This window comes from Coregonus clupeaformis, unplaced genomic scaffold, assembly GCF_020615455.1.
Source record: "Coregonus clupeaformis isolate EN_2021a unplaced genomic scaffold, ASM2061545v1 scaf0837, whole genome shotgun sequence".
NCBI classification, from domain to species: Eukaryota; Metazoa; Chordata; class Actinopteri; order Salmoniformes; family Salmonidae; genus Coregonus; species Coregonus clupeaformis.
Genome location: NW_025534292.1, coordinates 142,090 through 214,178, shown reverse-complemented (window position 1 = coordinate 214,178; position 72,089 = coordinate 142,090). Strand labels below are relative to the sequence as shown.

Here is a 72,089-nt window from a genome sequence, read left to right as displayed (position 1 = left end):
CTTTTTAGAGGCCTTATTTACTGCCAAGTGAAATCTCTTTGGGGAGATGGCGATGGTTATGCAGGATGAATCAAAAGCCTGGTGAGAAGTGGGGTTTGAAGGTTTGAACAGGGAATCTCCTGGCAGAGGTTGAGGCGGAGGGAGGGAGTCGACTGATTGACAGACACAGCAGGGAAGGTTAACCTCCTCTCCTGATTGGGTTGACAGCACTGTTTTATGCTTAATAGAGTCTTTAAAACCAAAAGAAGCTTTCATGTTAAAAGTCTTGTCTTTTTCCAACTCTGTGGGGATACGGCAGTATTAAATAGTATACTACTACTGATAATGCATAATTCAGGGTGCTGCTGAATTACATTTTACATTTACATTTTAGTCATTTAGCAGATGCTCTTATCCAGAGCGACTTACAGTTAGTGAGTGCATACATTTTCATACTGGCCCCCCGTGGGAAACGAACCCACAACCCTTACAAGGTTATTAATGACGCATCATCTGTCATTAACCTTGCCAAATCTCTCACTGATTCCCCCCTACAAATCACCAATCAATCACCTCTGCTCTGCTGCAGGCTGGTTGGCTGGCTGGCTACATCACTTCCCCACAGGAAGGAAGAAGACGCATGTTCAGCAATGAGCAGAAATTAGGCTGTACAGCTTTGGCTCTGGAAATGAGCCTTTAGATTGGATTACGATGCCATTTTTAAGCTGTCTTTTCCCCTCAGAAGATGTGCTGTGCTCCTCCCCTCCCTCTCAACGTTATACAATAGTTGACAAGGAAAAATATTGCTGAATTCCAGTAGTCATGACAGTGTGTGACTCCCAGTGACACTTTAATTTCTGCTTATTATGACAATATTAAATAGCAAAGGCAGGGAAATAGAAACTCAATCACAGAGTTCCAACCATGCCCATAATTTGTTTTTACAAGATCCTCCTTCATCTCCTTCTATACTTTAATTTCAGCCATGTGCTATTTCTGTCTCTGATTCTAGTCAATATGCCTGCCAGTGGCACTATTTTCTGTTTATTCTATGGCAACAACACAGAAACAGTTCCTCATTATCATAATCCCCCTAATTTTAAAGCTGCAATATGTTACTTTTTGGGTGACCCGACCAAATTCACATAGAAATGTGAGTTATAGATCTGTCATTCTCATTGAAAGCAAGTCTAAGAAGCGGTAGATCTGTTCTATTTGCGCCATTTTCTATGCTTCCAGTTCTTAGGTTTCGTTTTTGCGTGTTTTACTTTCGGTTTTGTACACCAGCTTCAAACAGCTGAAAATACAATATTTTTGGTTATGGAAAATATATTTCACAGCAGCTTAGATGGTACAATGATTCTCTACACAATGACTGCTTGTTTTGTCACATTAACTGAAATTAGGCTAACTATTAGAATTTTTGCAACCAGGAAATGGCAGAGCGATTTCTGCATATTGCACCTTTAACGTCACATTTCCAAGTAGGTTTGAAAGGTTCTACAAATAAAAAGACTACCTTTACTCTCATCTGACCAAAAGCCTGGCTGAATAGTATAAAGATTTGAATATGAATGTAAACAAAATCTCAACAGAGACACATCTACTGTTAACTGCATGGGATGAGGGGTGGGCCCTCTCTACGTCAGCTCCTCCCCATGGTCTGACATATCCTTACTTGGCTTCTCCTCAAGTAATCAACCTGCTCCCATTCCTTAATAATGACAACTAGAAGAAACAGGAAACGTCTTACACAACCTACTGTGCAAACAAGAATGAATCCCATCTCTCACACAAGTCTGTCTGTGACAATACAACCTGTTAGTGGAGGGAACAAGTTTATAGGCTACAGCTAAGGATGCTTAGTGGGATGACACAATGCAAAAAAGTAGTTCGTTTGCTCATCTCATGTACATTTAGACAGCTGCACTCATTAGCTAGTATCAAAAACCCGACCCTAGGCAACACAGTGACTATGGTCTGGTTTCAATTATGGACTCTTTTGGCATAGTGAACTACGTCACTGCCTACGTCGATAAGGGAAGAGAAAAAAATGGTCACTCCCAACAAATCACGAGGCAGACAAGCCAGAACGTCGCGATTCATAACCAAAGTTTGCAGTCAAAACCTTAACTAAAACCACTGCAAACTAGCCACTTTATTTTTTTCACTTGGGATATGCACTCATTCAAAATAGCCTCTGTGATCTCCATCTTGCTAGCAACTATTTTTTAGTTTATTTAAGCTGATAAAGTAGTGACGTAGGCAGTGACAGTTCCTCTATGCCAAAAGAGTCCATCATTGAAACCAGACCCTAGTCACTGTTGCCTAGGGTCGGGTTTTCAAGACTACTCATTAGTAGAGTATTGTACTTCAATGGGGACACTTAAGCATGCTGAAGCACAGAATGTTCAGTGTGACCTATGTTAAGGGTAAAGGCATCAACTGGATGACTAAATTATAATGATAGCAGACCATTTAACAATGAGTCAGGACTGAAAGAGATTTTTAATTGCACAAGTGAGAGGAACGTCCCATATAATCACAGTGAACTGATTTTATAGCGTGTAAACTGCTGTCAGCAAGCCGAAATGTTTCAAATACAATTATGCCGATATACAGTAATACCCTCCCACACACACTGAGCGAGGCAAGTGATTGACCTGATTGTCATGCCACTTGGCAGGCATGGCCACTGGACATTAGGATGTGTTGGATGCCAGGGGGAGTCAGAGGTTGTAGCTACCGAGGGAGGGGGATATACTAGAACCGTCAGACTCCTGTACATACAGTAACTCTCGTCTCACTTCTTTATAAGGGGAAAGAGGGGAGTTGGGGGTGTAAGTAATTATAGCAAGAGTGGAGGCAATTGCAGGTGTGGGAGACAGAGGAGTGACTTTGGTGTAGGAGGTGCTAACTGTAGTGGTACAGGTGGGAGGGGTGACATTGGGAAAGGAGATGATGGTCCTTGTGGTGGGAGAGAGGGGTAACAGTCAGATAATTGATTGCAGCATCTGTTATCTATCCCTCACTGAATACCAATACTCCACACTGAGAAACAAATCATCCAATAACCTTGGTATGAAATGCGTAAACATAATCAGAATCCTGACAATAAGACAAAAAGAATCCAGTGTTCCAGTTACTGAATACAGTGTACTATGAAGGTTACTCAACACTGTTGGAATATATTCCTGGATGAAACAAAACAAAAATGATGGTACAACAAATCGTATGATTCAACTCCCAACTTACTCAGATATGCATGTATACTACTATATACTGTCACTGTCACTTGCACAATGCACACACCTACCCACCCACCCACACACCCACCCACCCACACACCCACCCGCCCACACACCCACATACACTTCTTGCAAAGGCAAAGCAAATGGCCTCTCATTTCTTTTCTTGGCAGCCTGAGCTAAGTAATCCAGGCATCTGAGAAATGTGCACCATCCTGTGATGTAAAGGCAGCAGAATGTCTGTGTAGATTCAGAAGACCAATGGGTAAACAAGCAGATAAATCACTGTTTTCCATGGAGAGTGCCTTCCTTTCCCTGAGCCCTTCTCTCTCTCTCCACAGCCCTGGGCTGTGTCTGCCTGCCTGACACTGCTGCCTGCTCCCTCTCTCCCCCTCTGGCCGCCAGCATAGCCTGCCTGTACACACTCGTCACACACACTTGTCTCTCACAAGCGAGACAAACCTGGTCTTGTTCTTGAAGCACTACTGTTATGACACACCTTCTGCTTGTGTGACAGGTGATGGGGTTGGATGTGGTATTACTGTATATCATTATATCAGTGTACAGTAGATGAACCAAAGATAAACAGGCTGGATTAGATCCAATGTCAAGGAAAGGGAAAGATCTGTCGGGCAATTAGGCTTCTGCTATTGTCTTTCACAATATATATTTTTGCATTTAGCGTTAGCGTTTCGTCTGGTAACAATAAAGGCATTAGCCAACATGTAAATAGTTGGAGGCTTTTATTTTAACTATATGATTAGAGATTGTGTATGTCCAGTTGATCATTTAATGCCACCTCAAAACAATAAGGTAAGCATGAGGCCAGATGTCAACTAATTGACTAACTGTTTAAAAGGTTTTCATGAGCCATTTCACTGTCCTTGAAACCCTGATACAGACCTCCAATATGGCAGCCAGAGACAAACTGTATCAATGACCTAAATATTTTTGAACGTATCAGAATACTGGAAAGCATGATGATTGGGTAAATTAAGATCACCTCTCAACATTTTTTTATGTATTTGAGATCATTTGGTTAAGCATTCATGTATATTACTATAATTTGTCTCATGGGATCAGATAAAATTGTGTTAAATGGTACTATAGTTTGATATAATATAGTATGATATGATATTGTACAATATATTTACTATTTAAATTATGCATAAACAAATATTCCAATTGCAATATCAAACTTTGTATCTGGTTGCTGCAATACTGTAATCCACTTTCGGAGTAAAAACATTATTCCTTAATAAAATATTCACTCCTAATCTATCCTATATTATATGTATGAGATGAATGATTACAATCCACTATATAAATTAAGCCTGTGTAAGAGGCTGTTATTAACTTAATTACATTATTGGGATTATAAAGATCACTGCTTATTTTGAAAATGAGTGAAGATGCTTTATAAATGCAGACTACATTCATATTGGTTTATACTGTATATCATACTTTCTGTAGCTATGTTTCGCCATAATGTTTCACTCGTTCTCTGGATATACTTTAGAATTCACTGTATGTTTTTGGACATATGGCAGGTAGGCCCTTGAGGTATAGCATCAATAATGGACAATATCCATAATGCTGAGCAATCCTGTGCTTTACATTTGAAGCCATGCATCAGATGCATGCACTGTACTGTATAGCCAATGTCACAGTCAAGGGCAATACTTAATGAATAACAAGAGAATGAGGCTGCACTTCCATTTAGACCTCTTATATGAAAACTTGAAGAATGGTACTGGTAATTTATAGGTAGAACTGGTTAGTATAATGTTGAACACATGAAACCTGAAACCTTAAATACAAGTAGTGTGTGTGTGTGTGTGTGTGTATGGGGGTCTAATTATTCAATCATTGGCACATACCCTCACATAAAGCCAATAGAGTTGCTGTACATTGATTAGTGATAAATAATTTCCCTGAGTATGATTTAATGAAAAAGAGAGAACATGGAACATTGGTGCACTTCTGTTGATTCTGTTTTAAACGGTGATTTATCCCGGAAGGCCTGCAACTGAACAGACACCTTTGAGAACCATATTTGTGTGTGATGTGTGGCCTGTTCCTGCCACACATTATTCTGACGCCATGATTTGTATATAGTAGCCTACATTACATTTATTTGACTTTATCGTTGTATTTCCAATGTTTAATAAGTTATAGTTATACTATATCTGATGTCTAATAAATACATTTTAAATGACGAGTAACTATCATGGGTTTATGTAATTCTCCGACGTGTAAATTATTTTAGATTAGTTTTCAATTCATAAAAAAATTGTTACACACATATTTACACACAGAATTAGGCCTGAACCAAATGTATTCTTTTATATCCGAGATGACTGCATTTTCTGATGCCATCACTAAATACCCTATCACTAATGCATGTGCCATTGAGCCTGATTTTGAGATAGTGAAAGTATCAGGTGACAATAAAGTACACATTTCATTTGACTTGTAGGCTAGGTGAGTGTGTATGAACACATCCTTCCTACACTTCATCGGCGCATGACGCTCTGACGTCTGGCCAGAGCCCAATGGAGTTAGTTACCTGAAATCACTGTAAGGGTGAATTATCCAAAATCCGGCGGATTTAACCCGCTCTTGTTCCCGTTCCACCGCCTTTTCGCTCCCAAACATCCTTAGGGAGAACTTGTTGACCCCCGGTTGCAGCATTGCCCCAAACTGCCTGTGTATGAATCCTGCCTGGTACAATCTCTCGTCGTCCGGCGAAATTTGATCAATGCCATCCAACTTTATGAACCCTGATTCCTGGTCAATAGAAGCATGTTGGGCACCACCAGCACCACCACCGCTGGCGCCTTGCGCACCCTGGTCAGCCCCGCCGCCAATAGCTCCAGGGGGGCTCTCCTCGCTCGGGGTGACGTCCCCCTCGGTGATGAGGCGCCTCTCCTCCGCCGAGTCTGAGTCGTGCACATGCCGACTGGTGATGGAGGAGAGACTGCCACGAAATCTCCGACAATCTCCATTTATGCTGGTCTTCAATGGTCTTCCAATGTCCGTCTCCATGATCACCGTGTCCCCACTTCTGGTCTCCCCGATGCCTTTGAAGCTTCCTCTGGAGGTTGGTGATGGCAAGGGTTTCATCCTAATACTCTTCCTCCGGGTGTCCTTGTCGCCGTCTTCTCCTTCGCCCATGATAGAAGCTTTCTGTCCAATATGCTGTGGCAAACTGTAGAGCCTTTTACGCATGGAGGAGTGCAACCTGTCCATTATGACATTGAGACGGAACGAACAATTTAAAATGCAATAGATGTCAAGAATAGGATGGTTATTGTTAAGAAGTATTGCCACGAACCCCACAGCTCCCTATCTGTGAGTGAGAGCGACCAGTCTGGAGCTAATCTCCAAACCCGAAAGCATTACACTGATGCACATGACACGGGCTGCTGTGGCTCTGTTGGTGCAAATACAGGAAGAGGCTCCTCTCTCGATCATTACCTGACTGTTTACATATGCCTTCTCGCGCTGCTTTGACAGTCCGCTTCACCATAACACTCCTGGTAGGCACGTACGATCCAACCGTGTGCGTACCAAGTGGGGGGAAAAATCTGGAAGAAGCCACCTTAGCATGATATGTAAGTTACGTGCCGACAGACAGAGAGGAGATGAGGAGGTCATGAACAGCGCGGGGAGGGATGCTCTTTTCCCCCAGATTCGTGTCAACTGCCTCTCAATAATAAACAATGCAATGTAATCACCCACCATAGGCTGCATCAGCAGCAGCATCCAAGGACCCATTGACATCTATTGTCCCAAGCATTCTGGTAGTGTGAATATTCATGAAGCTGATGGGTTGCCATAGGAGCCAACGTGGTCTCCGAGCATTTTGTATTATACCTAAATCCGAGATATTACATTTAGTATGATATGTTACCTTTCGCATGGTATGTATTAATTTGTGGATGTCCATCATCCATTTTGTATGATATGTTACAAATTGCTATATGTTACAACTTGCAATTCCTATAATATGTTATGATTTTGCAAAAGGTATGATATGTTATGAATTCCAATTTGTGGTGGCTAATGTTAGCTAGGTGGCTAACGCTAGCTAGCGTTAGGGGGTTATGGGTTAAGGTTAGGGTTAAGGTTAGGAGATAAATTCAAGTTAGGGTTAGGGGAAGGGTTAGCTAAAAGGGTTAAGGGTTAGGGGAAGGATTAGCTACAGTGCTTGACTTGGGCAGGAGCTCACCGGAGCTGAGTACCGGCAACTTAAATGTTCTACTGCTTGAGCTCATGTTCATTTTATAGAATATTAGCTCAAAAGTATTGTGGAGCTCTTGCACCTAAATATAAACAGTACCGGCACCCAAATTGAGTATCGGCACCTATTTCAGGCCAAGTCAAGCACTGGTTAGCTAACATGCTAAGTAGTTGCAAAGTAGCTAAAAATTAGTAAGTAGTTGCAAAGTTGGTAATTAGCTAAAATGCTAAAGTTGTCCTTGATGAGATTCGAACACTCCGTTCGTAAATACATCCACCTCGACCAACCACCCTCTTTTCGTTTTTGCCTTAAGTAACCTATGTAACCATACCAAACGTAACATACCATACTAATTTGATGGTCCCGGATTTACATTTACTATGTTATGTCTAGTCTATGAGACCAGTCAGTAGGAGCGAGAACTGCAAATAAGCAAAGCTCTCCACAATTCTTAAATAGCTATCATGTCCTTTTAAGTTATATCCCCTCGGGATTGTTTTATGCCAGCCCAGGCTATGCGTGTCCAAAGGTGATATTTAGGCTACTATGCCATTCCTCATGCTTTTGTTCATCAGGTTGTAGGATATACAGACAGCAGCTGTGGTAGAATGATCATCTGATAAGGGAAACTGCACACTAATTTAATGTCATACTGGTGATTTATCAAGATAACTTTTACAGACCAAATATGTCCACGTTTCTTCAAAATGTATATGAAATAAACGTGGTTAAAGGGTTAAAGAAATGTATTTTTTGTCAATTTTTCTCAACATTAACAATGCCTACATAATGCAAATTAACTATGCAAATAAAATCAATAAAATGCATGTTCAAAAAGGATATAGGCTGTGGTAAGCTATCTCATGAATTGATATAATGTATCCAAGTGAGCAGACACCTAAGGCTGATTCATGAATGGTCTACGCCTGATGCCTTCACTGTCTCTTCATGCCCGCCCCATACCCACAAATTCTGTATTTCTTTTTGTGACTAACTTGTGGCACAGTGGTACACTGAAAAGCCTACATCCCTGATTGGTAGATGAGTGTTAACCCTGGATTAGAAGTACCTGCTAAGTGAAATCAGTTGTTCCTCTTATAAATGCTGTTTTGAATCTAAATAAAATTAAAATTTACGTACTGACGAAGGTTGCAAAGCAGAAATGCTCTGTGCATTTCGCTTATCCTCTGATGCAGTAAAAATAACAAAAACTCTAAAAATTGAAGTGTTTTATGCTACATATTTTGAGTGTGAACATATTATAATTTTTATTGGCTTATTTATAGCCCAATGACATAGCCTAATGATGCAATGCAGAAAATGTAAAACTTGTAGTGTAGGTTTAAACTTGAGGTCGAATAGGTTTATGAAGTTTGAAATTTCCACTTTGGAATTTCAGACTTGATTTTCCTTATGAAAATGTATTAACCCCTTACAAAAAATGTCCTTTAATTATAATTTACATAATAATTCACATTTCTTGTTGCTGCAGGATTATTTTCCTGATGTTGCAAACATGGCTTAAATCAAGATCCTACATCTGCATACTACACTGACCACAGTCACATGCACACCAATATCCCATTATTAGGATACTCAAGTATTCGTTTTTTAGTTGATACATAAAATATCATATTCCGTTGCACAACCCGAAAAGCCATCTCTTTGCCATGAGAAACCCGGATAAGATGCCTGGGATATGCAGATCTTAGACGGGATACTGAGGCACAAACATCGATCACCTTACTGTTGTTTTTCAGTCTGCGCAGGCTCGCTTCGAATAACATCGGTGTAGGTGGCTGCATGTTAACATCTGATTATCAAACAAATCACTTCAAATAATAATTAATTATTTTGCAGATAATCTGTACTGACCGTATAAAATGGCTACTTTCAATTCCTAATTTTAATTGTTTCTGCTTATACTCTGCCATATTTGGTAGTCCATATTATAATTTCAGACATTTTGTTGGACATTTGGTAGCTATCATTTGTATGTCAACTAGTAGTTAAGATACATGGGCATTTCTCTTTTTTAATAAATTTGTTGCCCCAGGAAGACTAACAAAGTAGTGCCTACCAGAATAATGTCTTACATTGATAGAATGAATGCATTAATAATCTAGGTAACAATAGTAAAGTTGTCTGTTTTGTTTAGGGACCGAAAGAAAACTTAATTACTCCAAAACAGTTGAGATTGGTCCTGTAAATGTGTCCAAATGTCAACAGTTTGACCAGTTTTAAGGAAATGAAAGCTGAGAAAACGATTAAACAAGACTCCAGCTGGTCTTGGGTGCATATTTTAAGTGGCTCAAAATCAGTGGAGGCTCTCAGAGGAGGAAGGAGGACCATCCTCCCACTGAATTTCATAAAAATAAAAAATAGTGAAACATTTAAAAATTTACTCCTTTTAGATAAAACTAGGCCTATACTTCAAACATATTCACTTCACCAAATACTGATTAAAAACACACTGTTTTGCAAATGAAGGTCTGTTAGCAAAAACACTACACTTTCCGTAGGGTAGCACCATGTGGTGCAGTCAGAAAAATGTGCTAGTTTCGTCCTCTTCTGCACACATTAAATTCAATATAAAACCCAGGAGGCCCATTCTCACCCACTTCCATAGACTTCACAGTAATTATGATAACTTCCTGAGGATGCCTCCAACCCTATCTGAGCTTGCAGCATGATCTGACATGTTGTCCACCCAATCAAACAATCAGAGAATGAATCTAGTACTGAAAGCATGTTACAGCTTGTTATTAGTACCAGTAATGTAGAGAAGCTGACTAAAGAGAGGAAAGACAATAGCTGAACAGTTTTGAACAAATGTATTGATATAAAAATGCTGAAAAAGCAAGAGAGAGAGAGAGTAAGAGCTATATTATGCAAGTGTATACATGATATGGAAGGTTTGGCTTGGAAAGGTTTTTTTCACCTGGTCACAGATTAGCTGATGTGTTGTTCACTGAAGTCCACAACAGAAAAGGTGAGAGGAAGAGAGCATGCAGATGCAAGAAGGAATTATACAATGTCTAAAATAAATTCATGCTGTTTTTATGTGGTTACAAGTGAAAGAACTGTGTTTTCATGCAGAATAGGGGTGGACTATTCTATAAATTTTGCCAGAAATATTACTTAAACAGGAAGCAAACGGAACTAGAAATGGGGATAAACATACCTGAATTTGTCCAATAGAAACTCTCGCTTTGCAACTGTTGACTAACGATTGCTAACCCTAGACCGCCAGATGCAGGCAAGAGTGTGTACATAGTACTGAATGTGCCAATGTCTGTCACTCTGATTACTTATAATTTTTCTTCCCACCTGTGCACCTAAGTTGTAACTTCTATTCATAGGCCAGGGTTGTACCAACTCCTATGATGGGGTATTGGGAAAATTAGAGCATCATGGAAGAGAATTAAACCCATCGATGTTACATTGAGCAGAATGGAATAAGGAATGACCGTCATCCAATATGCTGTAATAGAAATAAGGCAATGCTCATAAAAAAAAAAAAGATATCATCCTCTCAATTCTTAAACACTTCAGCAACCACCACTGGTGAAATATCAACGGCTTGCATAACAGAGTCAAACATAACACATTACATTACATGCTCATCTGCATTTTCTCGGGCAGAGATGCTGAAAGAAATAAAACTGATTTCTCCACTCCGTTCCGAGACAAAAATTGGAACATTTGCTGTATAACTTTACTGCAAAAAAACGAGTTAAATTATATTAGGTTATTGGTTTAAGCAGTCAGACTCCATATTTCACACATTCCATATACATTTATGAGGAATATCTCTATTTATTCATGGATACAGATATCAGAGTTGGACATCAAAGGTCCATGTAAACACCTTATGCCAAATAAGACTCCAACGGTATAAGGAGATATGACTAATGTGCTCATGTAAACGGTCACTATTTCCAATCCAGCACCACTAATACATCACAGCTAATCAAAGGTTGAGCAATGGAGCCTGGAGATTAGGTTAGAGCTGAGCAGGTGCAACTGCTGTGGTGTATGCAACAAAAAAGTGCACTTCTAGGATCCCCAGCCAGGAACTATGGCATGCGCGCACCCAGAAACACACCCACCTGGGTGACTCATGAGCTTTATACCCTGGTTTTCCTGAGTACCACTGCGGCAAATACACGTGGCTAGCTAGATAGTTAGCTCTTCTGAGATATATATATATATTTTTTTTTACAAATGGCAACTGTACATACATCTATATGGAGCGAAACGCTTTGGACGTTTTTTGCCTGGGACCAAAGAAGACGGCAATCCATGGAAGGTGACATGAGCGTTCAAGTCGGGAATTTTGGCCAACATCTGTTTTATCTGTGATAATGCTAGCTAACGTTAGCTACCTAAGACCCTTTAAGTAAATAGGCTAAATAAAAGTTGTTTACAAACGTTTAGACATTAGCAAATCAAATTGTTATATATCTTAATTTTCTACATTATGGTTATTGGAATGAACTTGCTCAGATGTGATGTGAATCATCTTAGCTGTAGATGTTGAAAATGTCTTAACTTCTTAGATGTTTGAGCCCAGTGAAAGTGGCGGGGTGAATTGGTGCTCACCATTGTGGGAATCCTGTCATGCGCCGGGTGTCCTGGCACTGTCTTCCGGTAAGTGAGCTGAGGTCTGACTAAATTAGATGCCCTTGATGTCTGAAAGTCAAGTCATTCCTGGATGGATCTGAACCTAGTTTTCAGCATTTGGATCTAGGCCAAGCAACAATGTAACGTTATCCAAATAAGCTTATAGCCTTAAAATATCCCCCCAATATATTCAGTAACTCATTATTATATACCAAATTATTGACAAATGTACACCCTATAGACATAATAGCTGTTATTGTCCAACCTGCACCCATTGTTGGTGTAATTTATACACGAGTTTCATAAAACATTAGGAACACCTGCCTCTTCTGACATACTGACCATGTGAAAGCTATGAACCCTATTGATGTCACTTGTTAAATCCACTTCCAATCAGTGTAGATATGAGAGACAGGTTAAAACATGATTTTTAAGCCTTGAGACATTAACTGTAAGTCGCTTTGGATAAGAGCCAAATGACTAAAATGTAAATGTAATTGTAAATTGAAACATGATTATGGTGATGTGGTGCTATTCAGAGGTGAATGGGCAATTTACAAAAGATTGCAGTGTCTTTGAACGTGGTATGGTGGTAGGTGCCAGGTGCACCGGTTTGAGGTGTCAAGAACTGCACGCTAATGGGTTTTTCACTACTGAACAGTCTGCATGTATCAAGAATGGTCCACCACCCAAAGGACAGCCAGCCAACTTGACACAAACTGTGTAAAGGATTGGGTTCAACATGGGCCAACATCCCTGTGGAATGCTTTCGACACCTTGTAGAGTCCTCCATGCCCCAAAGAACTGAGGCCATTTTAGGGCAAAAAGGGGTTTAACTCAATGTTAGAAAGGTGTTCCTAATGTTTTGTACACTAATGTATAATGCAGCACTTGTATTATTTTAAAATGTATTAACAAATAGTTTTCCTACTATCTCGGGTTGGGCTAGTCCAAGCTTAGATCTCCACTGTTTGTTTTATAGGCAGATAGTTTAGCTATGGATACAATTTTATGTGTTTGCAAATAATGTTAGTAATGACCCTAATTTTAAATATCTAAATTACTTGATTCCAAGTCCTTGGAAATACAGGGAACTAGAACAACACTGAACACCAGCTATGTTGCTGCCACCACAGAATAGCGCCTGTGTTAGTGTGTAGTTCATCCAGGCCCGATTCACTGCCAGACTCTGTGTGCAGCTGAGAGACTCAGATATCTTAGCACAATAAGTAAGGGAATTGCTGTAGAAACACAACGCCGTAGCTGCACTATGCCACACTGAGTACTGCATGGAAAGTGGCTGTTGCCATCTTGCTGAGCCAGGGTGCCAGGCAAGGCTACATAATTATTCAGGTCAGGGACACAAAGTGCTCTCTGATTGCAAGGATAGGCGGTCATTGATAGATCGCGCCTCTTAATCTTAATGCTCTTGAGCATCTTTCAATACAGAGAGATTATGGTAGACACAGTGGCTGGAAGCTAGGACTCTAACTGAATGATGATGCCATAATAGGATGCACCATGGTAGAGGAGAGAGGGTTATTGGAGGTAATCATTATCCAGATTACTCGATCCAAGATAATGCTTAATGGGGTTTTTCTCAGTTTTGGAGGAAGGAGGATTAAAATATAGAAATGGAAACCTCTCAACCTGACTCCAGATAACTAACCATGTCTCAGAAAAATGCTACTTGCTGTGCCTCACAGAATTACTTGAAGACAAGTCTGACCAAATGATGTTGTGATTCCTTCTGATATGATAATTTGGTAACTAAAAATAAGAATCGATTCAATCTTCAAACATCTCAGTGAGTAGGGAAAATTGGAAATCTGGTTTCTTAACCAAAAGTATGGAGCTGAAATGTAATAAATGGCGTAACAGAGCTGAGTAGAGTATCCATCCCTTCCAGTGCGCTGAAGTCCATTTGAAATGGGGAAAATACAACTTTCAGTATTCTTTATCACTAAGAAGGATCTGCTACAATGGTAAAATGTTATTCCAAATATAATGTCATAAAGTTTTCAGTATCTCCTAGTGCTCAGCCAAGGTCTAACACATTTTCTATCATTATTAATGTGTTTAAAGCAACTACTGTCTCGTCAACACAGCAGGCAGCAGGTATATTATTCAATATTTCCCACTGGTACATTTGAACGCAAATTCTAAGACTGATTAAACTATACCAAAACAGAATAGTGTTTAAATAGATTTAGACTTTAGTTGATGTTAAATAGTTACAAATTGTAAGGTGTCAGACATCATTTCAAAGTATTCAGTGTATCTAGGTAGTGTAATTTTTCACTTGGTTAGAAAAGTGCTGATCTATACATGGAACTAAACTAACACCCGTTTTTTATTCATTGTAGCCTAAACATGGAGAGATTTCACTTAAGAGACTATGACTTATCAAAATGAATATTTATACTTACAACATTCTGTATCTAAACAGCATTGGTTGTTTGAGATGGAGATGAAGTTATCATCCAACACATACTGATGCTAAATGCTGGTCACAGGGGCTGGATGGGGTTTCTGAGTCAATGAGCCTCTGGAGTGGGGCGTGCTTAAGTCATTTCAGATCATTTGAAATTGCCCTGCTCCTGCTAACCAAAAGTAGAGCCGTGATTGCTGAATGCTCGGTCTGATACTGTTAAATGGACTTGTATGTCTCATTGAAGACATGAGGTTTAGCTATGTGTGTGCCCTATCCAATTTGACTTTGGTTTTACTACTGCGACTTTTGACCGTTGTTTGTTTACCATTGTTTGTCAGTCTGATTGCTGTGCTAGTGTGATTTTTTTTCAGATGGGTTTTTCTTGCTTGATGCTCCAAGCTTCTCAAAAGCTCAGCAGAAATCAGACACCCTGCTGTTCTGGGCTCTAAACTGTTATGCGGGCTGATGTTATATTCTGGATATGTCATAAATGGATTGGCAAGCCTTATTTGCTTAAGAAAACAATACACCTTTTTAAAATAGAAGCTAGCTGGCTAGTGGTTGCTACAAGAGCCTGGCATACTAAATTGTATTATTATTCTAGCACCTACTTATATGAAATTTAGGCTAATGTTGACTACAAGGCAACACTGAAATTTACAGTTTGTAATTTCCTAACACCTTGCATAGTGGCAGCTTTATTTACCACAGCTTGATTCTCACATTGACATTAGTGTAAGGTGAGCCGATGTTTGGCAGGGGTGGCTGTGCTGAAGAGACAACAGTGTAATTGGTCATTGTACTGGCCTGAATTAGATCTGAGGCCTGACACGATGCATTTTGAATAGTCTTGGCACAACTAGCTGGCTGTGAGTGGTGAAGCTTTGTCTGTCCATATTCTGCCAACGGCCTGGCTTGTGAGTGATATGTAGGCTAAATAAGTACAGAAGGTAAGTGCGACTGCACAGAATTGTAAGCATCATGTCATGCCAGGAACTGGGTTGGCCAAGATTGCCTCTGTAGGGTGTGTGAGATATGGTGGCTAGCTCCCCAAACAAAAACATTGCTGTGTATGCAGGGGGAGAGCCGCCTGATGAGGATGCAGTTCAGTACAGGAGCAGGCCTGAGGTTTCTGGAGGAGTGTGGCAGCCAGTACTCAGACTGAAGAGTACTCCTGTCACCACACAGGGGGGCCCCCCACCACCACCACCCAGCTGCCCCCAACATCCAATCAGCCCCCTACCAAGACCACTGCACAGGATCAACAGGTAGTACTCAACAACACATACACTGAAAACATGTAGCTACGTATTGCATCATGAAAGTGTATTTTGAAACATCTGAATCTGAAACAGCTCCTGCAATAAATTAACTAATTGAAATGAGTGCAGCGCGCGGTTTTTTTTCTCCACCTTTGTTGGCTGTCTTTATGTTAAGAATGTTATTCTTCAGTAATGTAAACTAGTTAATGAGGGACTAAAAGGTTGCTGTTTACAGTAAGAATCACCTAATTAGATGGTGCTATTTTATAACCATGAAAACAATATAGCTTGTTTAATACTGATGGCACTGGAACAAACTAGGTTAATATGGATTTTATGTATGAATCAATGATACGTGATAGTGTTAAACCTTAACTTCCCGACAGAAGGGGGAGAAATTAAACCAACGATAAACACCACTACACACATTTGAAAAAAGCTCAGTGAGGATGAAAGGGTCATGGTGACTGAGGGAATCTTTTCAATAAATGATGAAGCTGCGATGCAGTTTAACCTCCCCGTGTTACTCCTGTAAAGTCCTGGGTGGCAGTAGTAACATAACCCTTTTAACCGTGTGTCACTTGCATATGGTGCTGGGGAGGCTATGGCTACTGAACCCGAGGTCGCCCAGGTTTCTATCCATCAAACGCTCTTACCCAGGTGGAATGGTACTGGACACCACAGTGATTAGATAGATGACTGATGAATGCTGAGGGTGATGATCTCATATGATGATCACTTGATGGAGGTTGATAATCGCTAAAGCTGAATAAATAAAAAATTTATTAACATTCAGGAGTGTGATTACGTTCTACCCATGGAGCTTGAATGTAAAATACTTCATCGGCTCTCATTTGTTGTTATTCTCAGCCACTACTGAAGTGTAGGGCAGGCCAATGGAAATAATTAACACGAACTGACTTGGGCGATTATAATAGTCAACAGGTCTCCCAAGTGGTGTAGTATTAAGGCACTGCATCGCAGCACAAAGACAGATCCCGGTTCGAATCCAGACTCTGTCAGAGCCGGCGACCGGAGACCCATGGGGCGCGCAGACACCATCCTGGAAAGGCCGTGCCCAGGTAGGGAATGACCGGTAGGGATGTAGCTCACAGAGTGAAGCAGTGCTGGTAACGCCAGGTTGTAGGTCTTAACTTCTCACGGGGGGCCAGTATGAAAAAATAATAGTAAAATTTATGCCTCACTAACTGTAAGTCGCCTCTGGATAAGAGCCGTCTGACAATGACGAACAAAATCATGGGATTTAATTATATGAGCAAACAAATGAACATCCCGGGTCTATCTATTTTTCCTCAGCACTTCTGGGCGCAGTGGCATGGTCTGTCCTTGCCCGTGGTGTACCGCCACAGTGCTCTGTCCTGGGAAGCTGGAGCCCTCCTCCGCTCTGTGTCTCTTGGACCCCAGCTCTGCCTTGGTGGAGGAGGAGGAGGCTGAAGAGAGGCTCCAGGACTGAGGAGCCAAGGCTCATCAACACAAACAGCCAGAGGGAGACAGAAGCCAACCTACTACACATGCAGGTACACATGTGGGTGGGAGGTGGTTTGAAAGAGTTGGGGCTGTTCTTCATGCTGCTGATTGTGGGAAATGTGTGCTGGAACATAGTGGTCATTGTGTTAAGGAGGATATTTAAACTGGTCATAACTGTTGTGGTTTTTAGTAGCATTTATAAAAACTAATGTATTTTGGAGCCTTTTATTTTCAAAAAGTATTGGTCTCCAGATGTTTGGTCTGATATGTTTTATCAAAGTGAGATACCGTAGCCCCTTCCCCATTCCCACCCTAATGTAGGTCCATTTGTACTGCAACACACATGGATACACTGCATTTATAGGAGAGTAGTTTTGGGCCAGCAGTGCATTTTGCTATACCAGCTTCCAAGTGGTCCTACAATATTAAAGCCTTCACTGAGAAAACAAACTGTCTCTCTCTCTCTAATATATCTATATATGAATACATATTGCAGCAGGATAATAGACATGCTGTACACTCGTATATTAAAAATGGAATGAATTAAAGTTGGGAAATATAAATTGTATTTTTCTTTTTTACATACAGCATTTTATATCATTTGAACACCTCGTGACCTCAACATATACAAGACATCCTAAGTTACTCTGAAAATAAAATAAACACTTACTTGTCATTTTATTTATAACTAGATAGATTATAAAGAAGCCATTTTCTGTAATCATTTCTTGGCAAATACTGCCAGACATTGAATCCTTTGCATCACATTTAAATTATAATGGCTGTTAAGAGTGGACTTTCCTTCCACTAAATCAAACATCATGAAATGACAATGAATCAGCTGTACAAAAATATTTTAAGAACAGGTCACAGTATTTTTTCAGTTCAGGACAATTTAATAAAAACCATAATCTGTTTGGACGCAAAATAGCCACACAGACATGAGGGAAAACAACAAATTCTGGGCATCCTATTGCTGTGTGACACTTTGCATGCATTTGATATGTAATACAAAGGATCGCCTGTTGGAGTGACATGATAAATGAATAAAAGAGACATCAAACGGCACACAAAAAAGATGTGTACACACCTTTTCGTGATGTGAATTAGTCATCTTTCCGCCCAGGATCAGCCCATGTAAGACTGAATATGTGATGTTACACAGCCATCTTGTTCTTTTTTTCTTTGCTGTGGCACATTGTTATTGTTTTTTTCTCATAAGACGCAGATATGCTTCATTAAAAATTGCCTGAGCTCCTTCCTCAGATACCTTCATATGGTCAAGATATGCAGTTAGTCATCTGTGCTAATTGAAAATCGGGAAGGAAGGCGCAGCATACCCTGTGCACATGATCACATCTCCTACAGTATATCACGAAGTTCCCTGTTGACTTCATATGTCTCTGGGGATTCCTTTTTTCTAAAGTCCTAGATTACTTCACTATACCCAGTGAGCTTCTCATTGCATAAAGTCCAGAATAATCACCACAACGCAGTAGCTTCAATTACTGGTATAAAGGCCAGAATACTTACTGCAACGAGTAGCTTCAATTTCGTATTCCTCTGGCGAGGGACTTGTCTTTGTGGTTGTTTGTCGACCGTTTTCCTAGTGAAGAAATAGAGTTTAGTCAATTCCAGGGGGGAAATTTATGAGGATGTAAGGGGGTGGGGCTGTATATACAGTGAGGGAAAAGTATTTGATCCCTTGCTGATTTTGTAAGTTTGCTCACTGACAAATACATGATCAGTCTATACATTTAATGTAGTAGGTTTATTTGAACAGTGAGGTACAGAATAACAAGAAAACTAGAAAAACGGCGTCAAAAATTGTTATAAATTGATTTGCATTTTAATGAGGGAAATGGAAATGGACCCTCTCAATCAGAATGCTAAGGCTCAAGAAAGTACAGGGCTGAAGTTTGCCAATGAATATCTGAATGATTCAGAGAGAATCATAAAGTGTTGTGTCAGATGAGACCAAAATTGAGCTCTTTGGCATCAACTCACTCGCCTTGTTTGGGAGAGGAGGAATGCTGCCGAGACCCTAAGAACACCATCCCCACCGTCAAACATGGAGGTGGGAAACATTTGCTTTGGGGTTGTTTTTTTCTCTGCTATGTGGACAGGACAATTTAACAGCATCAGTGACGTATGGACGGCTATAAAATGGCCAAACATGGGTGAGAATCTCTTCCTCAGCCAGGTGGGTATCAAATGGGTCGGGATGGGTGGCCCAGCACACAATGACCTGAAACACATGCCAGTAACAAAGGAATGGCTCAAGAAGAAAGCACATTAAGGTCCTGAAGTGGCTTCAGCTAGTCTCCAGACCTTAACTTACAGAAAATCTGTGGCGGGAGCTGAAGGTTCGAAATGCCACCAGCCTTTGAAAACCTTAATGACTTGGAGAAGATCTGCAAAGAGTATGGAACAAAATCCCTTCCTGAGATGTGTGTGTGGCAAACCTGGTGGCTAACCAGGGCGGTGTGTTCAATAGGCGACATGGGCGATGCACTGCCAAACGGAAAAGGAAGGGATTTTCTAATCAATTATATCACGGCAACAGTAGTTATCAGTGTTCCTAATCTGATCTGATTCACACTAAATGTTCCAATCAGGCTAGTCGTAGCTTCAAGCTGCCTCTCTCTTTCTTTTGGGCGATTTCAGTCAGGCTGAAGGCAATCGCCAAGAAGTCTGGCTAGACTCCCATGTAAAATCTATTTTTTTCTAAATTTCAGAGCTTTCTAATACAACTTTATGGGTTTCTGAGGGCCTTGCACTTACGCTTTCACATACGTAACGTAAATTCATGAACGTGAATTCAAGAAAAATAGCGGGAAGTAGCGTCTCTGTTGCACCTGCAGGGTGGCGAAGTATTTCATGTTTTTAATTTGTACAATTTATGTTATTTTATGTTTTTAATTTGTACACTTAGTTTATAAACATTCTACAACCATGGATTTCCAGTGGTGGGTTTTGTACTTGACCTGTTGATCGGTACATACCCGCTACTTAACGGATTCAAATACTGAAACGCTTGCTGGCAGCGAACTAATGCTAGCAGGGAGTTTTACCGCAAATGTAACCAAATACTTAACGCTGATGGATATCCTAATGTAATTCCATCTAATACCTGATTGTCTGCGAGTGGATTACAAACTCAAATGCAAACGGGAAACGCTGGGAATCAGGACAACGACTTTAAAAAATTAAGAACAAACTTCCTTTACCCACTTCACTCGGTTGATTAATGCCCAGGCTCACTGAGGGGAAGGCGGATGAGCGTCAGGCGAATCTGCGTCTCAACACGTAATATCGGGAGGCCTGTAGAAAAATCCCTCCTGAGATGTGTGCAAACCTGGTGGCCAACTACAAGAAACGTCTGACCTTTGTGATTGCCAACAAGGGTTTTGCCACCAAGTACTAAGTCATGTTTTGCAGAGGGGTCAAATACTTATTATTTGACATGCGTTTTTCTGGATTTTCTTGTTGTTATTCTGTCTCTCACTGTTCAAATAAACCTACCATTAAAATTATAGACTGATCATGTCTTTGTCAGTGGGCAAATGTACAAAATCAGCAGGGGATCAAGTACTTTTTTCCCCCACTGTATGTATATGTATGTGTGTGTGTATTTGTTGTAGTCTCGAGAGAATGGAATATTTATCAGATACTTACGTTGGTGCGGCTGGCTCATCATCTTCATCATGAGGGGAGAGAAGAGGGGAAAGAGCACAGAAACAATGGAATATTAGACAACATGGTCATCCCTCAGAAGTGGCCAACACACTGCTCCCATATTTTCTTTCAAATGCAGATGTTGACATCTTAACTGTAATGAAATATCAAATGGATTAAATTACATGATTGTTACATGACTGTAGCAGTTTAAAATGCAGTCACATCACGTCAGTGTGAAGTATTGCAAATTTGCAACTGATGTTAACATTTTAAATGTTCAGGTTTTCTTCGAGTTCACTTGTGGATCCCACAGTATGGGTCTTTTGCATGGGTTGTTACCAAGTTCCAGTTGTCATTACAGAATACAGAAGTTATAGGAATAAAGTAGAAACATTTTTATTTTGCCCCTTTTTCTCCCCAATTGGTAGTTACAGTCTTGTCCCATCGCTGCAACTCCCGTACGGACTTGGGAGAGGCAAAGGTCGAGAGCCGTGCTTCCTCCGAAACACAACCCAGCTGAGCCGCACTGCCCGCTTAACCCGGATGCCAGCCGCATCAATGACCGTGTCAGCGTGCACAGGAGTCGCTAGTGCGCGATGGGACAAGAATACCCCTGCCGGCCAAACCCTCCCCTAACCTGGACGACGCTGGGCCAATTGTACGCCGCCCAACGACAGCCTGGACTCCAACCAGGATCTCTAGTGGCACAGCTAGCACTGCAATGCAGTGCCTTAAACCACTGCGCAACTCGGGAGGCCTAAAGTTAACTATTTGACGTCTGTAGGTTTGCATTTTTTATTTGACTGAGTCTGACAATAAAAGCTCTGAGTTGTGTAAGCAGGATTTACGTGTACATGAAGGAGCAAAAAAATATGTTTTAGTAGAATAGCGTTTTTAGTGTAGAGTTGAATTACACAGCAGCATGCAGTGTGAGTGGACATCATCGCACATTAGAGTGATTAGCTAGTTAGTATAGATAACCACTCTTTCAAGGTGCCATGGTGGCATGTTTTTGACCACACACGAGAAGGAATGGGTCAGTAGGTCAGTATAGTAAACATGGAGAGTGTAAGTGTGTTCAGTAGCATGCAACCAGAGATCTGGGGCACGTATTCATAACCCATTTCAGAGTAGAAGTGCTGATATAGAATCAATTTTGCCTTTTAGATCATAATCCGTAAGATTATATAAAGACGGGGGACCTGATCCTAGATCAGCACTAAACTATGAGACGCTTTATGAATACGGGCCCAGAGAGCAGCAGCATGCCATTGGCAGTTAAATGGGGGTATGGTGGTCACAATGTGAGATGGGACAGCATGGCTGCATGTGAGACAGTCTTGGGGACAGAGGGGGCACATCTGTTCGTGCGTGCCCAATCCCCACCTTTTTCCACCCCTACACTACCATCTGAGTTCACTCACAACTAGCCCCTGGGTGCAGAGTTATCCAGTCGGGCAAAGAGAATGTGTCGAATATGTGATTCAAGTCATGAAATTGCAAACAAACAAAAACACTGTCTTTTACAGTGTGGAGAATATTAAGAGTATAGCCAGGGTAATATCAATGTATTCAGCAAGTTCTTCCTGTATGCCAATGGGTTGATAAGCTCTGCATGACATTTTTACAGTTTAGTCATTTAGCAGATGCTCTTATCCAGAGTGACTTTTCACCTAGTCGGTTCGGGGATTCGAACCAGCGACCTTTTGGTTATTGGCTCGACGCTCTTAACCGCTAGGCTACCTGCCGCCCTACATTTTGCATAATATAATCTTTCCTGCTTGTTCCCTAATGATCCCACACAGTAAAAGAAAGTGGAACCCTCACAACAGGTTCTTTAAATTAATTTGCTCTACAAAAAATCTCTACCTTTGCTTCGGATCACTTAGTAGTGCATTATCAGTATTGATACACAATTTAGCCATCATGAAGATGTACACCTACATATAACAAAGCTCTTGGGGATAGAGGATACTAAAAGGAGATTTCAGAGCTGGCCATCGGCACAAGTGATGCAGAGTGTGCTGCATCTCTGATTCGGTTGATATGACCATGGCAGATAATCTACCTTCATCTACTTGTTGGGGGCACTCGTGCCAACACCAAAGCAAGTTTCTCTCTCCCTCTCTCTCTCCCCCTCCTCCTGTAGATAAACCCTTGCCAAACTAGAGGCCTTGCCTACAGGTGCAGGAGATAGGTTGGTGTTTGTCAAAGCACTACACTGTCTTTACACTGTACACAAAGCCAATGCTTACTTTATTGGTGAATTTGCATTATTTCTGTTTAGTAGTGTAACAAATTTACTGACATATTTAACGCTGAAACCATAATGGGGAGGATTATACAGTGCATACACAATTCAGACTTCAGAAATAGAAGTATGCATAATTTATCTTTTTAATCTACCCTGTCTTTTCTTTTCAGATAGCATCTACAGGATATCAATGCCTTGGGGAACCTAGAGTGCATACTATCTCTCCTCGTGTGTGTGTGTGGCGGTTTAAGTGATTTAACACTCCTATAGAAGACAAGTGAAGAAGACTTGTATAAAATGTATACAGTTATAAACAGGACGTAGCAGTGCATTTCAGTAGGCTGATAGCAATATGTTTTAAACATCAGAGACCACCACCTATACAGGAGAAAACATGTCAAACTGCGTTGGCCCCTCTAAATTGAAATGAATACGAATGGAGTAAATACATAATTTCAACATATATAGTGTCTATACAAAGACACCAAACAACTTGTAGTCCAATAATCGGATAAACAGGTGTTGACATCGTGGTCTGGATGGACTGTAGTAGAAACGGATCAAATAAAAAATCATTCTCTGAAAACATGCAAGATCTCTCACTTACCAACCATTTAGATAATGATGCCATTTGGAGAGAGGGGGAAAGAAGTCATAGTAACCAATTAATTCATATCTTGCTGATATCCTGAATAAAGTTGATAGAACCATAGGCGGGTGAAGCCTCAACGGCCTTTTTGGCTTTGACTCTACACTCAAATGATTTTGTTTGACTCTAAACTCAAATGATTAAGCCTTTGTTTGACTTTGACACTTTTAAATCTAGGTTTAACAGTTTATATTAACAGTTTATATTATTGTATGTTATTGAGTAGTTATGTTATTAGACTGTTTGAAAATGAACAGATATTACTCTGTAAAAGTAGTAACTAGTTAGTAGTTACCAACGTAGGCTTCTTTGAGAATAACTTACCTGTGGGTGTGACAGGCTTTGATTGGAGTAGGGTAACAGGGATTTTAGATTCTCTACGTTAAGCCCTCAGCCATAGGCAGAACTTGTAGGGCAAAGCCAAAATAACACATCAAACTTCCCCTGATTCCCTGTCTCAAGTTATTGTCAATGAAATGAATTCATCAGTTCTCCAGATGGGTGATAAAATGGTCCCTGGTTATCATCATTAGCGAGACCGCAACGGCACTTCAACTCTTTCATTTAAAAGGTTAGCTGTGGACCCCCTCCTGGTTTCCTAATGTGGAGCATCTCTAAAGGTCATATTATCATGCAGCTAATGTGTGGCGCTGCGCTTTGTGGCAGGCAGCGGTGTCTCTGTCTCCCTTCTCAGTACTGACGGAGCGTCCAGGGAGCGTGTCCCCCGACAGAGCTCAATTATTCACAGTGGGTCTCCACTGCTACTGCTAACACAGCAGAGTCAGCGTCATTAATATTCAGCACCGTGTCTATAGCCTCCGCAACATGTTCACTTGGTAACAGTGTAAAGTGTGTGGTGATGGTAAATTAACCCTGTTTCAATTGGTTCTTGATGGCTGTTGAACGTCTAGCCGAGTGCAGGCCCGTAATCAGATATTTCAATCATTGTGAGAATGTCTTTGTATTGTTCCAGGAGCAGCAGCCAATTTACTGGGTCATAATTCCCTCACGACGCCAGGACAGAGTCACTCACCACCTTCCGGAGACACTTGAAACCCCACCTCTTTAAGGAATACCTGGGATAGGATAAAGTAATCCTTCTACCCCCCCTTACCCCACACCCCAAAAAATAAAAAATAAATAAAAATATTGTCAAGTGGTTATCCCACTGGCTATAAGGTGAATGCACCAATTTGTAAGTCGATAAGAGCGTCTGCTAAATGACGTAAATGTAAATAATTCCCTCTCCCTCCCTGATTTTACCCCATGGCCACAAGCACTGCTGGAAACAGTACATACTCCCCTGCCGCTGTTAGCATGCTGGTCTCTTTAAGGTGAGATCGAGAACCCTTTTTCCTGTTAAGGTAATGTACTGTACAGTCATTTCAATGACAGCATCCAGTAACGCTGACAAGTATAATAATCAAACAGGCCTGACGATGACAACATGGCGAGAGGTTGTCTTTCTCCCCAAAGAGTTACAATATAATACTATATTCACACTATATTTAATGTTGTCTTACCGTCCAACACATCGTCTGGCCTCTTGCGTTTTTCGTACACTACGATGATGACTACCAGGATGATGATCTCCGCTAGCACCCCCAGGAAGGGCCAGAGGGGTGCCAGGTGGCTGCGCACCCGCAGGATGGACGACACGGACTTGGTGCCAATGTGGTTGGTAGCGTTGCACTGGTATTCACCAGGGTCCGAGGTGCGGTTCAGGTTGACGATGTTCAGCTCTGTGTAGTTCTCTTTGTTGGTGATGAAGAAGCGGCCAGAGGAGTTGTCGATTTCCTAGAGGAGGGTAATTTAGCATATCAATTATTTATATGTTACAGACAATTTTACGATCACATACCAGACAGTGATCACATTAAGTTATACACCATGCAGGGTCGTGAGCGTCACCTGATATGAAAATAGGGTCGTGGGAGAATTAACAAAAAAATATATATATATTCCCAAAGATATATATATACATATTAGAATATCATCTTCGTATCTCAAAATCATTGTAATGTGGTTAACCTTAAAAATCTAAATGAAAATTATTCAAATCTAAAATTCAACCAGAGAGCGCCCTTAGATCATGGGAAAAGGCCGCACTTGACCGTTGCACTTGAATCATTCCGACGGTGAATGACTAGGCCCGCTACGCTATGAAACCACAGACTATTGCAGGTACTCTGATATTACCGGAGGCAATTGATATGGTGAAAACAATGTGTGGGGAGGCAGAGGCACAGAAACTCACATCAATACCTTTGTCAGATAACACTGTTAAAGGATTTATGCTTTTGCTAGCAATCAAGAGAGTACTGACTGAACGACTCAAAAACTCCCTAGCTAATGCTCTCAAAATGGACACTAGCTGTGAGGGCTGTGATGCCCATGCATGCCTTTTGTTCGCAATACATGTCGGGGGATGCTATTCACGCGTACATATTGTTCTGTCTCTCGATTCCCGAGCATGAAACTGCACAGGGAATGTTCAGTGTGCTGTGTGGCTATATTGACGAAAAACAGATTCCATGGGATCGAATGGTGGGCTTTTGCACAGATGGGTCTCCATCTATCAGGTAGGCCTATGCACTCTGGTTATTAATGTGTCTCCCTCTACCATATGGACGCATTGTATGATACACCGAGAGCAACTGGCGGCAAAAGAGCTGAACACAGAACTCTGAGATATACTGCAGCGGGTAACTTTGATTGTAAACTATGCTGAACAAAAATATACACGCAACATGCAACAATTTTACTGAGTTACAGTTCATATAAGGAAATCAGTCAATTAAATCTATGGATTTCACATGACTGGGCAGGGGTGCAGCCATGGGTGGGCCTGGGAGGGCATAGGCCCACCCACTTGGGAGCCAGGCCCAGCCAATCAGAATACGTTTTTCCCCACAAAATGGCTTTATTACAGACAGAAATACTCCTCAGTTTCATCAGCTGTCCGGTTGGCTGGTCTCAGACGATCCCGCAGGTGAAGAAGCCAGATGTGGAGGTCCTGGGCTGGCGTGGTTACAAGTGGTCTGCGGTTGTGAGACCGATTGGACGTACTGCCAAATTCTCTTAAACGACGTTAGAGGCGGCTTATGGTAGAGAAATGAACATTAAATTATCTGGCAACAGCTCTGGTGGACATTCCTGCAGTCAGCATGCCAATTGCACGCTCCTTCAAAACTTGAGACATCTGTGGCATTATGTTGTGTGACAACTGCACATTCTAGAGTGGCCTTTTATTGTCCCCAGCACAAGGTGCACCTGTGTAATGATCATGCTGTTTAATCAGCTTCTTGATATGCCACACCTGTCAGGTGGATGGATTATCTTGGCAAAGGGGAAATGCTCACTAACAGGGACGTAAACAAATATGTGCACAACATTTGAGAGAAGTACGCTTTTTGTGCGTATATGGACATTTTCTGGGGTCTTATTTCAGCTCATGAAACATGGGACCAACAATTTACATGTTGCGTTTATATTTTTGTTCAGTATACATCAAGCCACATCCACTGCACGCAAAACTATGTGGAGATATGGGATCAGAGCATGACAATGTTCTATTTCACACCAAGGCTTGGTGGTTATCGAGGGGGAGTGTTGGAAAGATTTTTTCACATTGAGAGAGGAAATGTCCGTGGGAAACGAACCCACATCCCTGCCGGCCAAACACTCCCCTACCTTGGACGACGCTGGACCAATTGTGCGCCGCCCATGGGTCTCCCGATCGCGGCCGGCTGCGACAGAGCCTGGACTCGAACCAGGATATCTAGTGGCACAGCTAGCACTGCGATGCAGTGCCTTAGACCACTGCGCCATCTGGTTTGCGCTTAGTGGGACAATCATTTGTTTTTCAAAAGGACAATGACCCAATACACACCTCCAGGCTGTGTAAGGGCTATTTGACCAAGAAGGAGAGTGATGGAGTGCTGCATCAAATTACCTGGCCTCCACAATCACCCGACTTCAACCAAATTGAGATGGTTTGGGATGAGTCGGACCACAGAGTGAAGGAAAAGCAGCCAACAAGTGCTCAGCATATGTGGGAACTCCTTCAAGACTGTTGGAAAAGCATTCCTCATGAAGCTGGTTGAGAGAATGCCAAAGAGTGTGCAAAGCTGTCATCAAGGCAAAGGGTGGCACCTTTTAAAGAATCTCAAATATAAAATAAATGTTGATTTGAACACTTTTTTGGTTACTACATGATTCCATATGTGTTCTTTCATAGTTTTGATGTCTTCACTATTATTCTACAATGTAGAAAATAGTAAAAATAAAGAAAAACCCTTGCATGAGTAGGTGTGTCCAAACTTCTGACTGGTACTGTACATTATGTCAGACTAATTTGCAATTGACTGTCATAGCCCCACATTAAAAGTATGTGATGGTGAGTTGAGAAGACAATCAGAAATACTGTTAGGATGTTTTTCAATTGACTGCCATAGCCCCAAATAAAAACGTAAACATTGGCTGTTAATTACATAATTACAATTATTTTCACATGGTTGGGGTCACGAGAATTTTCAGATATCAAAATGGGGTCGTGGGCAAAAAAATTGGGAACCCCTGATCTAGCATGAGTTATATAGAGCCGAGGAAGAGGACACGTACCATGTAGTTTGAGCCATCCAGTTTACGCCACGTCCAGATGGGAAAGGGGTAGCCAACAGACTTACAGTACAACAGAGCACTCTGCCCCTCATTCTTATTGTCACTGCGCTTGTGGCCCGTGATCTCAGGTGCCGCTAAAACAAGGGAAAAAGGGAGTGAAATGCATTTGAATAAAAATTCAAACATTTTATGCAAGACGTTCCATGTTTGTGTCAAAGGTGTTCCTCGTTGGCTTCTCTAAATAACAAGACGTCAGATGATATAGTCAAGTCTGTCGGGACCCATTTTGATTACGGTAACTAACATTAAGATGAACATGAAAGTGATGGTAAATTAAGTAAGGATTTGGGGAATTTTTCTGTGATTTAGCTGTGAGGCACTGACTTCCCTGGAGATGGACTTACACTGGAATCAGTGCTTTATCACCACAGTGATCGAGGCAGGGACACATTTAGCTGTTTTATTCAATTGCCAAGTTTCTTTAAAAGGTAGAGCTCATGGTTTGCTGTTGCTTACTTCCAGGTCTGCCTTTTGAAGGTGTAGGCCTACATATCATGCAGAGTTTCAGTTCATAGACGCCAGTAAACATATGACTGAGACTTTCTCAAAGGTGAGATTCTCCAACCCAGCGACACCCTGGGTTTTCAGACAGAATCCTCAGTTTAACTCGGCTCTGGAGCCGAGAGACAACTGTCACAGCCTTTAGCTAATCCTTGAAATTACGGTAATTCCTTCCATGCAATTAAGCAGGATCAGGGGAGAGGCTGGCCTGGTGCTGCAGCGTTTTCTGCAGCGCGCGGCGGCCGTTGTCGTGGAGTATGATTGAGCAGCAGTGGCTTGAGCTCAAAGTGACATCATCCTTCCTACTGTAATTATGGTGCACACGTGCTCTCTGGCTAGTGGGGGAGGGGCCACGTTTATCTCCGTCTTCGTTATCCCCAGCTCAATTCCACTGTGACTGACTGACAGAATGGAGACTGACTGCCCTCTGAGTGGCGCCAAAACAGGCAGAAATCTTCCATTTCACACCCCCAGCAGCTTGTGTGATTACTGATCTACAGTGCTGCTGGGTGGATGTGTCTGTCTGTGTGTCAGAAAGATATTGAGAATGAGACACCTTCTGGTAGTCTCTCTGGAAGAGGTGATTAGACAGTCAGATTTCTATTTACTGTATTTGATACCGCCCATCTCTCCACTGAATTTAAAGAGCATTTGAGCTCAAACGTGATGATCATGTGCAATTAGTAAGGGATAATCAATGAGGGGCTATGCGTTCTAGAAAAGACGCGGAACTAACCTTCCACTTAGTTGCATTATTTTCCAGAGAATGCATAACCCCGAGATGATTATCCCTTTTATACCATGGCTATAATTTAACACATTTACCGCTAGAAATGTGTTAATTTGCAGGTAGAAATGTGTTCAACATCCACTGAAAGAGCTAGCAAGTTTACTAGATAGCGACAGTAGTTGCCTTGGTAACCAAACAAACAGACTTGCTAGTTTAGCTAACCAAACCATCAGTCCCAGCTTGCTATTATGAAAATCAAATTAAACAATGCCAATAATGTTTTCAATTAGACTTTTGCTTTCAAAAGCAGCTCAAACATAGAACATGTAAGAACTATAGCCATTGAATTCTACCGTGCAAATATACTGTGCGTTATATGGAAATAATGCACGCTCTAGAATGCCCTTCAAGCCAATCAGAAAAAATATTAAACAATGCCACGGTATAAAGAATTATATGACACATTATCCTGTACTGTGCGGTTGACATAAAAATAGGAATTTGAAAAAAATCTAGATCTGCAAAATGCATAATTGATTTGATTAAATCAACAGGGCGTGTAGAATTATCTCTTTAAAAAATTTGTAAATAGCACACAAAAAAATTGGATATATAAAAATACAAATATAATTGGGATGTGCAAAATATGCATGCTCAGGACAGCAGCTTACTGTATCATCGTGGACAATAAAGTCCTGCCATTACCAAATGGCTGGGAGCGGATTCTGAGCCTTAATCCCACACCACCATCACACAAGCCTCCATCTGTTGCCTCGCTCTGAGCTGAGAGCTGGAGAGATGGGAGCGCCAAGGACACTGCAGCCGGAGGGAGCTGGGGGGAGCTCAGAGCTCAGCTGCCAGGAGCATAGAGCACACAGGCTGGCCTGCATGGGCCCCTCTACCATGCTTAATGTATGGGACCTGGTGGTACGACCGAGTATGGGTTTAATGGTATGGGACTCAGTTCCCTTGTATAAGGCAGGGCAAGACTAATTGGATGCAATTGGTCACAACTATCATGGATTTCTGTTTAGAATGATCATTCTCTGTAGCTTTTATTGAGGCTATTCCTCAATCGGTCCCTAACTGTAACTATTAACAGGAAAGCCTGCAAAAGTATCTAAATCTATCTCAAAAACAATTGTCGTGTCCATGCTTCCTCCAAACCATCCCAAATGCAACTAACAGCATCTGTCAACACTTCAGTTAATACTTCCAGACAGTAAACAATAATGTTCAAAGGCAGTGCTGCCATGGTGTTTGTATGTCCAGCAAACGGTGTGTTGTGCATGCTCTAACAGCCAGGGGCAGCAAGCCTCCCTGCCTGCCTGCCTCCCTTCAAACGGCCCTAGGGTCAGGACGCTGAGGTTTGATTGGAGATGAGGCCTGTCATCTCTCTGGCTGGAGGAAGCAGCAGAGCTGCAGAGCATACACGGTCATCACCCGCGTTACGCAACCAACCAACCACGCAGGCTGCTAGCGCTTAATACTGCGACGGCAGGCATAACAGTCAATGGCAAGCTCAGTATACACCATCATAGCAATGTCACAGCAAATTGGCTTAAGCACTGTATGTGTAAGCAAGCTTCTCTAGAACAGGGTTTTGCAAGTCCTTTCTCACCCAGAGGAAAATCCCTTATTCCACTTGAAGGGTGAGCTGTCAGCTTCTATCTCGCTAGGGTGTCAGTTTTTCTATAAGCGTCTTTCACGTCAATGAATGATCCTAACAGTTATGAATATGTGCTTTCAAATGTGAAACGATGTTATCCAACATATACGGTACAGAATAAGCTACTAATTCAAATGAATGACATTATTTGACACATTATCACTAATTATCATCATGGTTATCCTTAAAAATAGAACAAATACGACACAAATACGATACCCTTGGTCCTGTGTCAATTATATGTGGTAACTGGTGCAAAATGACTGATAATCTTAATAATAATCTGTCTAATAAAAATAAATAAAGTAAGTCACTGTTAGACCAGTGTGTACAGAGGAGACAGTAGCCTTAAGGAAGGCGTGTCTGTGTGAATCGTGTGTACAGAGAGAGCAGAGAAGACAGGACTTTGTCCCTCCCTTCAGCTGGCCTGTCCTGCCCTGTCCTCTCAGTGAGTGGCAGCAGCCTCCAGAGGCCAGCCTGTCAACACCACAACACATCACCGGACCAACATCTCAACGTCTGTCACTGGAAGGGGATCTGTTCACAGGAAGTAGCTCTAGATTGTGTTATCCATCAAATCCCTCATAGGATAACTTTATCTCCCTCTTAGGTATGGCAGAGGGTCAAATGACAGTATGGATTAAAGTGGAGGCCAATTATAAAAATCAACAGTGTATCTGTCATTTGTTTATACCGTGAGTGAGATCTGGTGGTCGGGGAGTCTTACCTTTTACCTCAATAGTGGCGTTGGCGTTGGGAGCCATTTCAAACGTGTAAACACACATGTACTCCCCTGCCTCATCTGACTTTGCTTTCTTGATTCTGCAACAAACCACAAAATATCAGTTACTCCATAACTCGAAAAAAAAAACCAACACCAGGAAAAAATGAACCTCCTCTTTTATTTTTCTTTATTTTTTACTATTTTCTACATTGTAGAATAATAGTGAAGACATCAAAACTATGAAATAACATGTATGGAATCATGTAGTAACCAAACAAGTGTTAAACAAATCAAAATATTAAATATTTTATATTTGAGATTCTTCAAATAGCCACCCTTTGCCTTGATGACAGCTTTTCACACTCTTGGCATTCTGTCAACCAACTTCACCTGGAATGCTTTTCCAACAGTCTTGAAGGAGTTCCCACATATGCTGAGCACTTGTTGGCTACTTTTCCTTCACTCTGCTGTCCGACTCATCCCAAACCATCTCAATTGGGATGAGGTCGGGGGATTGTGGAGGCCAGGTCATCTGATGCAGCACTCCATCACTCTCCTTGGTGGTAAAATTGCCCTTACACAGCCTGGAGGTGTGTTGGGTCATTGTCCTGTTAAAAAAACAAATGATAGTCCCACTAAGCCCAAACCAGATGGGATGGCGTATCGCTGCAGAATGCTGTGGCAGCCATGCTGGTTAAGTGTGCCTTGAATTAAAAATAAATCACAGACAGTGTCACCAGCAAAGCACCCCCACACCATAACACCTCCTCCTCAATGCTTTACGGTGGGAACTATACATGTGGAGATCATCCGTTCACCCACACCACGTCTCACAAAGACACAGCGGTTGGAACTACAAATCTCAAATTTGGATTTCCACCGGTCTAATGTCCATTGCTCGTGTTTCTTGGCCCAAGCAGGTCTCTTCTTCTTATTGGTGTCCTTTAGTAGTGCTTTCTTTGCAGGAATTCGACCATGAAGGCCTGATTCACACAGTCCCCTCTGAACAGTTGATGTTGAGATGTGTCTGTGACTTGAACTCTGTGAAGCATTTATTTGGGCTGCAATTTCTGAGGCTGGTAACTCTAATGAACTCATCCTCTGCAGCAGAGGTAACTCTGGGTCTTCCATTCCTGTGGCGGTCCTCATGAGAGCCAGTTTCATCATAGCGCTTGATGGTTTTTGCGACTGCACTTGAAGAAACTTCAAGTGCAGTCGCAAAACTGGCTTGGTCTTTTACAAAATAGGGCTATCTTCTGTATACCCACCCTACCTTGTCACAACACAACTGATTGGCTCAAACGCATTAAGAAGGAAAGAAATTCCACAAATTAACTTTTAACAAGGCACGCCTGTTAATTGAAATGCATTTCAGGTGATTACCTCATGAAACTGCTTGAGAGAATGCCAAGAGTGTGCAAAGCTGTCATCAAGGCAAAGGGTGGCTATTTGAAGAATCTCAAATAAAAAATATATTACTAACTAACTGTAAGTCGCTCTGGATAAGAGCGTCTGCAAAATGACTAAAATGTAAAATGTAAATGTAATATATTTTGATTTGTTTAACACTTTTTTGGTTACTACATGATTCCATATGTGTTATTTCATAGTTTTGATGTCTTCACTATTATTCTACAATGTAAAAAATAGTAAAAATAAAGAAAAACCCTTAATGAGTAGGTGTGTCCAAACCTTTGACTGGTAGTGTATATGCAAAGACAATACTCATTTTCTCTAATTCTGTTGTCTATCATTGTACATCACCCAATGATGCATCACCCAATGATGCATGTTGTGTGGAAGTCCTTAGAGTACATTGTTAGCACTGTGCTGTGTTTTAGGCAGCCAGGAGAGAGGAGAGGTTAGGACGGGGCTGTCTGTTCTGGGGTTAGCCATTAGTTGAGTACTGAGATGTAATGTGACAGGAAGGGAGCTGCCCAGTGGTCTCATCATGTAGCGGGAGATGTCTATGGGGGTGTTGTGCAGTACAGGGGCTGGCTGCTCTGCTCTAAGCTCAGGGGCTGCTCTGATGGCTATGCCCTGCAAGGGATAGAGCTGCCCAACAACTGTTTGTGTCTGGATGTCTTCTCTGTGTCAATGTTTTCACTAAAGGACTTGGCAACATGGCTGTTATTTCCATCTCAGGGTGATTGGTGTTAGTGTTGATAGTCTGTGTGACAATTAGAAAGGCTTTGTTGAATGCTCTAGCAAGAGAACTACAGAATACATAAGGACTAACATGTACTCTGTGTTCTTCTGCTCATTCCGTGTGTCTGCGATCTCCACTCCATTCTTCATCCAGAAGCTCTCTTGTTGGCCTTCGTGGGCGTTGGTCAGGTTACACTGCAGGGTGACAGGGGGCCCTTTGGTCTCCGAGGGCAGGATGATCTGATCTGACGCACTGATCTTGGGCTCTGAAACACACAGAGACAGCAACCCCTTATCATTGAACCGGCTTCAACACTATACCAGAACATGTAACTATACTAACTATTCCCCACACACAGACCTGCGTGGGAGTTGAGGCAGGAACATAAGACAACAAAAACACACATACATAAAGATAAACACAACATGGAGCGGCAGGAAAATACATGCAACACTAAACCCTGTATCTGTCTTTGGTTCTGTTGTTACCATACAATAGAGGGACTCACAAAATGAAGTCTGTAAAAGTAAAATGATGATTAGTCTCCCTACAGACCTATAGTACCTCTGTAGTTCCCTCTCCCATTTTGAGATGATAGATAATCATATTGACACTACATTTACATTTTAGCAGACGCTTATCCAGAGCGACTTACAGGAGCAATTTGGGCACATCGACAGATTTTTCACCTAGTCGGCTCAGGGATTTGAACCAGTGACCTTTCGGTTACTAACCCAACTCTCTTAATCGCTAGGCTACCTGCCGCCCTACATACTCCTCTGTACACGCTGGTCTAACAGTGACTTACTTGACTTCCAAATAACTGCTGTCCTGTCATTCAAACCAAAACCAGGAAGTGAATAACGTATAATCTTCAGCAAACCTATGGGGTGGTAGTAGAATCAATAGCTAAACAGAAGAGGACAAAGTATATAACCGAGGCAAACAAAAATGAGATGAACAACAGCTTGACTACTGCTGCACTACACTATAACAATCACTAGCTCTTTACTAGTGTAATCATTTAGTGTATTTGTTAACAGAGCAACACAAGGGTCAATTTCTCAAGGACATAGAGGGAGGCTCAGGCAGGATGTTTCATCAGAGAGTGCAAGCAGGCAGGCAGGCAGCCTTGGGTAGTGAGGAAGCTCCCCCCACTCCCTCCCTCCCCCAGGGTGGGCCAGCCATGGCAACCACGCAACCCCACTCTAGAGGATGGAGGAGTATAATAATCTTACTATTGGCTGCTGCTACAAACTTCCTAGTAGAGAAGGGGGAGGGGAGGGGAGGGGAGGGGGAAGGAGGAGGGTCTCTGGGCCCTGGCTAGTGACTTCTATTAGCATTCATGGCACCTACTCCTGCAGTTCTGTATACCCAATAGCTAGAGGGAAATCTCTCTCTCTCGCTCTCTCTCTCTCTCACTCTATTGCTTTCTCTCTCTCCCCCTCCCTCTAGCTCTCTCTCTCTTTCTCTCCCTCTATTGCTCTCACTCCCCCTCTCTCTCTCTCTCTCTCTCTCTCTCTCTCTCTCTCTCTATGGCTCTCTCTGTCTCCCCTCCTCTCTCTCTGTTTCAGAACCCCTATACAGACCACTCAGCCCACATGGTGTGGCATCCTGGGAATATACACAGACTACACAGAAATAGTTCATTCAAGAAATGTGCATTAGGCATTAAAGGCACAGTGTTTTCCATAGGAGGTTTCCTCAGCTCAAAAGAAGGTCATTTGTAGGACACCTGCTCAAAAAGAGAATGAATAAGTTATGTCATGCACAGCACACAGGCACTGACCCACGTGGCCACTTCTGTGTCTAGGATTGTAAAAGCATCATTACATTGACACTGTTACCCACTCATAACAGTGTAATACATTATATTCCATTATGACCTGCATCCAGTCCTAGAGGATGGTGCCATTAATGGCTATTTCTTGCTGACATAGGGAGGATGTTTGCCCACTTGATCGGTATGTTGAGCCAACCCAATCCCCCCCTCCCTCCCTCCCTCCCTCCCTCCCTCCCATGCATTAAACAACTCAGCTATCAGCTATAACACAATACAGGTTGGGAGAGGATCAAAACCAAATCACACTGAGGCCTGTATCGACTAGTTCATTTACTGCAATTAAATACACTGTTGATTAAACTGTTACCTAAGCTAAGGATTTTATTACAAATGTAGTAACTATATAAGAGTTAATTTAAAAAACGGCCTTGACTTTGGAATGGATCTCCAGATCAATGCACAATCACAAACTAAACGGCTAAAACAAGACAAGCACATATTTGAAAACATTCACGAAGAACTGTTGTATACATGTCATATACACATATTATTACATGTATATAAGAAGAACGTTGACACTCAGTAATGACAGAATATATTGGATGACAAAAGGTCTGACTCAATTATTAGAACATGTACTGATTTTTTTAGGAATGAATATCTGCTCATTTTAGGAATGAATATCTGTCTTTTAAATAAGAAAATTCCATGTTCGCTTGATGATGGAAACATTTCTACAACCAGTAAACTGAGATATCTACTGTAGACCTACTGTACACGTCTCAAGCCAGCTGGTGGAGTGAAGTGTAATGGGTGTGAGATTAGGCAGTGTGTACATGCAGCCCTTGCAGTCAGATAGTAGTCAAACAGCATGGTAAACACTGTGTATGACAAACAGATCAGTAGTTAATGCTCAGGAGATGAAGGAGCTGACTCCGGTAGTAAGCCTCTGAGAGTATCTGGCTGCATGGCTGTGACTAACAACATTCCACATCTCTCTGCTCCAATGGGCTGGGCACTCACTGGAGCGTGCACTCATTAAAAGGGTCCAGTTGACATTCAGTATGTTTGTATGCAATACAGCAGAGAGGGGAGAGGATATAATGTCATTACTGATTCACGCTCAAACACTTAATAACGGCTAAGAAGGCACAAGGTAGCAATGAAACCAGCTCTCTCAAATCTAGAAAGGAAAAAATTAATTTAAGAATCTCACTGGGTTCTGTCCTTTATTGGATTAGGGGTAGTCAAAACAAGGGCACGCTTTACACTTGGACAGCTCCCTCCTTGTGTCTTCTTAAGTCCCATCTACCCCTTCCCCACTACCAGATGCTAAAATAAGTGGCACAACTTCAAAGCGCTGCGATGCCTAGGCTACATGGTGCAGACAGGGCAGAATTACACTGGGCTTTGAAGTAAATACAACAACCCACACAACACAAGAGATGAGACAACATTTCAACTGAAAAACACAAATCACAAAATAAATACAGAAATAAATGGATGAAATTAGGATGGTTTGAGAATAGGGAAAGAAACGGGACAACTGTCGAAGGTCACATGAGACAGAGGAGAGGGCCAGAATGGCCAGGATGGGCTATATGTGGGGAAGGAGAGGTTGGTGTTGGAGGAAAGAGGGGGTAGGTGGACAGAGACTGGGGAGGTTTCTGGGTTTGTGGTAATCTACAACAAAACAGGCAGGAAATCTACGGAATCCTCAAATTCTGCAGGGGGAGGAGGGAACACTCATAGGAGCTATCAACATAATATAATAAAAACACAAAAGGTAGTACTTATAGGATGAAATAAAATACAATGTCTTCCAATTTATTATACAGAAATAAAACAAAGACAAGTCTTTGAAATGAACAAATAACAAGGTGGTGGTTGGTGTTTTGTTTTATTTCTGTCTTTGCCAGGGACAGCTGTGGTGGAGGTGTGAACTCAGTTTTTTTACGGAGTGGGGTGGCGGGACAGGCAGGGGGTTGTTTGTTCATTCACCATCTAGGTACTACAGGACATAGACCACTCACTCTGAAGCACTGAAATGGTGGCCTGGGCGCGGATCCAGGTGATGGCGGGGTTTTGGCGCAGGTCGTTGCGCCGTGGGTCGTTGCTGGCCCGGCACTCGTAGGTCCCGGAGTCCTCCAGCGTGAGGCGTGTGATGCCCAGCACGCTCACCCCGTTGTTGCCGTAGGCCGTGTTGATGGACACGCGGCGCTTGCGGGCGCCATCCCACAGCTGCTTGAAGGAGTCGGCGCGGTTGATCTCTGCGTACCACCACTGGATCTCCGGGGTGGGGTTACCGACCACGTCGCAGTACAGCTCAAAGGTGTCCAGCGTGAGCTTAGTCTCAGACATTGGCGACTTCACAAACCCAGCTGGAGAGGAAAGGTGTGTTGGGGAGGAGGAGAGGGGGGTAGAAGAGGGGTTAGAGTGGAAGAGGGAGGGGATGGAGAGGCCAGGGGATGTAGGTAGGAGTAAATCAAAAAGGGATCAGTTGGAAACAAAAGAAGAGGATGATTAAAGGTAAATCAAGGAAAAAGCAAGCTACAAAGCATAAAGTGGCAGGAAAAAGTAGTTGAGTATAAGACAGTTAGTTTATAAAAGAGTAAGAGATTTGTGTAAATGAGAAACAGGTTAATGGCCCCTGAAACCCAATGTATCACTATCCAATGTTCCTCTATCATACCTGGACCAATCATGGCCACACGACCTTCAGCTGAGGTCACAGCCAACCAATCACAGTCTCTGTCATCAAGCCACCTCTTGGATCTCACCAGGGTTTAGGATGATATTACTTCCTCAACATTCTAGATCACGGCTCTCTCAAAGCTCGTATTTCATTCCCTACAGTATTCAAATGGCAGAAAATAATTAGCTGCGCTTTCCATTATAATGGAATAATACAAATATTTAATTTAGCAGTCTAACAAATCAAGCGGAATTCAGCACAGTATATTTTCTGTGTAAACAAATAAAATGGATTTACAGTGCAAAATATGTTGACTACTCACACCATTGTGAAATGTTTAAAGATTTGAAACTACTAACGTAGAACAACATAGCAAACTGACATGCAGTAGAACTACGAGTAAATACATTTTCACATATGGACAACTTAGTCAAGACATGTTTCTTCATCTCATCAATAAGTGATATTTTTTTCCTATCTGTCAACCTTTACATTGCATGCAGAGATTACATTCCTGCCCCACAATCCACTTAAATAGATTCAATATTATATCTGACAGTCACTGAAACACACAGAACTATACCCCTGTGAGTTTCTGAACAGATATTGCATTATGGGAAGCCTTTGCTTTCTTGTATCTCTTTGATGTTAGATTGAAATGACAACTGACTACAAAGCTCTCTGTTTACGGAAGTGTTTAGTTGGTTTGCCACATTAAGGAAACTCATGTTGTGTGATGTGACAGTTATGTCAAAGGGCACTGCTTGAGCTGATGGAAAGCCATGTGACTACTTGTAACATTGGCTGAGTATAATTTCTGTCGAGCCCTATGAAGCCTTGATGAGGACCTTATGTACAGGCCATTTTGAGTGCTTTATTCTGGTCAAATGAGAACTGAAATTGGGAACTGCTCTAACAGCCAATCTGGTTCGGAACATAACTGACTCAGTCAGGAATCATAAATGTGTTGAAATGCATTGAAGCTGAAACAGCAGATGTTACATGTGCTTTGAACCCCACGCCTGATGACTAGTACTGTAGTGATTTATTCTTCTACAGCAAGACATGCATTCTGTCTGTTTTCAATCTGATACTTTCTGTGGGTATATGCTGTAGTTGGTAACTTTAGAAATGAGGTCACCCATACTGTGATTCAATGTCAACTGGAATCATCACTGTGTGTGTGTGTGTGTGTGTGTGTGTGTGTGTGTGTGTGTGTGTGTGTGTGTGTGTGTGTGTGCGCACCATTCTCATGACATGAATCATACTACCGCTACACATCAATGGTCAGCGCCTACAACCATATGTCAGCATTCTAGCACAGACCCAATGCACTCATCAATCTGAAGCCAAATCACCTGGGCTGTGCCTTAGGGTTCCTGTTGCAAGGCCTCCATTGTCTGCCTGCTCTATGCCATGTGTCCTCGGATGAACCACAGAAAAGGCCGCCACACCCTAACCCTAACTCTGCCTATGCTGAAGGCAAGAGAGACAGGAAGAGATAGCAGAGCAGGCGGTCTCTCTGTGGTGCTATAGTCGTGTGTCTTATTACAACAGATTACAGGCCCTCCCAGAACAGCCCAACTTGCTCAACAGTAATGTACTGTATCCTCAGCACATGAGCAGATAAGCTGCCTAGTGGGGGGAGGTTACTAGGCGCCTACGCATAGCTGTCAGTATTGCGTTAAAATGAGCTGTGCCTAACATTTCATTATTACAATATAACCTAGATACTTAGCGTTTTGGTTGGGCAAATAATGTATTGTTCTGTATCAGTTTGTAACCAAGAGACAGAGTTTATACTGTAGGCTATAATTTTCAATTTGAGGTCAAACACTTCTAGCTATGCAGCCACTGTGTTTCCACAGCTAGAGCCAGTGTGTTCTCTACACAACTGAAGCCAAACACTCTTTGGTCTGGTCCATCCACAGCAAGATATTCCAGAGAATGAACAATAAATGCACGGAAATCATACCGTCCCATACCCTGGCAGCAACAGTTAGAAGGCAGCTGTAAATAATAAGGCAATAGGAAAAGGGTACATGATTTGGGTGTGGACATGATCCAGCCTACCCTGGCCTGATTTACACAGACCAGAGCCTACACAGACCTTGTGCCATCTTGCCTGAAGCCCAGATACATGCAGAGTAATTAGTGTTTGTGTCTTTCTCCTGAAACATCTGGGCCCATCTAGCTTCAGCCTCCACCCCCCATGATCATCCCCCATCACAGAGGGTAAAGCCCAGCCTGGACGCCCACTGACTCTGCTCAGGCTGCCTCTGAACTAAAGCATCCGCTGAGATCAAAGAACTGGACCAGCCTCACATCCTCCACTCTTTTGAAGGGCAACAGAAAGTGATCGGGACCAGGAGGTTTTCATAGAAGAAAGTAGCCTGTAATGACGTTAAACGGATACTATCACAATTACATAGGTGATGTGAATGAAATGATACAATATGAGGAAGGATTCATATACAGCACAGACTGAATCACAATGATCCATTAATCTCTGTTTATTCTGTAAGGCACTTCATTATAATGTCATATAGCATCATGTAGAGGTTACTGTGGTGAATAGATCCTATCTGAGTCTGTGTGGTGGCCCATCACACATGTGCCCGGCCCACTGAGTGAGTTGGGGAGCTCTCTCCTCTGAGGACTGAGAGCAGAGCACACACATCACCAGGCAGGCAGGCTGTGGCTCTGAGTCACCTGCCTGTATCCTGCCTCCCAGTCCCACAACACAGACACACTGCAGCTAGAAAACCCCAAGGGCCACTGCACTGGCTACGTGCAGGGCATTTATTTATGTTTGAGCAGGGTGATACGAGTATCACCTCTGTGTACTAGTGTGTGAGGACATCTATAGTTGGATAAAATACAAACAAACTCAAAATGGGGTATACAGTGAATGTTGAATTTGATATTGAAATCATGGGCATTAAAGAGCTAGCTGTAGTATCAGTATACTGTGGTGTGATGCTCCATTGTCTTAGCTAGTATATCTGACTTTTGTAGGAGAGCCAACTTAGCTGGCTTCCAAGCATCTGGTTAAGAGGTGTTACACTTGGCCGATTGCCCAAGGTTTCAAAAAGCCTTCTGCTCTGACAGTTGTAAATGAGTCGCTGCTGTGGGTTGAAGGATGATGTATTTGTTTTTGAGCTGCTCTTAACACATCGATGGGTGGGCGGCTATAGATTTCCTCATTCGTTTTAACAAATCAACAATAAACCTTGATGCCTGCATGCATTAGAGTGGTGTTGTGGATAAATGGCAGTTAGCAACAGGGAGGAGGTGACCTCTGCCATCTTACTGTAACTACTCAGGGACAGCCATTCAGGTCTTAGAGGGGAGCCACAGCTATTTAATGAGAGTTAAATTCCAACCCCCCCCATCCCCGGCTGAAATGGGCTTATCCCCCTCAACCAGCAAACATTGCTCCCTGATTAACCCTTTCAGGGGTCAAGATGACAGACAACCCGGGCCCTCTGTCACTGTTCAAAGCTAGCATGGTTAAGATAACATATGCCACAGGACTGGCTGACACTCATCAATGTCACCATAACAGTTTGTGACAACAACTATCAAATGAGGGGTTTTCTTCACTGGACACACTGTGACAACACATATTGTAACCACAAACAAATCTCCCAGAACGAATATGCCACACAACCACATATCAACCTTAAATCAATCGGGTTAAGAAAGGTGGGGGTGTGGCTATATATGTAAAATCTAAATTCCATGTAAGTGTGGCAAAGTCTGAAACTATTTGTAAACAGTTGGAATTTCTTGCTTTGAATATTGAGGTTTCAAAGGGCCTCTCTATAACTGTGATTGGCTGTTATAGACCCCCCTCTGCTCTTGGTGATGCATTTTCTTCTTTGACGCACCTTATGTCTAAACTTCTTTACAGTGAAATGATCTTGATTGGTGATCTCAACTGGTGTTGGTTAAAGCCGGTGTCTGATGATTTAAAAATGTTTTGTAATTCTATGAATCTTACCCAGTTGATTAATTCACCCACTCGCCCAAATCTTAAATGCCCTGATAAATCTACCCTGATTGATTTGATATTGACAAATGTTCCACATAAATATTCTGCGGTTGGTGTTTTTTGTAATGATTTAAGTGACCATTGTGCTGTTGTTGCTGTTAGAAATACTAAGGTTCCAAAGACAAATCCACGTTTTATTCGTAAGAGAAATTTGAAGTGTTTCAATGAGCAGGCTTTCTTTCATGATTTGTTTTATTTTGACTGGAGCAAGATTGAGCTTATCCCTGATGTGGAAACTGCCTGGATATTCTTTCATGATGGTTTTTTCCAAATAGTAAACAAACATGCACCATTCCGCAGGTTCAGGGTTAAAGGGCGGGATAATCCATGGTTTTCTTCTGAGCTGTCTTGTATTATTCACGACCGTAATCTAGCCTGGGCTAAAGCAAGGAAATCTTGTTCTGATGCTGATTGGCTTATTTTTAGGCAGTTAAGAAACAAGTGTTCTTTTCTTCTCAGGAAGGCCAAGTCTGAATATTTTATGTCTGTTACCACTGATAACCTGAATGACCCTAGAAAGTTTTGGAATGCTATTAAGTCTATGTCTGGTAACAGTAATGTTAATGAATTACCGTCATGTGTTTTGAAGGACTCTGTTGCTATATATGACAAAACTGAAATGCTGAATTGTTTCAATGAGCACTTTGTATCATCTGGTAGGCTGTTTGATTCAGTGTCCTCTGTCTCTGTACAACCCTGTGTGGATGAACCAGTGTCCTCTGTCTCTGTACAACCCTGTGTGGATGAACCAGTGAGAGCTGGTCAAACTTTTAGTTTTCTGCCATTCTCAGTGCAGGTGGTACATAAAGCCCTGAAATCCTTAGATCAAAGAAAGCCTGCAGGTCCTGATCTTTTGGATCCCTGCTTTTAAATCTGGCAGCTGATTTCATAGCTGAACCACTTACATATCTGTTCAATCTAACCCTGGAATGTAATGAAATTCCAAAGATCTGGAAATCAGCATTTGTCCTACCACTTTTAAAGGGGGGAGATCCAACTCTTTTAAATAATTATAGGCCAATCTCAAAGCTGTCACCCCTGGTGAAAATACTTGAAACCCTTGTAAGTGAACAGCTAAAAGAGTTTTTATTTACTAACTCTATTTTATCAATGTATCAATCGGGCTTCAGGAAGAAGCATAGCACAATTACAGCAGCCATGAAGGTTTTAAATGATATCACTGAAGCCCTTGACAAAAAACAGCACTGTGTCTCACTTTTTATTGATCTCTCTAAGGCTTTTGATACAGTTGATCATGCTATACTAAGGCAGAGATTGTTGAGTGTAGGTCTTTCGGAGCATGCAGTTGCATGGTTTGCTAACTATCTGTCTGATAGAACTCAGTGCACTCAATTTGATGGGCTTATGTCTGTTAAATTGTCTGTCCTGAATGGTGTGCCCCAGGGCTCTGTACTTGGTCCTCTCTTATTCACTATTTATATTAATGATTTAGACAAAAATGTCCAAAATGCACAACTTCATTTTTATGCTGATGATACTGTTATTTACTGTTGTGCCTCATCTCTTACAAAAGCTTTCCAGAACTTGCAAACTGCTTTTTATACTGTTCAACATACCTTGTGTCAATTGAAGCTTATCCTCAATACTGACAAAACTAAACTAATGGTGTTTTCTAATGCAAGAAATAGACCTCTGAACCTTTCACCTGTTACTACCTGTCAGGGCAAGGAGATTGAGGTTGTAACCTCATATAAATATCTTGGAATTCTAATTGATGACGGCCTCTCTTTTAAATTGCATATTCAACAACTTACAAAAAAATTGAAGCTGAAATTGGGATTTTATTTTAGGAATAAGGCCTGTTTTTCTTTTGAAGCCAGAAGGAGGCTAGTATCAGCTACATTTATGCCTTTACTAGACTATGGGGATATTTTATATATGAATGCTTCCGCTCAGTGTTTGAGATCAATTGACACTCTTTATCATGGTACCTTGAGATTTATTTTAAACTGCAAAACCCTTACGCACCACTGTACTTTGTATACCAGGGTTGGCTGGCCTTCTCTAGTCACTCGTAGGCTCAGTCACTGGTATACTTTTATTTACAAAGCCATTTTGGGTTTACTACCTTTTTATTTGGGCATTTTTATTGTTCAGAAATGTGGTGGGTACTCTCTTCGTTCACTGGACTTTATCCTGCTAACTGTTCCAAATGTCCGAACTGAATTTGGTAAAAGGTCTTTTATGTACTCTGCGCCATCGTCTTGGAACACCTTACAAAATAATTTTAAACTGGAAGAACTTGTCCCGATTGGTGTTTTTAAATCTCTGATGAAGGATTTTGAGGCTGATTCCCTGACCTGTCAATGTCTTTAATTTGCTGTTTTTGATATTGTTATACTCTTGTGAATTCATGAATGGTTTTTACTAGATTACTTGTAGTTTTTCATGTTGTCTGTCTGTAATTTTTTGTAATGACTTGGTGCTGCCTATCTTGGCCAGGACGCTCTTGAAAAAGAGATTTTAAATCTCAATGAGCCCTTCCTGGTTAAATAAAGGTTAAATAAATAAATAAATAATAAAAAGTCTTATGTCTCCATTTTGTTTAAAATTTCCTCTAGCGTCTTCCATTTGGGTATCATCATCAGTAGCTAAAGTATGTCTGGTGTGTACTGTGTTGGAGGCTGTGGGATGCATGATGCTGTTGCCATCGGTGCAGTATGTATCATGTTTCACAGTTGGCTGGTGTGACTCAGTGGAAGAACTGGCTTACGTCCCACAGCACATTTTCCGGTCTCACAGATGTGTCCTTTACTACTCAGAACATGGGCAGTGATACAGCATGGACTTACAATTACCAAGCTACACTGTACCTTGCAGTTACATTGATTGAATCCCTTATTAATTGTAAGAGAGATGCCATTTTAGGTTTCTTTTTATAATGTTGCCTGGCCCTGGTTCAGGGGATTTGATCATGAAACATGTTTAGTGATAGAAACTGGGACGACAAACTGTCTGTGGCTTTGAGCCACACAAACCTACTAATACTGTACTACATGAAGAAATAATGAGAGGTCGTAGCTCTCTATCTTATAGTAAAATAACAGACATTGCATGTTTTTAGAGCAGCATTTTGTTGATGCTTGAGTTTATGTTTCTATTGGTAACTCACATCAAAGGATTTCACATTGTGGTCTGTATTCTATGTCAACTCAAAAAGAGGATATTATACACATAAATGTCCTGAACTAAACTCCTGAGTGGCGCAGTGGTCTAAGGCACTGCATCGCAGTGCTAACTGTGCCACTAGAGATCCTGGTTCGAATCCAGGCTCTGTCGCCGCCGGCCGCGACCGGGAGACTCATGGGCGGCGCACAATTGGCCCAGCGTCGTCCAGGGTAGGGGAGGGAATGGCCGGCAGGGATGTAGCTCAGTTGATAGAGCATGGCGTTTGCAACGCCAGGGTTGTGGGTTCGTTTCCCACGGGGGGCCAGTATAAAAAATTAAAAAATATATGTATTCACTAACTGTAAGTCGCTCTGGATAAGAGCGTCTGCTAAATGACTAAAATGTAATGTAAATGTAACTAGAGTACGGCTGTTAAATTGTTCATAGAGGGAGATTATGCATTGCCATAAGCAGCATCTTCAGGTTAGGGACAGGAGAGAACCCCCCTTCATATTCCTCATGCATAAAGAACAACGCCCTTTAAGAGCTTAAATAGTTCACATGCATCTAGTGAGTCTTCAGAGAGCCAAGCAGCTGTGCACAGGGATGCTGCTGTCCATTAAGAGTTAATGGACTCACTTTCACAAAAGGACATTAAAGCCACAGTTCTCTGTGCTAGGGGTGCTGTGTCTCCGCTCTATAAATAGCAACTGGCAGCAGCATGGACCAATGCTATTTACAGTCCCCCAGATATCTGTTGCTGAATCTCAGCCATCTATGGTTGGTCGGGCTCCCCAAGCATATAGAGGCATAATGGCCTCAGCTCAGCTCCCACCACTGTTTCACACATATTGTACTGTGATTAAATATCCTACTCTGTAATTACACTTCTTTACACGTCATCGCCCCGAATCTGAAATATTGCTGATGAAATCAAACGTGACATAGTGAAGCCTGCCACGTTACATCACTCACACTAAATCCAGACTGAAATATTAATTAATTTGTTTGGAGGGTATACCCATATTTGTGCGACCAAATAGCATCAGTATACCATCCATGAAAATATGATTACTGTATTTATATAACAGCCTCATAAATGTGTTTTACAGTATCTAGCTACAGAACTGTATCTCACTAGTGTCTAAGGAAACCTGACATAAACAATAATAAACAGTAATAAATCAGTAGGCTAAAAAAGAAAGCTGTGATGTATCAGTCTTCACCAGTTACAGTGACTCTCAGACAGACACAGAGTGACAAGGTAGCACCAGTCTGTCTCCCACAGCCCCCTGGGAGTCTCAGCAGAGCCCATAGTGAAGTGCCACTATGAGACCCAGGGAGTGGGCACTAACACTGGGCAAAGACTGGAATGCATTCACTTGGGCTTTACCAAACAATAGGAGGGCTTAGATCTGACTTTGTGGATGGGGACCATCAAAGCGTGTCCTCATACACACATAATTCATCCACCAGATCAATGAATGAATGTACACTGAGTGTACAAAACATTAGGTACAACTGCTCTTTCCATGACATAGACTGACCAGGTAAAAGCTATGGTCCCTTATTGATGTCACTTGTTAAATCCACTTCAATCAGTGTAGATGAAGGGGAGGAGACAGGTTAAAGAAGGATTTGTAAGCCTTAAGACAATTGAGACGGATTGTGTGTGTGCCATTCAGAGGGTGAATGAGCAAGACAAAATATTTAAGTGCCTTTGAACGGTGTATGGTAGTAGTATGGTTTGAGTGTGTCAAGAACTGCAACGCTGCTGGGATTTTCACACACAACAGTTTCCCGTGTGTATCAAGAATGGTCCACCACCCAAAGGACATCCAGCCAACTTGACACAACTGTGGGAAGCATTGGAGTCAACATGGGCCAGCATCCCTGTGGAACACTTTCGACACCTTGTAGAGTCCAAGCCCCAACGAATTGAGGCTGTTTTGAGGGTAAAAAGGGGTGCAACTCAATATTTGGAAGGCATTGCTAATGTTTTGTACACTCATTGTACACTAGTAGTAAGCAGGGTCGGGGTCAATTCCATTTCAACAAAGTCAATTCAAGATTGAAACTGAAATTCTGATTTTTAGTAGAATTGGAATTAGATTTGGAATTTCCGTTTACTTCCTAAATTGACTGAATTTAAAAGGAATTGACACCAACCCTGGTAGTGAGAATAGTAGAGCCAATGATGGATTTCTCTATTCCGCTTTGAGTTACTATTGCTGTACAACTTCATATTACAATCTTTCTGTGTTCTCAGTGCTAACAGTCCTTTAGTAGATGCTCTTATCCAGAGCGACTTACATTAGTGCATTCATCTTAAGACAGTTAGGTGAAACAACAACATTTCACAATCGTAGCAAGTACATTTTCCCTCAACAAAGTAGTTATCAGCAAAGTCAGTGCTAGCAGGAAAAGACTAGTGATTTTTTTTTTGCTTTCTATAGGCCTATAACACAATCCAAAATTGCTACTTTTGTCATTGAAACAATTATTGTTGTAAAATATACCAATAGCTGGTAGTAGCTCAGCTCTGAGAACATGCATTAGCCTGTGTTTTGTGTAGAGGCTGCCTCTGATTGGTGTGCCCCCTCTGGGTGACAGAAGTGATTCACCGGGATTGGTCATCCATCAGGGGCATGTCAGGGAAGGCAACCCTTAACACGCAATGAGGAGGCTCAGACATCCTTCATGTCAAGCAAATGATGCTTCCCTCAATCCTGCCCCTTGTGACTGTGTGTTCATCAAATACTTAAATAAATAAACTTGGATGGCCCATGGAGAGACAATTTAAATCCCATGGAGAGACAATTTAAATCAGTAAAATGTGGAAACAAATTGGTGATAATAATTTGAAAGGTTATCCACCATATTGTGGAATAAGATATTATAACCTTCAGGCTACAGACAGATAATCTAGATGTGTTTTGTTGAAAGTTGTGTATATGTTTTGAGGTTATCAACACTCTGCCTTGAGCCAACAGTGGGATTCAGAAGCTTCAATTATGTAATATAATCTCAACTCCACTGACACACAGAGAGAAACTAATGGGCCTAAATATTACCAGAAAACCAAATATGCTGTTTACAATCATGCATATTGTATTTTGGGGGCAGAAAACGTGTCATGACCTTTCCAAATATCAACACATGAGATGTAGAAATGACACACACACACACACATAAAGTGGAACGTTGACCTCTTTACATATGAAAGCCCGATGATTTATTTGTTGTTGTGTTCTAGCCAGAGAGAGACTATGGGCTTAACAGTCCTGAATCGTGCAGACTGTTTGGCAGGTTCTTCAACAGTCCACTCCATTACGCTACGAATGCACTACGCTGCTCTTCTTCACAACATAACAATACGTACATCCCAAACACGAAATATGCTACAATCAAAGCGTGTCAACAATCTGTGTATTCAGTAATCTATTTATCAATGAAGACAAATAATTCAAACCCAGCTGACTTCGTGGAGACTAAGGAATTCCAATGTATCCATCAAATAGTAATAATATAATACTAACTCCAAACATAACGAAATAGCTAATAGAGCATATATTAGGAAACTCCAAGCCAACACAACTATGCTCTCGTTTGCAGTACCATATTTATGCTCTGCTTTGCACTAGGATATTCATCTAGTTTCAATCCATTTGCCTACACTATTAAATTGAGAATCGTGTGCGTAGGGAAATGGTCGTAGAAAATATGAGCACCCTAAATACTGTGAACAGAGTTATGTAAACGAATTTGTTCTAAATAAAGACTATATTGCGATGCGTAAATGCGCCCATGCCCCTCATATTTGACATTATGTCAAATGACAGACGCCCCCTTCATCAAATCAAAAAAAAAAAAAAAAAAACATGTTCTCGAGTCACACTCAATGGAACAATTAGCAAGACATTGTGTCTGACTGCGATTGTGTACAATCCCAGGCATGGTCACATCTTTATTCTTACCGTTTTGAGCCGAGACGTAATGCAGCATCAAGTTTCCAAAAAGGACCACAGCCAACATCACTGCATTGGGCTGCATTCTTGGGGTTCGATGAGAGGACCAAGCAGGGACTAGACAAGGTGATTGTAGGAGATTAGATATTGATCGCGGAAATTAGAGATCTGGTCTAAAGGTGCATAGCAGAGTGGATGCGGAGTTCTTTAGAATGATCTACGAAGGCTATAAAGATAAAGTCCTCCGGAAAATAACAAAATGAAGGCAGCAAGGAATGGTCCGGGACAGGCCGGCGGCTCCGTCAGGGATGCTGATGTAGTAGGGCCATAAACCGAGCCTCCTTCATCGGATTGCGGAGGAGAGGTCTTTCGATGTCAGTGAGAGAGTCCACGGTTGTAGTTCTGAAGGATCATAGATGCGCAGACCGATGCGCATTTGCGCTCATAGAAACGAGGCCCTTTAGTGCCCAAAATAAAGATGCACATTTGACAATCATTCCGAACATGCACGAATTATTGCCTACATCAATTTGATTTATTTTGAACGTTTATTGAGTCAATAATTTTTATTGACAGACAGTCCATTGACATATGGAATTTTAGCATTGAAATGTGGCGCAGGAAAGCTTCACAAACGCGAGCAACCACAAACGCTCGGGCGCAAACACACACACACACACACACACACACACACACACACAGAATGAAAGTGGTCACTTCAGGTGGTTTATCTCTGAGTAGACCTCTTGACCAATGACAATTATAGAGGCACTGATAATTGCTATAATTGCAAGGGATTCAGGTAAATCATCAATGCGCCACCTGCCTGAGGGTAAGTAATTATAGGCTATGGTTTAATCTTCACAAATGCCATGCCCCATCATAATACTGTAAATCCATAGGAAACAGTTCACTGGGTGGTAACAACCCTGCCATGAACCACACATAGCAGCTCATTTGACCAGAAGACATAACCCAGGATACAGCGAATCCAGGCTACTGTACTGGACTGTGTATCAATCAGACAGACCCTAACTAACATGGCCTCCCTGTAATCCCTGTATTCCGGAGCTGTGCAGCGGTGTTACATGGGCGACATCTGGTGTTTCATTATAGAAGACAGAATTCAACTGAATCATACTGGGTATATTGTGTTGTGTGAACATTAGCAGTGGGGAAATCAATATACTTAATGGGTATATTAATGTTTTTGGAAACAAGTGGTATATTAATGTTTTTTGGAAACAAGTGGAAAACACACTATGATAAATGAAAGGCCAGACAATGGCAACCCATTCAGTCAGTGTGTATACAGTACACATGTAATGTCCATTTGAGGGACACTGTTTAAGTAGTACTGTCCATATTCTGATTCTGTGGCTAAATTTATCTGAGAAATTGATTCCAAAGATGCTGCCAACTGCTGCCGCACTACAGTATCCGTCGGCCATTGCACTGTGAGTATTTGTGTGCTAGAGGAAGTATTGTAAATGGCTGGTCTTCTCACCCAATAGCAGAACAAACTGGACTTCCCTCCACTTTACTCTCCTCCCTCTAGTTTATCTGTGGAAGAGTACATTTAAAATGTAACCCTACCTCAAACTCCCCACCAGCCAATCAGCTGGGGAAAGGACAGTGCCGATGACACACCCTCCTTTGTTCAAAACCAATGAGAGTGGAAGTGTGGCATTTTGCCCGAGGGAAAAACTTACCCCTAGAACTGTTAATAACGCATCACTTAACTGTTGCCAATGTGTTCACAACGGTACACCCTCTGTTGGGCTTTTTACCTCTACTACTCAAATTTTTTGGTCTATTTAGTATGGAAAGTAGACAACAATGGCTTACCAGACTGAAAAATGAACTTAGCAACAGTCCTCTGGTCTCAAATGTGGCTTTTGGATTTATCCTCATGGGACTAGAGAAGCTGGTGGAGCTGGAGTTTGAGTGTCCTTGCAATCCTAAATGGAATGGAGTGTTTTCATCTGCCTTCTTCATCATTCCTGCTGTCATGGCCTTCACGTTGATGCTGATCATTCAAGGATGCAGGTGCGATACGTGGTGCCGGAAGACTGTGTCTTTTTCCAGTTTTGTTCCTGCAATAGTGTGGCTGATCTTGTTGTTCCTCGATGGCCAGTACTTTGCTTGTGCAATGACAGACTGGAAGGGCAGATTTGTCATAGTTGATAAAGCAGCACCGCAGAAATGGTGTGAGCCAACTAGTGAGGGAGACGTCACACCGCAAGAACTAATGCTCCGCTCACAGCAGCTATTTGTTGTGTCTCAGGTGAGTTTCCTTTCATGCATATCACATGCATACTACATTGTTACATGCACATGTTTCATTACATGAGGTGGAATGAGGAGCTAGGGGCCATATGTATCAAGCGATTCAGAGAGGGAGTGCTGATCGAGAATCAGGTCCCCCCTGTCCATGTAATCTTATTAATTAAGATCTAAATGGCTAAACTGATCCTAAATCAGCACTCCTACTCTGAAACTCTTAATACATATGGCCCCTAGCTCCTCATGTTACTGCACAGCTCTTACCTGTTACAAAGGGCTCTACTTATGTGGGGTGGTGTAGTTGTGTGTTATCAATGACAAAGATGTCTAGCCTATGCATTGCAGTCACATTTAGGATGTTATTCACCTTATTCACTCTTTATTTCTGCCCCCTGATGTATCAGGTTATAGGTATATTTCTTCTCATATTCATCTGTGTGGGACTCATAGTATATGTGATCAGAGAGAGCTGCCAGCAGGATTCTGAGATACAGGATGCAGACGTAGCAGAGCTCACCGTGCTCAGGATGAGCTCTCTGAGAACCAGGACGACGTGAGAGGTCAGGCTCCTCCACCACCACCACACCTGGCTGGCCTGCCCACTGAGCCAGCTCTCAGATGGTTCTGATGGCTCTGAGGCCCTTGCCATAGCCCATGCCTTGTGTGGAGACTTTGTAAATTACCTGAATGGACACCTTCGTTTGAAAGTACTCTTTCTATTTGTAAATAAGGATTTTTGTGGGACTCTTTTTTATTTTTTACCTTTTGCATTTTCAATGACCCCGTCATTCAGTGAGTGAGTGCATGTCATGAAACGAATGAAAGAAAAGGCCACACATGGTTGCATGCTGCACCCATGGAATGTACATGAGAGCAACATACGTGTATACCATGTGCAGGCTTTTCTTTCATTTATTATCAACCTCATTTGGCCAAGCAACAGTGGGGAAATTTGGGATGTGCATATCACTTACACACTCTCACACTCTCATATCATGGACCTGCCTTCAATGAAATATAACTGGTTGAGCCAGTTTTAATTTGTTGCTTCATGATGTCAGTACCTCATGTATATTTCCTACATAAGACATTTGGACTAATTTCAGACCCAGTTCTAGGTCATATAGTATGTATCTGACGGCCATATTGCAGCTGGGCTGGGCTACGCTGCACTTTGCTTCCTATGGTGCCCATTCTGGCCATCTGAAGGTATGTAATAAAGGACTGGTCTTTACCCTGGCTGGGAGGAGTACCTCTCTGGACTGGCCTTCTCATTCTGTTGTGAGGCCCATCCCATCACTCCCAGACCACTGAGTCCCAGGCCCAAACCCAGGACCAGCTAAACTACATACAGTAGTTGACGTTATTCAGAGAAAAAGGATAGCTCTCATACTAAGCAGAATATGTACATGCAGCACTGTTGAAAAGGAGTCATGTTATGTGTCATCTCATATGTAACACTGGATATTAGGTTTAACCAGGGACAAATTAAAATGTAACAACTGGTCATACCCACAGTCTGTCTGTACAATGCATTTTTTATTAAATAAATTATTTATTTAATGAAAAAAGCTCAGGCTTTTGTACAGTGATGTAACACGTGCAGAATACAATATTATTACTTTTGCTTGACTATCAAAACAGAAGTTATGCCATAATTTATATGATCAAATATAACAAATATGAAATGCTTTTGGCTGCAGATGTAATAAGATGAGAAAAAATAAGAAACCCACACACTGCTCTTGATAGTATCACTGCTCTTGAATAAGCTTTACGTATCGACCTCAAGGCCTTCAGAAGAGCAGTGATACTATCAAGAGCAGTGTGCGGGTTTCTCCTTTTTTCTCATCTTATTCAACTGTTACCATGCACCTGTAAAAAAGATAGCTCAGATGTTCAAGTGCCTTTTGAATTTTGATCTGCAGATGTAATAAAACAACGCTATTATCCATCACTGTCAAGTATGCAACTATCCATTACGCTAATAAGTGGTATCAATCTCTCTTGCCAGTAAATAATGTATTTACATTTTTGCTTTCTCAATGAAACATGTACTGTATTTTGTCATTGGTATTTTGCTATTCAAGCCAATACACAATGGCCTTCTCAAATCATTTCATTCATGTTTCATTTTTCGTCTACAGCACATCCTGAAGCATAAACACCTGATGATGGCAAAAGTAGTCAGCAGAATAAGTAGCACAACAGCCAGTAAAAACAACACTACATCCACAGAGTGGTAGGAGTACCAGGGCATTCTGTAGGACTCTGTACGCAGGTGAGCAGCACCTTTGTGTCTCATGACAAACTCAATCCAGAAGAGGGCAGTGTCCAGTGGCTCCATTGGCACGTCCTTGTGTAGCCTGGAGAGTCTCTGCATGTTCATTCTGCAGGACAGCTCATCCAGAACTTCCTGTAAGGCTTGGGAGAATATGTTTCTATCTAGTGTTGCTAAATCCACAACCTTTGCTACACCCTTCACTTTCATTCTAGAAAGATTGTCAGGTTGGTCGAACACCAGAGGAAGGCCTACTATTGGAACACCGTGGTAGATAGCCTCGAAAATCCCATTTGTTCCTCCGTGAGCTACAAACAGCCTTGTCTTTGGATGTCCTAACAGATCATTCTGAGGCATCCAGTCAACTAGTAAGGTGTTGTTGCCCATAGTAGCTGGCCTGTCTCCTTTGTACCTCCAGATGACCTTCTGAGGCAGTTGGGCAAAAGCAGCAGCTATCGCATCAGCTATATCATGTGGAAGCTGTCCAACTAAAGTCCCCAAAGACATGATAATGACTCCATGCTCCCCAGAACTCTGAGCAATCTCCTCCAGTTCTTGGGGAAGAGGCTTGGCAGGTTTACATTGGAACCCTCCCATATAGATAACATTAGGCATGGTGGGACGAGGGAATTCAAACACAAAGTCAACTCTCATGAGCCAAAGATCAGCAGCTTGAAACAATGAGAAGTAGTCGACCCCAGGACCAAAGTAACGACTAACCAAAGCGGAATAATGAGGTCCCACTGTCTGTCTGTACAGATGCTGCCTGATGACATAAACAAGGAAGTTATGGACTCGCTCAAAAAAACTCATCTTGTCTGTTAACTCTGCAACAGGAAATGGAACATAAGATAGCGGAGAGGGAGCAATATCAAAATGACCCTCACCATGTACTGTTCATCTAACATTGAAAACAAGGGGCACATTTAAATGGTGCGCCAGCACAACGCCTCCCCCATTTGCTGGGTCTGTCAGAACCAAGTCATACTTGGTTTCTCTAATAGACTGCATCAACTGTTTATTCTCTAACATTTGGATTACCATCTCACACACTTTACGGTGCATTTCAGAAAACCTGTCCTTCAACTCCATGTCCAAACTAAAACGAGTCCAAGCAGACTTTCCCTCTCTCTTTATCTGTATTTGTCTTGACACAAATTAGCTAAAGAATTCCTCACCAGCTCCACCTGGAATATCAATTGTAATTGAACTGTAGTGAGGGGAGGTTTCCTTGATGTACCAGCTGTCTGATGGCCGTATTACTGACACACTGTGACCTCTTGAATGCAGCGCTTCAATAATGACCTTCATGTTGACCCAGTGGCTGCCCTCTTGAGGAAACACCAGGACTTTCCCACCATGGACAGCAGGAATTGAGATTGTCAACAGGGTAGCAATGAAGATACCATAGAGACACATCTTCACTAGCTGCTTCACACAAGCATGCATCAATTGTACCTGAAATATACAAAAATAAGGAGTAAATAAACCAAATAAAATTATGTTTTGACATGAGAAGAATTAAAACAGGCTTGATAGTGAAGCCTACGTTTTTCTTTTCTAGGCCTACTTTAAAGTTTAGACAACTTTTTATGTCAAAAGGTTGTGTGGTGTCAAGACAACGATGCTGATATGCTGTGATGACAAGAAATCCGCTGACACTGTCCTTGATTATAATGGTTTATTACATCAAAGATTACAGTATCAATTTACAGACTCCTGCAGAAATCTGGAGAACAACTGACCCAATCTCTAATATGTTATTCTCCCCGTCCTTTGTTAAAAACATGGTATTTACAGTGGGGAAAAAAAGTATTTAGTCAGCCACCAATTGTGCAAGTTCTCCCACTTAAAAAGATGAGAGAGGCCTGTAATTTTCATCATAGGTACACGTCAACTATGACAGACAAATTGAGAAAAAAAAATCCAGAAAATCACATTGTAGGATTTTTTATGAATTTATTTGCAAATTATGGTGGAAAATAAGTATTTGGTCACCTACAAACAAGCAAGATTTCTGGCTCTCACAGACCTGTAACTTCTTCTTTAAGAGGCTCCTCTGTCCTCCACTTGTTACCTGTATTAATGGCACCTGTTTGAACTTGTTATCAGTATAAAATACACCTGTTCACAACCTCAAACAGTCACACTCCAAACTCCACTATGGCCAAGACCAAAGAGCTGTCAAAGGACACCAGAAACAAAATTGTAGACCTGCACCAGGCTGGGAAGACTGAATCTGCAATAGGTAAGCAGCTTGGTTTGAAGAAATCAACTGTGGGAGCAATTATTAGGAAATGGAAGACATACAAGACCACTGATAATCTCCCTCGATCTGGGGCTCCACGCAAGATCTCACCCCATGGGGTCAAAATGATCACAAGAACGGTGAGCAAAAATCCCAGAACCACACGGGGGGACCTAGTGAATGACCTGCAGAGAGCTGGGACCAAAGTAACAAAGCCTACCATCAGTAACACACTACGCCGCCAGGGACTCAAATCCTGCAGTGCAAGACGTGTCCCCCTGCTTAAGCCAGTACATGTCCAGGCCCGTCTGAAGTTTGCTAGAGTGCATTTGGATGATCCAGAAGAGGATTGGGAGAATGTCATATGAAACCAAAATATAACTTTTTGGTAAAAACTCAACTCGTCGTGTTTGGAGGACAAAGAATGCTGAGTTGCATCCAAAGAACACCATACCTACTGTGAAGCATGGGGGTGGAAACATCATGCTTTGGGGCTGTTTTTCTGCAAAGGGACCAGGACGACTGATCCGTGTAAAGGAAAGAATGAATGGGGCCATGTATCGTGAGATTTTGAGTGAAAACCTCCTTCCGTCAGCAAGGGCATTGAAGATGAAACGTGGCTGGGTCTTTCAGCATGACAATGATCCCAAACACACCACCCGGGCAACGAAGGAGTGGCTTCTGCACGAAGCATTTCAAGGTCCTGGAGTGGCCTAGCCAGTCTCCAGATCTCAACCCCATAGAAAATCTTTGGAGGGAGTTGAAAGTCTGTGTTGCCCAGCGACAGCCCCAAAACATCACTGCTCTAGAGGAGATCTGCATGGAGGAATGGGCCAAAATACCAGCAACAGTGTGTGACAACCTTGTGAAGACTTACAGAAAACGTTTGACCTGTGTCATTGCCAACAAAGGGTATATAACAAAGTATTGAGAAACTTTTGTTATTGACCAAATACTTATTTTCCACCATAATTTGCAAATAAATTCATAGAAAATCCTACAATGTGATTTTCAGGATTTTTTTCCCTCATTTTGTCTGTCATAGTTGACGTGTACCTATGATGAAAATTACAGGCCTCTCTCATCTTTTTAAGTGGGAGAACTTGCACAATTGGTGGCTGACTAAATACATTTTTTCCCCACTGTATATCTTATGTAACATAAGATGGGTGGTTTTTGATAGACCAATCCCTGGCCTCCACATATCTCCAAATGTCCTCTATTCCAAGAAGCCTATGTAGTAATGCTTTCCAGATGTTTCAGCAAAGCAGAGTAAAGTTCATCTATCACACCACTTGCAAACGTCAGCAAAATCATAGACTTTCAGATACTACATATTTCCCCCCTTCGAGACTAATTAAGTCTCGAAAACAAAAAGAATAGGATTATGACAAATAACAACTTTTGTTCTTGAGTAACTTTAGCAATAAACCAACATTTATGGAGAGTAAACACATTTTTATATAGACACATTTTTGTATGGAGTGTAAATAAATTGTTATGGAGTGTAAATAAATTGTTATGGAATGTAAGAGCGAAAAACCTGTCTGGCAGCTTTCATTCCAAATATCCATCAATCAATCAAGACAGGAAAATTCTCTCACGGCCCCTCTGCCCCAGGCGACCACCTAAGTACTCCAGATCAATTTATAAATCTTTATCAATGCATTTTAAGCTATGATGCAATTGAATACACATGAAAACCTCAGAAAACAAAATACAATCAAAAATGTCCACATTCAGGCTAGTCGACCCATCGGACCCTCCTGTGGATTCTCTCTGTCCCTGTCTAGACCCAATATCCCTAAGCTTCAGCGAAATAAACAAAAACATCTGAGGTCCCTACATGCATCCAACAACAGAAAACATCATTCTTCAAAAATGAATACAGAAAGAATATGACACAAATTATGTATTACACATACAAATATGTCTATATATCATTGCAGACACTGGAATGTAGTCCACTACACTGCATCTCCTCAGCAGTGTTGACTTTTAATGCAACGTCGATGATGGAATCTGAACATTTCCACACCTTCCTTGTTCCACTTCCTCCAGTCCATTCATATTGTCCATGTTTGAGTATTTGAATCCCACTCTACACATCCCCATATACTTCTGGAAGAAAAGAAAACACCAACCAGTATATTTTGCAAAACAACACATGCAAATTAAAACATCAATATCAACAATAATATAAAAATGATATATAAAATGATATATAAAATGAATCACATTCCATTTCCTCCCTAAGATTCATAAGAAAATACTAAATCTCACAATAATTTGTAAAGAAATGTGAAAAATTATCACACAATCAGATATTCAAAATTATCTAGAGTTACTTCAACCCTAGTTTTCGCAACGTTTTGGTCTGACTTTTTCCCCAATTTTTTCAAAATCCATTTAACTGATTTATCCACAAAACTCTTTCCCACTATCTGAGGATATTAAATCGGGAAATCCCCACCTGCTTATGACTTCTTTACACAAAAACTTTGCAACCGACTGAGCATCTTTTAGCTTAGTTGGACATCTTATGCACCTCTTGGTGTAGGAATGTAACCAGGAAGAACAGTCACACCCCTGCGAACATTATTTTTCAGACAGATTGTGCACCTGCCTATGACATAGTCAACCTGTTCAAGCAAATATGGTTCCCAAAAACCATACTCCTTTGTGATCTTTCTCCTAACCTCCCCCCTTGCAACATTAGCTAACCCATGTGCTTCCTAAATCATCAGACCTAATAGGTCTAGAGGCGCTACTATCAACCCCTCATGGTTTCTCCAAAGGCAACAAAGGCGTGTTACTCTGAGGATTTTTTATTGTCTTCAAAACACCTGCTTTCGAAAGTCCTTCAATTTGTGGTTCGATCCCTTGGATTGCTTCATCTTTCAATGGATACTTATTCTTCCAAGGAGGTCTGGCTCCTGGTCGAAGTTCAACTTTCACCGGTTGGGCTGATTTCACAAGGCCAATATCGGTACTGTGTTGAGACCACAAACATTCTGGAACTTGTTGCAACATCTCCTCTTTCATAGGGTCTGAATCCATCTTCGCACTGCAAATAGATTCATGTGTCATCCGTACAGCTTGTGGCTCTCCTTGTCCTTGAGCCAAAATCATGATTTTGAGAAATCGCTGATCTTCACTCCTCCAAATCGCCAAATTCTCTTTCATCGGTACGAAAACAGCTTTCTCTGCTTCTGTCATCATTTCTCCTATTTCCTTCTGCTCATAGCCTTCAGAAACCAACAAGGTCACATGTGGCACACTCTTCTCAAATTCTTTATCCAGATAATCGTCTGTGTTTATCTTCATAGCTGCTCCTTGTGGTCCTAAAATTATGCAACATGAGCTGAGTTGAACTTTCTTTGGTTGATGACTCAACCATTCCTCTGAGTTCGATTGGGCAGCATTCTTGAAATACTTGAGCGTACAATGAAATGGATATTCCGGAAGCCTCGCATCTGGCATGTTTGCCACAATGAATTTCTCCCATATCTTAGCCTGCTTCAAAAATTATTCACTGAGATTTCCAATCCAGAATACTGAAGAAGAATCCATCTCTGTCATCATCAACAATTGGTAAACCTTTTCCTTTGGCACTTCTACCAGACAGCCGTCTGGTGTACATTTTATTGTACAGTTCAATTTACACAATGCATCTCTTCCCAACAATGCGATAGGTGTATGTTCCGATACCAGTATGGGTATTGTAATTTTCTGATTTTCATAGCAGAGCTCAATTGGTTCCGTAAGAGGAATCAGCTGTTTCACTCCCTCAAATCCGATTGTCCTAATTAGTTGATTGGACATAGGGAGATGTGTAGCATCTTCAGGCCGAACACAGGTAAAAGCAGCTCCGCTAATCGCCATCACTTCCAATGGTCGTTTGTTTACTTTCACCTCAATTGTTGGATCTTTTTCCGGTCCTGATGCTACCAGCTGAAACCCCCCTTTCGGATCTTCTAGGCACCTCTAGAATCCTTGTTCCGGGCCCCTATAAGGGTTCACCGGTCCTCCAGATGATCTTGATTGGCCCCTGTATCTTCCTCTGAAATTCCCTCTGGTGTTTCCTCCTGGCCCATTACACTCACGGGCAAAGTGACCAACCTGTCCACAATTATAACACACTTCTGAAGATTGCTGGAAGTATGGCTTGAATCTTCCTCCTCTTCCTCTTCCTAAGCCTTCTCGTCCTCTTCCTCTCCAATTCTGTGTCTGTCCAGAAACTGGCTGTGGATATGAAACAACTGGTACCGCTATTGGTGGCTGGTACAATTGCGGTTGGACCTGTTTCAGTTGAAGCTGTGGCAGTGATTGTTGATTTGGTGCACACTGATTCTGCATAACCAAAGCTTGTTTCTTCTCCTTCTTATTCTCCACCAGTTGTATTTGATTGAGTTTTCTGAGAGTTTCTTGGTCCTGTTCTTTCTGGTTGTGTTCCTTTTTCCGGTACTTTTGTCATGCTTCCAAGTCCAACCACCTCTGCCAGTTTACTCCTTACAGGTGAGGGCAGTCCCATCTGTAGTTTAGCTCTCAAAATTGACTGCTCAATTTGACTCACATCTGGATCATTTCCGGTAATATTTCTCCACACTTGATGAACTCTTGACACATAGGCTCTCGGATTTTCTTGTTGTCCTAGTGGGTCAAACAGAATGTTGTCAGGATGCACATTTGTTGGAAACGTATCTTTCAGTGCTCTCCACAGCCAATTTCTACTTGCAGCCAACAATTCAGGATCATTAACCGCAGTCCCCACATATCGATGAAGTCCAGCTCTCTGCAAAATTTCTTCCATTACTGGAATCCCAAGGAGATTAGCCAAAAGTCTCTTAATGTCTTCTATGGCAGACTGTGTTCCCACCGTAATTTCTTCCAACTTTGAAATCCAAGGATATGCTCCATCTTGAAGAGTAGGCAGCTTCTCAAGTATATCTGACATATCGGTATTCTGCAAAGGCTTATACTCCAGGTTCTGTCCTCGAATTATCACTGGCATCATCTTCTTACTTGTGCTCCCTTGTCTTGGCCTCAATGTATACCTCTTCTCCAATTCTTGGGATCCTTTTTTCAGCAGTTTTTTCTTCTGTATCTTCAGCTTCTTGAGTTGTTCTTCCAGTTCTCTTACTTCTTCTAAATTATTGGCCTTATCCAGGCATGATATGCATCGGTCTATATCTCTTATTTCTTCTGTGCTAGTCATTGTAGGATAAAATCCTCTTGAACATGAAGCACCTTTAATCTCCAAATCTTCATCGCTGTCTCCATCTTCACTTTCATCAGAACTCGAATCTCTTGTATTCTTCTTCTTCCAACTTCCATCACCCCTTCTTTCCGCTCTGGCCAACCTCCGTCTAATCACAGGGTCATATCCACCCATGATCTCTTCTGAATCACTCTGATCATCATCATCATCATCATCTTCAAGTTCCATCCTCCTGAACCTCACTCCACCCTTAGTTTCCAGACATCTCATTTTCTTCTTACTTTTGGAGTTTGGATTAATCTTTATGGTCGTTTCTGCTTGTCCTCTCTCTATTACTCGTTCATCTTCATCTCTGATGCAATAATCACCCCCCTGAATGATCACTGGAAGCTGAGAATAGACGTCCTTAAACTCTACTTTTTCCTCGTAAGGTGGGGGCCTCTTTGCTGAATCCGTATGTGAGAAAGGTGTATTGACTTCTGCCATTAGTTTTTCTGTTACTTTCACCTCTTTTGCCATTTTCTCTATACCTCTGTCTCTTTTATCTTTTGTATCTTTTATCAGTTTTTGTCCATCATTTTCAAACAGCTTAAGAACACCCAGCTCTCTTTGTCTCTTTTCTTTATGTTGTTCCCCTTTTTTTCCCTTCTTTTGATCTGCCTTATAAGTCGACACAAGCACTTTCATTATGTTGATGACGTCTGGGTTAAGAGTCCCTTCCACTGGCCATGGTTGTTCAATGTCAGGCCAACGTTTATTCAATTTTCCAGATAACCTTGCAATACCATTAACTAGAGGATTACTATTTTGTACTACATCAACAGGAGTAATTACTTTCATAGTTTTGATGTCCTTTTTCCCCATTGTAACAACTCTTTTATATTCCTTTATTGTGAATTATTTTATTATTTTAGACTATGTAGCTTATTGTTCCCTCCCTTTTTAATTTTTTTTATTTACTTTACCAAATTATTAATTAGTGGCAATCTTACCACATCCGATCAGGAAAAGTAAAGGAAATTAGTCAACTTTTTTTATTTATTTTATTATTATTATTATTTTAAATAATACATTTGTCAACCCAAAAAACGTTTAGCTATGTTGTTTATCAATCCCTCCTATTTTTTGTAAATTAATCAATTAATTAATTTATCAATATATTTATTTATTTTAATTAATTAATTAATTAATTCTTTTTATTTTTATTTTATTTTACCAAATTATTGATTAGTGGCAATCTTACCACATCCGATCAGGAAAAGTAAAGGAAACTAGTCAAATTCAGAGCAATCCAAAAAAGAAAGACCTGTAATCCAGTAACACTACAGCACCCACAAACCAATTGCTTAATAAGCACCCAATTACCTTAATTTTACAGAATAATGTCAGTGCTGGATTTCCAACACAACTCTAATCAAACCAACCCATGCACAAAAAACTCCAATGTGCAATTCTTAATTACATCAATTGATCAACCTGTTGCCAAGTCCCTGTTAAATTGTCACAACATGAAATATGCTAGGCACACACAATATCCTGTATGGGAAAGTAAGTTTGTGAACAGAACAGTACTGGCCTTGATTGGACTGGATCCTGGGAAGCACACACTGTCGCGTGACGCACTGGTCAGCACCTCCTCTCTCTCTCTGTCTCCTCCTTCTCGTCTCTCACATGACAGGAGAACAAAGGAAACAGACAACAATTTAGTATTTTATGCATACCTATGTTCACATTCGCGCTAAGAAATAAGCAAACAGCTTAACTCAGGAATATTATAAATAGCTCAATAACATTTTATTTTATTTATTTATTTAATTATTTTTATTTTTAACCCGTCAACATATCTCTCATTTATAAATTCAATAGATCTCAATCAAATAGTTTCATAGTTAAGCAACAGCCACTTATCAAACAGAATACTTTATCCGTGTTTATTCAAAATCTCCCCCTTTTCACATCCCTGCAGCACTAAGTCTGCATGTCACAGCAGCTCAGTGCAGGCAGGGGAGTGGCATATTTGCTCTACGTAACTCTAAACTCATAAAATCCCACGCATGCGCAGCTCATTCACCAGTGCGATTTCAAAGCGAGAGGAGCTCTCCCAAGAAGCTCTCTCCAAGCTAAACAACAGAAAGCAGACAGACCAGCTGTCCCTCCGTTATTTCCAACACAGACAAACAGTAACACTTAACAAAACTCACAAACCAACACAGAACATAGAACACAAATCCTACTTCGAAGTTTCTTATCTTCACTTATTCTAATCTGCAGATTTATAGTTATTTTCTTATCCATTAAAAATAATCGTCCTCCCAGGGGCTCATAGTTTTTTTAACAATTATTAAATGTTCTCTTCTATAGAGACTCATATAAGGTTTTAACCGTAACGTCCTCCCAGGGGCTCATAGTTTTTTTTAACAATTATTAAACGTTCTCTTTTATAGAGACTCATATAAGGTTTTAACCTTAACTAACATATTTCCTTACAAAAAACTAAAACCCCTGTTGTCATAGCCTTAGTCGACACACAGCAGAGACCTCCCCATTCACACACACGCATAGGCTCTCTTCCTCTCACACACACACAATTCAAGAGGAATGCATCCGTTCATACAATACACTAAGCATGCTACCGTCGCTCCTTATTTCTCATTGTTCCTTCCTAAATTTCTGCTACCTTGAGTTGCAGATATTCAATGAGAGGTTACTTCAAACATATACCTCGTCAACTATATGTTGAGAGGTAACATGCAATTTAATGTATCTTCGACAAACTCACAGTTCCCAGAACTGACCCGAAAGTCAACCTAGTGACTCTCCTAGGATTTATGGCCCATCTTAATGATCGTCTCGTTTGAGGGCTTCCTTAAATCAGCGACGTCCTAAAAGTATACTTTTTCCTTATTTCCTGGCCTTATTCCTTCATGCTATCCCTGGACACTCCTTTTAATTTTATTCAAGCCAAATATCCGTGTGCCCAGTGTTAACAATTCCTATAGACACTCCCCCCTGTTTGCGTTGTTCCCAACGCAAACAAATTTAGAAAGAGCAAGGTGCACACACAAGTTCTTAAACGGTACATCTCCTCAACGCACACACACAGCACACGAACCGACCAGCACCCAAAGTTTGTGAGAAAGCTCACCTTATCTGCCGGCGTCTTGAGCGGGAGTCACTTCGTAGCTCATGAATGGAACGCTGGAGAGACGCAACACGTCCCAAAAATCCTCGTCGCCATTCTGTGGTGTCAAGACAACGATGCTGATATGCTGTGATGACAAGAAATCTGCTGACACTGTCCTTGATTATAATGGTTTATTACATCAAAGATTAGGTAGGTAGCTTAGTGGGTAAGAGCGTTGTGCCAGTAACCGAAAGGTCGCTGGTTCTAATCCCCGAGCCGACTAGGTGAAAAATCTGTCGATGTGCCCTTGAGCAAGGCACTTAACCCTAATTGCTCCTGTAAGTCGCTCTGGATAAGAGCGTCTGCTAAATGACTAAAAAAAAATATATATATAAAAAAAAAATAATAAAAAAAAAAAAAAAATAAAAAAATTACAGTATCAATTTACAGACTCCTGCAGAAATCTGGAGAACAACTGACCCAATCTCTAATATGTTATTCTCCCCATCCTTTGTTCAAAACATGGTATTTATATCCTATGTAACATAAGATGGGTGGTTTTTGATAGACCAATCCCTGGCCTCCACATATCTCCAAATGTCCTCTATTCCAAGAATCCTATGTAGTAATGCTTTCCAGATGTTTCAGCAAAGCAGAGTAAAGTTCATCTATCACACCACTTGCAAACATCAGCAAAATCATAGACTTTCAGATACTACAGTTGATTACGTTACATAATACAGTATCATATTTCATTCCGAGAGAAATCATTTTTTTCTCCGATAAAAGTCTTGAAAGATAGGAAATTTTCAAATTCTATAGATTTTGCCGATGAGATCTTACATCATAATATTAGGCTACACGTTAACATTGTATTATCTTTGACAGTAGCTCCGAATAAATAATCTGTCTTGACAGTGTACACAACCAACGTCACAACAGAATCCATACATTCGGAGCTAATTTAACTGTAGGCTTACGTTCCGGTTTTCCTCCAAAGAATTTGAAATGAAGGCTATTTCAAAGCCTATTTGGCTGTAAATCAGTTCGTTGGTATTTGTAATAATCTCGGAAACCAGAGAGACAGAGGCGAATTCAGTATAGTATAGTCTCTAGACATCCACGATGCCCCACCGCAATTTTCAAAAACTCCGGTTTTTCAAGACCTTACACTTGTCAGTATATAGAATGGGCGCGTTCGAGCAGATCACTTTTGTCAAGTCAGTCACCGCCTTTTGCATGATAGGGATACAAATTGTTAACTAGGTGGGACTTCCTATGCGTTAAAGTAACTGTCCATTGTTTCCAGATTTCTATTAAATATTACCTATAATTAATTACAATTTGAGTGAAATAGTTTTCCTTCCAATTTTTTAAAATTAAGTATGTTAAAAAAGCAGCTTTTCTGTGTTGGAATGGTGTGGGCATACCCCAACAACAGGATGGTGTGGGCATATACAGGTTATTAAAAATATTCATGCGAGTAGACCGCTGATTGGCCAGCTCATCCTCCTCAGGAGGATGACATCATCCTCTATGAGGAAATAGCAAGCATTTGTGAAACGGTCTGTTTGAGTCACACATTTTAGGTGGGGGTTTTCAAGTGTTTTTTCTCCCATTTATGCTTTAGCCACAAATACGAGTATAGGAGTCAACAATATTATTTGGGTATGTTAACAAAATATGAACTTTTAAAAGTGTGATTTTCACTGGATAGTTACTCTAAGGAAGGATCACATAATTTAATCCAGGTCATCAAGATGGATCAGCCAATGAATTATACTTGTGAGAAAACATTCCATAACTGCAGGTGGCAGTAAATTGCCAACCTTGGCTTTATACCTGTTCAAACAACACTCTCCAGGTGGCAGTATGCACACTTTCAGTTTCTTTACCAACTCATAGAAGTAGAAGAAGAAGAAAATTGAATACTTCAAAATGGGGATGGTCTCAATGGTGCTGCCTATGTGCTCACATACACCATAATGAGACAGATACAATGTTGCGTCCTCTAACTATCTCGATGGTTTGTAGGAAATGTGAAGAAAGTGGAGATGGTATATACATTTTTTTTTTCTATTAATAATAATACCCATTCATTCTTGAAGAATATAATTTGTCAATGCCTCAATTAGTTAAACTGTCTTACCCCATTAGAACCTAAATATAACATTGTGTTACTTAATTGTTTACAAACAATGTAATTGGAAACAAACAATTTATAGCCTCAAAACATAGTTAATACGTATAATTTTGATCCCATGAATGGTCCAAAGCTCTGTCTATGAATTTTAGCATGGTTTCATTTCTCCAGCCCCATCCCTCAGCTGTTTACCAAAACAGTGGTGGGGTGTGACCGCTTTGTTGTTGTAAGAACTGCAGATTACCTCTTTAAAAGCCACACTGTGAGATGGGCATGAAATAATAATAAAAAAACATAGCCAAATACTGGAATAAATGCATCCATGATGTTGTCACATGCAAGAAGCACTTGGTTTCTATGATAGGTTATACATAATTGGTTATAAATGTAGTGCTCAAGAATGAGATTGATAAAATATGATATGAAGTTATAGTCCACAACAGGCCTACAGACACAGTCAAATATATTGGCACCCTTGCACTTTACAATGGAGTGCAATAGAGCAGAATGTTATTTTTCTCGTTTCAAAGCTAGTAGAATGGCTATCATTACCCTGTAGGCACTTGCAATTTACCACAAGTGAGATAAATTACACATTAAACAAGAATCACTTGCCTCCAAACAAATTAATGATAATTTTGAATAATTTTGTCCAGGCCATGTTTTCACTTTGAAGTGATCGATTTTTTTGGGGGGGGTCCCGTGCAGTTGCAAATCAAATCAAATCAAATTGAATGTATTGGTCACATACCAATGGTTAGCAGATGTTATTGCGAGTGTAGCGAAATGCTTGTGCTTCTAGTTCCGACAGTGCAGTAATATCTATCAAGTAATATCTAACAGTTCCTCAACAATATCTAATACACACAAATCTAAGTAAAGGAATGGAATAAGAATATATAAATATATGGATGAGCAATGTCATTGTCAGAGCGGCGTAGGCTAAGATGCAATAGATAGTATAGAATACAGTATATACATATGAGATGGGTAATGCAAGATATGTAAACACATGAGATGGGTAATGCAAGATATGTAAACATTATTACGATAGTATAGAATACAGCACAATAGTATAGCATACAAACAAATACATGTGTGAACAACTAAAGTTATTTTTTATTTCAACTTATTTTAGAATAAATAATGAATTGTGCAAAGGTACCCATATATTTTACCGCATCTGTATGTGTTGCATACAACCCAAAGAAATGTGTAATTCACTTGTTTGTCGTTTTGATAAGGTAGATGTGCTAATTACTTGAAATCTAACAGAGACAGAGACTATAATATGGTCATCACTATCTGGGCATGTGGCAAAGTCATAAACCCTGCTCATTTCTAAAATTGTTCTTCCTAAAATCTGATTTTAAACCTAACCCTTACCTTAACCCTAACCTTAACCAAACTGATAACCTTATGCCTAACCATAACCTTAAAAGATACTTTTTTGTTTTCAAACATAAAAATTAAAAAGATTGGTCTGTCAAACGAAAAAATATGGTGTACTAAAATTACAAAAAGTTAACTCAATTAACTCTGACAGCCCTAAAAAATGTATTTACAGTGCCTTGCAAAAGTAGTCAGACCCCTCGGATTTCTTCATATTTTACTTTGTTAAAGTGGGATTAAAATGGATTTAATTGTAAAAAAAATTGTCAGCAATCTATACAAAATACTCTTTAATGTCAAAGTGGAAGAAAAATCCTTAAAAATAAATAAATATATATCATACCTAAAATATAGTCGTTGCATAAGTATTCAGCATTCTTTGTTTAGGCAAGCATAAATTAGTTCAGGAGTCAAATTTGTCTTAACAAATCACATAAGTTACATGGACTCACTCTGTGTGAAATAAAAGGAGTTGACATGATTTTTGAATGACTAACCCGTCCTCTGTCTCCATACATACATCTGAAAGGTCCCTCAGTCAAATATTGAATTTCAAGCACAGATTCAACTACGAAGACCAGGTAGCTTTTCGAAAGCTTCATAAAGAAGGGCAGTGATAGGTAGATGGGTAACAATAACAAATCAGAGATTGAATATCTCTTTAAGCATGGTCAAGTTAATAATTATGCTGTGGATGATGTACTAAACCACCCAGACACATCAATGATACAGTAGTCCTTCTGAACTGCAGGCCAGGAATGAAACTGCTCAGGGATGTTACCATGAGGCCACTGGTGCTTTTATTTATTTGCACCAAAGAAAACAAGTGATACAAAACAATACAGATACATTTTTTTAATAAAATGGTTTGCAGGTGGGGTTGGAAGCCCATAGGCTTATATGAAAATGAGACCACAAAAAAAAACAATATAGAATACATACAGTTGAAGTCGGAAGTTTACATACACTTAGGTTGGAGTCATTAAAACTTGTTTTTCAACCACTCCACAAATGTATTGTTATCAAACTATAGTTTTGGCAAGTCGGTTAGGACATCTACTTTGTGCATGACACAAGTAATTTTTCCAACAATTGTTTAAAGACAGATTATTTCACTTATAATTCACTGTATCACAATTCCAGTGGGTCAGAAGTTTACATACACTAAGTTCACTGTGCCTTTAAACAGCTTGGAAAATTCCAGAAAATTATGTCATGGTTTTAGAAGCTTCTGATAGGCTAATTGACATCATTTGATTCAATTGGAGGTGTACCTGTGGATGTATTTCAAGGCCTACCTTCAAACTCAGTGCCTCTTTGCTTGACATCATGGGAAAATCAAAATAAATCAGCCAAGACCTCAGAAACAAATTTGTAGACCTCCACAAGACTGGTTCATCCTTGGGAGTAATTTCCAAATGCCTGAAGGTACCACGTTCAACTGTACAAACAATAGTACGCAAGTATAAACACCATGGGACCATGCAGCCGTCATCACGCTCAGGAAGGAGACGCGTTCTGTCTCCTAGAGATGAATGTACTTTGGTGCGAAAAGTGCAAATCAATCCCAGAACAACAGCAAAGGACCTTGTGAGGATGCTGGAGGAAACAGGTACAAAAGTATCTATATCCACAGTAAAATGACTCCTATATCGACATAACCTGAAAGGCCGCTCAGAAAGGAAGAAGCCACTGCTCCAAAACCGCCATAAAAAAGCCAGACTACGGTTTGCATCTGCACATGGGGACAAATATCGTACTTTTAGGAGAAATGTCCTCTGGTCTGATGAAACAAAAATATAACTGTTTGGCCATAATGACCATCGTTATGTTTGGAGGAAAAAGGGGAATGCTTGCAAGACGTAGAACACCATCCCAATCGTGAAGCACGGGGGTGGCAGCATCATGCTGTGGGGGTGCTTTGCTGCAGGAGGGACTGGTGCACTTCACAAAATAGATGGCATCATGAGGAAGGAAAATTATGTGGATATATTGAAGCAACATCTCAAGACATCCGTCAGGAAGTTAAAGCTTGGTCGCAAATGGGTCTTCCAAATGGACAATGACCCCAAGCATACTTCCAAAGTTGTGGCAAAATCACTTAAGGACAACAAAGTCAAGGTATTGGAGTGGCCATCACAAAGCCCTGACCTCAATCCTATAGAACATTTGTGGGCAGAACTGTAAAAGCGTGTGCGAGCATGGAGGCCTACAAACCTGACTCAGTTAAACCAGCTCTGTCAGGAGGAATGGGCCCAAATTCACCCAACTTATTGTGGGAAGCTTGTGGAAGGCTACCTGAAACGTTTGACTCAAGTTAAACAATTTAAAGGCAATGCTACTAAATACTAATTGAGTGTATGTAAACTTCTGACCCACTGGGAATGTGATGAAAGAAATAAAAGCTGAAATATATCATTCTCTCTACTATTATTCTGACAATTCACATTCTTAAAATAAAGTGGTGATCCTAACTGACCTAAGACAGGGAATTTTTACTAGGATTAAATGTCAGGAGTTGTGAAAAACTGAGTTTAAATGTATTTGGCTAAGGTGTATGTAAACCTCCGACTTCAACTATAAGTACAAAAATAAAAAAGGTTTGTTAAAACAGATAACAAAACCTACCAATTATAAATGTAAAATGAATTGATCAGAAATCATGAAAAAATTAATATATACAGTAGCAGTCAAAAGTTTGGACACACCTACTCATTCAAGGGTTTTTCTTTATTTTTACTATTTTTTACATTGTAGAATAATAGTGAAGACATGAAAACTGTGAAATAACACATATGGAATCATGTAGTAACAAAAAAAGTGTTAAACAAATGAAAATATATTTATATTTCTTCAAATAGCCACCCTTTGCCTTGATGACAGCTTTGCACACTCTTGGCATTCTCTCAACCAGCTTCACATGGAATGCTTTTCCAACATTCTTGAAGGAGTTCCCACATATACTGAGCACTTGTTGGCTGCTTTTCCTTCACTCTGCAGTCCGACTCATCCCAAACCATCTTAATTGGGTTGAGGTCGAGGGATTGTGGAGGCCAGGTCATCTGATGCAGCACTCCATCACTCTATTTCTTGGTAAAATAGCACTTACACAGCCTGGAGGTGTGTTGGGTCATTGTCCTGTTGAAAAACAAATGATAGTCCCACTAAGCCCAAACCAGATGGGATGGCGTATCACTGCAGAATGCTGTGGTAGCCATGCTGGTTAAGTGTGCCTTGAATTCTAAATAAATCACAGACAGTGTCACCAGCAAAGCACCCCCACACCATAACACCTCCTCCTCCATGCTTTATGGTGGGAACTACACATGCGGAGATAATCCGTTCACCCACACCGCATCTCACAAAGACACAGCGGTTTGAACCAAAAATCTCAAATTTGGACTCCAGACCAAAGGACACATTTCCACCGGTCTAATGT

General features: G+C 41.1%; 2 protein-coding genes and 1 pseudogene across 2 annotated transcripts; 1 reads left to right on the top strand and 2 right to left on the bottom strand.

Annotated features, from left to right (window-relative positions):
- Positions 1–20,957: 20,957 nt before the first annotated feature.
- On the bottom strand, positions 20,958–50,356 carry LOC121582265 (neuroplastin-like). The gene is made up of 7 exons (XM_045216878.1): positions 49,965–50,356; positions 38,140–38,487; positions 34,414–34,588; positions 32,178–32,272; positions 28,491–28,624; positions 25,391–25,664; positions 20,958–20,983 (listed from the first exon to the last, which is right to left on the bottom strand). The coding sequence occupies exons 1-7, from the start codon at positions 50,038–50,040 to the stop codon at positions 20,958–20,960; spliced, it is 1,128 nt and encodes a 375-aa protein (XP_045072813.1). The 5' UTR covers positions 50,041–50,356.
- Positions 50,357–51,722: 1,366 nt separating this feature from the next.
- On the top strand, positions 51,723–54,292 carry LOC121583261 (calcium homeostasis modulator protein 6-like). The gene is made up of 2 exons (XM_041899445.2): positions 51,723–52,242; positions 52,646–54,292. The coding sequence occupies exons 1-2, from the start codon at positions 51,778–51,780 to the stop codon at positions 52,796–52,798; spliced, it is 618 nt and encodes a 205-aa protein (XP_041755379.1). The 5' UTR covers positions 51,723–51,777; the 3' UTR covers positions 52,799–54,292.
- A 68-nt stretch (positions 54,293–54,360) lies between these two features.
- On the bottom strand, positions 54,361–66,143 carry LOC121583262 (annotated as a pseudogene).
- Between the last annotated feature and the right edge of the window lie 5,946 nt (positions 66,144–72,089).

What these genes read in the sequence shown, in the direction of transcription:
- LOC121582265 (XM_045216878.1), bottom strand. Translation starts at nt 50,040, where the DNA reads ATGCAGCCCAATGCAGTGATGTTGGCTGTGGTCCTTTTTGGAAACTTG. An exon ending in CAGAAGAACACAGAGTACAT is followed by an intron (nt 32,273 to 34,413) that starts GTTAGTCCTTAT and finishes GGTTTGTTGCAG; the next exon opens with AATCAAGAAAGCAAAGTCAG. An exon ending in CGCCACTATTGAGGTAAAAG is followed by an intron (nt 28,625 to 32,177) that starts GTAAGACTCCCC and finishes CCCTTGTTTTAG; the next exon opens with CGGCACCTGAGATCACGGGC.
- LOC121583261 (XM_041899445.2), top strand. Translation starts at nt 51,778, where the DNA reads ATGGAAAGTAGACAACAATGGCTTACCAGACTGAAAAATGAACTTAGC. An exon ending in AGCTATTTGTTGTGTCTCAG is followed by an intron (nt 52,243 to 52,645) that starts GTGAGTTTCCTT and finishes CTGATGTATCAG; the next exon opens with GTTATAGGTATATTTCTTCT.